This window comes from Euphorbia lathyris, chromosome 8, assembly GCF_963576675.1.
Source record: "Euphorbia lathyris chromosome 8, ddEupLath1.1, whole genome shotgun sequence".
NCBI classification, from domain to species: domain Eukaryota; kingdom Viridiplantae; phylum Streptophyta; class Magnoliopsida; order Malpighiales; family Euphorbiaceae; genus Euphorbia; species Euphorbia lathyris.
The window spans coordinates 38624621-38696709 of NC_088917.1; the positions used below are offsets into that span (position 1 = coordinate 38624621).

The 72089-nt window shown below is 38.8% G+C and overlaps 2 protein-coding genes and 1 non-coding gene across 3 annotated transcripts; 1 reads left to right on the forward strand and 2 right to left on the reverse strand.

Moving 5' to 3' along the window:
• Positions 1–45145: 45145 nt before the first annotated feature.
• On the forward strand, positions 45146–45948 carry LOC136202658 (17.9 kDa class II heat shock protein-like). The gene has a single exon (XM_065993418.1). It carries the CDS (start codon positions 45298–45300, stop codon positions 45766–45768), a length of 471 nt encoding a protein of 156 aa, XP_065849490.1. The 5' UTR covers positions 45146–45297; the 3' UTR covers positions 45769–45948.
• A 724-nt stretch (positions 45949–46672) lies between these two features.
• On the reverse strand, positions 46673–54100 carry LOC136202657 (25S rRNA (cytosine-C(5))-methyltransferase NSUN5-like). Its single transcript, XM_065993417.1, has 12 exons — positions 53816–54100; positions 53651–53709; positions 53501–53551; positions 53199–53337; positions 52753–52838; positions 52512–52610; positions 48889–48942; positions 48313–48457; positions 48134–48195; positions 47495–47654; positions 47055–47216; positions 46673–46974 (listed from the first exon to the last, which is right to left on the reverse strand). The coding sequence occupies exons 1-12, from the start codon at positions 54063–54065 to the stop codon at positions 46754–46756; spliced, it is 1488 nt and encodes a 495-aa protein (XP_065849489.1). The 5' UTR covers positions 54066–54100; the 3' UTR covers positions 46673–46753.
• Positions 54101–70649: 16549 nt separating this feature from the next.
• LOC136204353 (small nucleolar RNA R71) lies at positions 70650–70756 on the reverse strand. The gene has a single exon (XR_010675196.1). It is a non-coding gene; the product is annotated as a small nucleolar RNA R71 (small nucleolar RNA).
• Positions 70757–72089: the final 1333 nt, after the last annotated feature.

Genomic DNA, 72089 nt, shown 5'->3' on the forward strand with positions numbered 1-72089 from the left:
AATTTAGATAAGTCTAGGTTAGTTTTCAGAAATGGTCAAATACTCAGTTTGATACATAGATTGTTTTGGTGTTTAACGTATACTGAGTATGTTTACTTTTACTTGTTTGTTCAATTTTGATCGATCAGCTTTTAACACATATCATTTGGCATGGTATTTAGATAATTCAACGAGAATAGTTCTTAACATAGATTAACATATTCAACACACAAAATATTAAACACAAAAACAAATCAACCACAAAGTTCATGCTAAGAACACAAACACAAAAAAAATCAAGCACAAAGTTCATGCTAAGTTCTGAGATATGACTAAGCTACTTTTTCTTCCTTGAGGTAGCGTGGGCTTGCTCCCCAGCTTGATACTTGCCTTTTCCTTTACTGCCTGATGCACCACCTGCGTGCTGAGTTCCATCTTGTCTGTTCTCCCCCGTTTTGCTATCATCGGGTGGAGGAGGAATGAAAGTATCATTTCGAGAAGCAGCAGACAGGGCGTTGGAATAACGCTTCAACCTCTTTGTACTCTCTCTTAGGCCATCTATAACAGGAACACCATCATCTTGAATGGATCTAGGAACGCGTAAGGAGCTACTCAGTATACTAACGATGTACTTATGAGATTTGCTGATCCAGGAGACGGACTCAGTGAGCTGGGCATAGGATTGGTGGTACATTTTGAGTACAGCTGAGTCAAAGAATTTTTGTTGATCATGGATGTCTTGCACAAAGTTCAGAAATGCATCAGTATTGACGGGGTCAATATCCATCTGGTCCTTATTGACATTGAGGAGGTGCACAGCTTCACTCAGTTGATCAATGGTACACTGGGAAGTGGAGGAAATCAACTCACATGTGCAGTTCAGATCAGATGTCAACTTTGAGAAGTGTTGGTTCAACTCAGCAGAAGTGGCATACTCAGGATGACCCGTAGATCCAATGTTGGCCAGGTCCGTGGTCAGCTTAGTAAAGTAGTCTTGGAGCTCAGTAGAAGTAGCATACCCTGGATTTACGTCGGATGGACTCTGGATTTTGCCTTCAAGTGCATTCATGTGGTTGACCATCACGAGCAACAGTTCAGTTATCTTGGCAATCTGGTCTTGCTTGGGTTGCTGTGTCTGGACCGTGGTCATAACACTGATGAGATCTTTGAGGCTCCGAATTTCATTCAGAAGTGGAGTGATGGATGTAATTTGGGAGGACTCAAGATTGGCAGACCCATCATCATCTGTATGAATAGGATCCAAATCCTGAAGAAGAGACTGAGCAGAGGCAATGATTCTGCACCCAGACTCCGTAGCACTCAAATAGGCCAATGTGCCAGCAGGATTTGACTCAGAAGCAGGAATTGAAGTTGAACTTGATGGTGGTGGAGTTGGCTGCTTATCAGATTGGTTTGGTTGGTCAATAGTTGGGCCTTGTGGTAGCTCAGTACGAGGAGCTGAGTATTCAACATCTTGGGTATTTGGAGTTGGTGGTGAAGGACGTACAGAGATGTTGGCCTGCTCAACATGATGTGGGAGTTGAGCAGGTTGTTCCATAGATTGCTCCCTAGCTTGACCATCTCGGACTTCGAGTTCTTGCTCGGCAGAATTTGGATTGTCCAGAGTCTTGGCTTGTTCCTCAGTATGAGTAATAGAGGCTTGATTTTCAGCAGGTTCCATAGGAGGAGACTCAGTATCATTAGAAAAGTATCTGAACTGGATGTCAGATAGATCAGTAATTTGGTCCCGAAGTGGAGAATCTCCTAACAGATCAATGACAGGTGCTTTGTAGGCTTTCTTCTTTAGCCTTTTGAATGTCTTAGCTTGAGGGGGTGGAGATTCAGCTTGAATATCCTCACTTGAGTCAGAAGAGGAGTTGTCTCTAAGCTCAGCATTTACCTCATTTTCTGCAATCTTATGTTCGGTGAGCTCAACATCCACTGTTTGAAGTGCCATACTTGGATTCTCCTCTTGCTCAACATTGTCTTCAGTCTGTGTTTGCTCAGCATGTTCTTCTTCCTCAATATCAGGCTAAGCGTCATCATTTATCTGTTCTTCCTCTTCTCCCTCAATAGGGGTTTGCTCAAAATCAATCCCGCGACTTTGGACGAAGTGTGACTTTAGAGGGACAACCCAGTCGAGGGGGTCAGCTTCAACAATTTACAATGCAGAGCTTCTTCTTTTCTTCTGCAGAGGTTGTTCTAGAGTCTCTTCACTCTCCTCTTCGGGCTCAACTTGCCCTTTTCGTTTCTTTGCTGACCTAGGTGTTTGGTCAGTATCAACTTTCTTCCCTTTAGATACAGCTCGTACCTTCCTTGGGACAGTATCAACATCCTTTGAGCACGTTTCAAGTGCTTTTCTCTTCTTCCTTGTCTTTGCTGGCTCAGCAGACTCAGCAACAACTTTCTTTCCTTTCTTTGGTTCCACTTCCTGTTTAACATCATTTTCTTCTTCATCTTCCTCAACATCTTCAGTCCCCTTCAGAGGCTGATTGAATTTTAACCCTAACAGCAGAGTCGCTGTAATTTCATTTCCCAAACTCTGAGTTTCATTGATCGTTTCTATTTTCTGGTCTTCGAGGATTTTAGTGATTAGGGAGCCCAGTCTGAGTTTCTTACCTCCTCGTTGAAATGCTCCGACTAGAAATACCGGCATGTTGAGTAGGTTGTAGGTTAGCATGTGCCATATGAAGCACTGCTCAAAATTGGAGGCCGACGATACTGAGCTGAGTTTTGGGAAGATGAAGTTGGTCACTAAGTAATGGGCCATCTTCTGATTTTGCCCCATACAGGTGCTGGGTATCTCTCCTTTGTGATTCTCTGGTTTGCAGAATCCTTTGACATGGTCAAGCGTTTCTTTGGTTGTCCTAAACTCTTTTCCTTCTTCTGGCAGGTTGAGTAAGGTTGCTAGGTAAGATGGGGTGATTGTAATCTTGTGACCCTTGACGGAAGTTTCCAAGTAGTCAGCATCTTCTTCGTCGACATGAAGATTGGAATAGAATTCCCTAACTAACCTAGGATAGGTTTTCCCAGGGAGAGAGAAGAGTCCTACCCATTCATTCTTCTCAATCCACTCACAAAAGGGTTTTTCAGCGGTGATGAATTTGGAAGAGAACCATTTGCATTTCAAAACTTCCAGATTGTTGACTTTCTTGTGGACCTTGACCATAGTCCTTTTCTTGGGCTTCTTTGACGAGCTTGCTGGGTCAGCTTGAGGGTTTTTGTTCGGAGTTTGGTTAGGCTGAGGAGATTTCGGATTTTCATCGGTGTGATGTTTGCCGGAATCACCACCGGAGACATTCTGAGGGTTCGACATTTTTTTTTTTGGAATTTTTCGAGGGATTTTGAAATTCAGAGAGAGAAAGATTTGGAATGCCAAAGGATTTAAGCATAAGGATGATTAAGTGGGAAATCTTCCACCATTTATAGAGATTTAAATCGATCCTATCTATTGGACTAGCCATTTTTCCTTGGGATATTCAATCGACAGAGATTTTGTCACTTATGACACGTTCGGCGCATGGGTTTTGCCATTATTGCTTACGTTATCCTAGGTGCTATTTATTACACGTGTTAGCGTTTGATGGTGCAAGTGGCCTTTTAACTCAGTTTTGCTAGAATGCGAAGCATTTGTGATACTGAGTACCTAGTTCTACGTAGATGAATGTCTTAACTCTTAGTAACATAGCATAAAATAATCACTCAGCATGTACATCTACTTAGCATAGGGTGATTTTCTACATTTTAAGCTCAGCATGTAGTGGTTACTAATGTGGAGTTCACTCAGCATGGTAATCACTCAACATTCAATTTTACACATAGAGTTATTGAAGAGGATTAGTCATACCGATAGCTTCCCTTAGTATGTTGAATTGTTCACGAGCCAAGGGCTTGGTGAAGATATCTGCAAGCTGTTCATCTGTTGGTACGTAGGTCAGCTTGATATCTCCCTTTAGTACGTGATCTCTGATGAAGTGATGCCTTATGCTGACATGCTTCATCCTGCTGTGTTGGATTGGATTCTTGGATAAATCAATGGTACTTTTGTTGTCACATTTGATCTCTATTGTTTCTGTTTTTACTCCATAATCCTCAAGCTGTTGCTTTATCCATAGGACTTGAGCAACATAGCTTCCAGCAGCTACGTACTCAGCTTCAGTTGTAGACAGGGCTACGGATGATTGCTTCTTGTTGAACCAAGATACTAGACAGCTTCCAAGGAAATGACATCCTCCCGAAGTACTCTTACGTTCTAGCTTGTCTCGTCCGTAGTCAGCATCAGTGTATCCAATGAGTGTGAAGTCATTTGAGGTTGGATACCATAAACCTGCATCAACTGAGCTCTGCAAATATCTAAAAATTCTTTTTACAGCAATTAGGTGAGATTCCCTGGGGTCAGCTTGATATCTTGCACAATAACATACTGAGTACTGTATATCAGGTCTACTAGCTGTGAGATAAAGTAAGGAACCTATCATACCTCGATAAAGTTTACTATCTATTGACTTACTTTTCTCATCTTTGCATAGGATAGTATCAGTACCCATTGGGGTTGATATGGGTTTGCAATCTTCCATATCAAATTTCTTTAACATCTCTTTGGTGTACTTGGACTGACTTATGAAGATGCCATTCTTACCTTGCTTAATTTGAAGTCCAAGGAAGAAGTTGAGTTCACCCATCATGGACATCTCGAACTCAGTTTGCATCTGTTTGCTAAATTCTTTACACAAAGATTCATCAGTAGCACCAAATATTATATCATCTACATAGATTTGTGCAAGTAGGGTATGTTTACCCTTTTTCTTAATGAACAAGGTTGTGTCAGCTTTTCCTCTGACATAGTTCCTGGTCAGCAGGAAGTTGGTCAATCTCTCATACCAAGCTCTTGGAGCTTGCTTCAGGCCATACAAGGCCTTCTTGAGTTTATAAACGTGGTTTGGAAATTTTGGATCTTCAAACCCAGGAGGTTGGTTAACATATACCTCTTCGTTTATAAAGCCATTTAGAAATGCACTTTTGACATCCATTTGGTATAATTTAAAGTTCATAAAACTAGCATAGGCACACAACATACGTATAGCTTCTAGTCTAACAACTGGTGCAAAAGTTTCACCATAGTCAATACCCTCTTGCTGACTATAGCCTTGAGCTACAAGTCGAGCCTTGTTTCTGACTACATTTCCATGCTCATCTAGTTTGTTTCTAAAGACCCACTTAGTTCCTATGGACTTTTGATTTCTAGGCTTAGGTACTAAATCCCATACCTCATTTCTTGTGAATTGGTCGAGCTCTTCTTGCATAGCATTGATCCAATATTCATCGTGCTCAGCATCAGCAAAGTTCTTTGGTTCATGTACTGATACAAAAGCCACATTGCTTAGATACTTCCTAAGCTGATCTCTTGTCATTACCTTATTTTCAGCAGCATCAAGAATGGATTTTTCTGAATGTCCTCTTGGAATTCTTATTTCTTTGGGCAATGCTGAGTCATTTGGAACAGGTGTTTCTACAATTTCTGCAGGAGTAGATTGGTCAGCGAAGGTAATTTCAACTTCTTGTTTACCTTTGGTCAGCCACTGTATTGATGACTCAGGAGCACCATTTTGGTCAGCGGAAGCTGAGCTCAGTTCATCTTCTTCGAGCTGGGTTGACTTCCCTGCAGAGTCAGCTTCATCGAACTCAATATGTACAGACTCTTCTACAACCTGAGTTCTTTTATTATAGACTCTATATGCTTTACTGTTTGTTGAGTACCCTAAAGAGATCGCTTCGTCAGCTTTAGCATCAAATTTTGCAAGGTTATCCTTTGTATTGAGTATAAAACACTTACACCCATAGGCACGAAAGTAGCCAATGTTGGGCTTTTGTCCTTTCCAAAGTTCATATGGGGTTTTCTTAAGAATAGGTCTAACTAAGGCCCTATTGAGAATATAGCATGCTGTGTGGACAACTTCTTCACCCTAGAAATATTTTGGAAGCCTATTTTCACTCAGCATGGTTCTAGCAATTTCGAAAATTGTTCTGTTCTTCCTTTCAACAACCCCATTCTGTTGAGGTGTTCTAGGAGTAGAGAAATTATGGTCAATACCACTGGTTTCACAGAATTCATCAAACTGTTGGTTTTTTAATTCTCCACCATTTTCGCTTCTAATATGAGTTACTTTTAGGTCTTTGTCAATTTCAAGCTTTTTAATTAATGTGGTAAACATCTCAAATGTTTCATCCTTGCTACTCAGCAAGATGATCCAAGTGTACTGAGAGAAATCGTCTACAATGACCAAGGAAAATTTCTTACCTCCCAAGCTGAGTGGCTGGATAGGTCCGAAAAGATCCAAGTGTAGTAATTCCAATGGTCTCTTGGTTGAGACGATGTTTTTACTTTGAAATGACTTCTTAGTTTGTTTGCCTTGCTGACAAGCTTTACACAATTGATCTTTTTCAAATTTAAGTTTGGACAATCCCTCAACTAGTTGCTTTCTAGCTAATTTGGCAAGAAGGTCCATGCTTACATGACCAAGTCTTCTATGCCATAGCCAGGAGTTATCCTCTTTAGACACTAAGTATATGTTTTTGGAAAACTGTTTTTCTAAACTCAGTATGTATACATTGTCTACACGAGGGGCAGTTAAAATCAATTCATTTGTATTTCCCTTGAGTATTTGACACTTAGTATCATCAAATACAACCTTTCTGCCGCTTGTGCAAAGCTGAGCTACACTCAGCAGATTGTATTTGAGACCTTTAACTAAGGAGACTGACTCAATAGTTGGGTTACCTCCGATAGTACCTGAGCCGACTATCTTACCCTTCTTATTGTCCCCAAAGCTTACACTACCACCTCGTTTAAGCTCTAGTGTGATGAATTGTGTTTCATCACCTGTCATGTGCCTTGAGCATGTGCTGTCTATGTACCAAAGTTTTGACTTCTCCACGCATGTCAAGCTGACCTGCATTTTAAACTATTCATCTTTAGGTACCCAATTCTTTTTGGGTCCTTTCTTGTTAGTATAAACAGGTGCAAAGTCATATTTTAATTTATGACGGCATACTTTTATAGTGTGGCCATTTTTACCACAGAAGTCACAATAAATTACCCTTTGAGGGTGATGCTGAGTGTGGTCAGCATTGTTATGCTGAGGGTGCCAACATACCTTAGTGGTATGTCCTTTTCTTCCACAGAAGTCACATTGGACAGTCCGCTTGTTGAACCAACACACATCTTTTGTGTGCCCCCTTTTTCCGCAACAGTCACACTGAGTGAACTGTTTATGCTGATTAGTACTTGCGTACTCAGCATGGGGTTTATTTCTATTTGGGCCTTTTACTTGACTCTGTAATGTTGTAACGTCCTTTCTTAGTTTCTTTGACTCAGATTGGACCTCCGTGACAAACTTATGCATTATTTGCATGTTGCTATGTAAGTCTGAGTTGTCTTGGAGGAGATATCAGAGGTCACTCAGCTTGACCTCTTCAATCTCATCACACCGCCTGCTGAGTGACTTTATTTTCTTGTTACATTTTTTAGTTAGCTTATATAAATCACTTAGGGCATTGACCATCTCATTTCTAAACAAGAGTAGGGGTGTTACCTCATTGTTGTGTACCTCCTGGTCAGTTTCATCCGAGAGGTCAGCTTGCTCAGATTGAGAGTGATCAGCATCATTAGCCATGAAGCATATGTTTGCCGTTTCATTTACATCGGCTTCGGATGATGTTGACTCATCACTGTCACTCCATGTTGATACCATTGCTTTCTTGTTTCCCTTCTTATCTCTTTTGAGGTTTGGGCAGCTTGACTTGATGTGCCCAGTTTGTTGGCACTCAAAACAGGTGACAGACTTGGAGCCATCCTTCTTGTATTTGTCACTGGACTCAGCTTTGTATCTGTCATTTTTTTCTGAATGGCCTTCTGCTGTTCTTTTCATTCTTCCTAAACAGCTTCTTCATTTTTCGTGTAAACATGGCCATTTCCTCATCGTCTGATGAGTCAGCTTCGGTAGAGTCAGCTTTCATGACAAGTGAGTTTTGTTTCTTGTTTTCTGACTTTTCTTTCTCTTTAGCTTCAAAGTTTTGCATTGAGATCTCATGAGTCAGCAGAGATCCGATTAGCTCATCATACTTATATGTAGTCAGGTCCTGAGCTTCTTCTACTGCAGTTTTCTTAGCTTGCCAGCTCTTAGGTAAGCTTCTCAAGATTTTCTTCACTTGTTCTTCTTCGGTGAAGTTCTTGCCGAGTCTTTTTAGTTCATTTATAATATTAGTGAATCTAGCATTCATGCTGGAGATGTCCTCGTTGTCGTTCATCTCGAACAGCTTATACAATCTCATGTGTTGATTCACCTTTGACTCTTTGACCTTGCTTGTACCTTCGTAGGTCACCCTGAGCTTTTTCCATATCTCCTGTGCTGACTCACAACCTGATATTTTATTGTATTCTGTAGCATCTAAAGCATAGTGAAGCATATTGATAGTCGAATCATTATTTTGAAGTTTTCTGAGATCATCTTCTGACCACTCAGTTTCACTATTAACAACTTTCTCATTGTCAACAGTTTTATATGGCACGTATGGGCCTTGAACTATTGCAAGCCATGCACTCATGTTTGTGGCTTGAATAAAGTTCTTCATCTTATTCTTCCAGAATATATAGTTGGATCCAAAGAATAGGGGAGGCCGACTAATAGATAATCCCTCAGGGAGTATCTGTGTTGTTTGGTTCCCTGGAAGGAAACGAGTGCTGTTCTCAGCCATTTATGGGGATCCACTCAAGATAGTTATATCTTTAAGTAGTGAGCTTAGGCTCTGATACCACTTGTTGGTCCCGTGTGATTAGTTCCAAGGGGGGGTTAGGAACTAATGTAACTTTTTCGCTAATTTAATTATACTGACTTAATAATTTTAATGAGTTTGTTAACTCAGCTTTTGGTCAGCACGGCCGATCTTAATGTAAGACAGCTTTGGTCAGATGTTGACTAAGGCTGTTTTACTTGTGAGTTGGGAATTGACACTTTCTGTGATCAGCTTCCAACTCAGCACTCTTATTTACTCAGTATCAGCTTAAATGATTTATATGCTGAGTAAATTCAACAGACAACACATGCACATATATATATATATATATATTAAGAGAGTTAGAAATTACTTAGTACGACTTATCCTGGTTCGGCCTCTCCGCCTACGTCCAGTCCCCAGAGTCCTCTGGGCTTTTAGAATCCAATACTGAGCTCTTTAAAGGTAGAGCACAAACCGTTTACAAGGCAGTTGAATATGCAAGAGTACCGTCCTCTATTCTTCTACTCAACTCCTACTAAGCACCACAACCCAGTACTAAGATTTCTCTACCACTGAATGTTTACAACCAAACACTCAGCACAACACTCTTAATATCACGATTGATACAGGCTGTTCTTTTTCAAATGAAGAACACTTTAGATGATTACAAACAATCAATCTAGAATTTACACAGGAATAGAAAATGGGTGTAAGATCTCTTTCTTGTTTTTGAGTGCTTTTGAACTTGTATTTTTCTCTCTTGTATTTTTCCTTTTGTACTTCGGCAATGATCCAAAGAATTTGATTGTCTTTATATAGATGAAGACCTGGAGAAGGATCATTTGAAATGATTTAGCCGTTAATTCCAAAACGGCTCTTTTGGGAGACAGATTCTGGTCAGCTTCAGATATTGCAGGCCAATCCTATCCTCTGAATTCTTCAGGCGTCAGGCTTGTCTTGTTCCTGCAGACGTTGTCTTTTTGTGGCAGTTGTCTTTTAGCAATAATCCATTGACCCATACATCTCGGAATATGTCTATTGCGTAATTCCGAGGATTCAAGTATTGATGCAGAAGGTTTGCAAAGCTTGTCTTCTAGTGAACGAATCTCTCATGCTATCCTGAAGATTCACTCGTCCTCTACTTTGTTCATTGTCAACTTTTATGCTGAGTTTAGTTTTGTTTTGCACGACAACTAGTGAGAGGGCTTCTGATGCTGAGTTCCATTCTTTTTTACTTTGTTGAACATCAGACTTCTATTCTTTGATACTGAGCTTGATTCTACTTAGCTTGTTCTTTGATCTCATGCTGACTTCGTCCTGTCTTACTTTTTTATATCTTTTTGTTTTTAAGTTTATACTCAACATTGAACAAACAGATTAGTACAATTAAATCAAAGCACTTAAATTTAATTGTCTCTCAATCATGGATGATTTTGTCAAATCAAAATCTTGTGGAACGGTGTTTCAACATATGACACTGCTCTGCTCAGGATGTATCATCAATCCTATGCCCGGATGACAGAATCGATAACTTGGATTGGGAAGTCCCAAGAGTATCTGCTAAGTATGCTCAGTGCAAACATTAAGATCCACGCTTCAAGTATGGACGGGGGAATGCAGGTTTTCCAAGGTCTCTGCGAGAGTACGAGTCAACTCCAACTGTACTCCTCAAAACTGACTCGTGCTGTTCAACATGGAATCTTTTATGCTCCTTCTCCTCCATCTCATGATGCTGACAAAACGGGGGAGAAAGAACGAACTTAGCAGAAACAGGGGGAGATATCTAAACCATCTGCCGGAACTCAGCAGAAGCCTGGTTCAACTTCTGCTGACCCGCGCACCCACACTCAGCAACAACGAACTGCCCAAACAAAACCCAAGTCGAATCAAGTTCAAGCCAATATTAGGAAGTAGTGCTAGCAATAGACTATAGTGCTTGTAACTTATGTTTTATGGCATGTCCTTGTTAAAGCTGGGTAATATAATATATAAGCATCTTTTATCCAAACTGACCTTACATATGCGATGCTTACCTATTGTGCTATATGCTGATCTGTCATACTTAACTAAATCATTGAACAGCAAATTAAATCTTGTGAACATAAGGAATATACAAGAAAAATTTACTCAGCACACATAACTCTGATACCTATATACGACACTGAGTAACAACTAAATTTTCCAAGCATTGACCTACTTCTGAACGCTGACCTAGGCTCATCTGAATTAGATCTTGGAAGGTCTAGAATTGAACTAAGTCAGTAAGGGCATGTCTTAACTTCACTTGATTAAATCTTAGAAGGTTTAGAGTTAAATTAAGTCAATAGATGCAACCCTTATGGGGGAGTAACTTTAGAAGTATGAAAGGTAAATCAATCATGGGGAACCTCAATGCTGAGTTCCATAATTAAATATTTTTGCCAACATCAAAATGGGGGAGTTTGTTGAAACACCTTTCCACATGATTTTGATTTGACAAAATTATTTAAGTTAATCCCATGATTAAGACAATTAAATTTAAGTGCTTTGATTTAATTGTACTAATGTCTTTGTTCAATGTTGAGTATAAGAATAAATAAGAACAGGAATAAAAAGTAAGACAGAACGAAGTCAACATGAGACACAGCACAAGCTGAGTAGAAGTGTAACTCAGCATTATAGAAGAAAAGTCTTCTTCAGAACAAATGCTTGAAGACGAAGCTACCCGAAGACGCTGAGTAGATTATCACTCAGTCTCCGATATAGATAAAGAACAAAGGCAACGTCAATAAAGTCAAGCTGAGTGTTTTTCAGGTTAGCGCGAATGATCCGTTTACTAGAAGACAAGATCCGACAAAAGTCTGCGCCAATACAGAAGCCTTGGAATTACGCCCAGAGGCCTTTTCGAGATGCATGGGTCAACTGGAATTTGGCTAAAAGATGAAACTGGCGATAGAAGACGAACCTGGAGGAAGAAGACAAGCCTGACGCCTGCTATTTTCAGACGACATGATTGGCCTGCAAATCTGTATGCTGACCAATGAATGACGCAAGAAGAACGTTTGAATCCAACGGATACATCCGAATTCAAATGATTGAAGCATCAGATTTTACTATAAAAGGACAAGTTCATCACTTGGATCCTGGGCTGAAGTACAAAAAGAAAAACAATACATACAAGCACATACAAACAGAAAAAGCAATTTCTTACACCCAAATCCAATCTCTGTGTAAAAGTCTAGAGTGAATTTGTATTCATCTAAAGTGTTCTTGATCTAGAAAAGAACAAATTTGTATCAATTGTAAAGATTGAGAGAGTGGTGCTGAGTACTCGGTTTTAGTACTCAGCGGTAGAGAAAATCTGAGTGTTCGGTCATAGCGCTCAGTAGGTTTGAGTAGACGAATAGAGGACGGTACTCTTGCATACTCAATTGCTTTGTAAACGGTTTGTGCTCTACCTTTAAAGAGCTCAGTAGTGGATTGAAAAAGCCCGAAAGGATTCTGGGGACTGGACGTAGGCGGTGAGGCCGAACCAGGATAAGACTGCTGAGTAATTTCTAACCCTTTCTCTCAATATATATATGTATGTGTTGCTTGCTTAAATTACTTAGGATATAAATTGTATAAACTGACACTGAGTAATCTGAGTGCTGATTTGGAAGCTGGCTTTAAGTGTTAATTCCCAACTCACAAGTAAAACGTTTCTAGTCAGCCTCTGACTAAAGTTGTCTTACATCTCGCTCAGCCTTGCTGACCAAAACTGAGTAAAGTTATTTAAAGAATTAGATTAAGTCGGCATAATTAAGCGAAAAAGTTACATTAGTTCCTAACCCCCCTTGGAACTAATTACATGGGACCAACAATGTTCTCCCTTCCCCCCTCTCTCCCGAAGCATAGACGGAGTAAGGCTTTGTCCTACTATTATACCGAAGGTTGAGTTTTGCTTTGGTGTACATGTGGATTGGTTTGGGATTCATGCAAACCTCCAGCTCTTCTTAATTCATATTTAGTGCGTGACACATCATCGTTTTTTATTGTTTCAACGCGAAGTAGTAAGTAGGTGTGTAATATGACACATGTTGAACACGTGAAATGACATTATTTGATTTTCTGATTCATCACGTGACGATGAGGTCACGTTAGGATGACGTCACTTTTTTCATCGATCATTTATATCCTCAACTGACATTACTTTTGTGCATAACTGTATTTAGTAAGGATTATCATTACAATTTTCTAGACCTTTGAGCTGTCTTAAAGTAGGGTGTAATGATGATTGCTTTCAATGTTTCACATTTTGGTTTCCTTTGAACTAGTATAAATAGTGGGAAGGGTAGATTCTGGTGCTTCTTCTTGTGTCCCCTATTTCTTCCTCCTTTCAAGCTTTTGAACTAGTAAGTTCTTTCATCTTTTATTTTATTTGCTTATTGTTGTATAGAACGTTTGGTGAAAAAACTCCAAGAAATTCCACATAACTGATGTTATCGATAGGGGTGAGCAGAACCGAACCGAAAACCCAAAGACCGAAAAAACCGAACCAAACATGAACAAATTATATTTTGATTTGGTTCGGTCCTAATTTTTAAGCTAGTTTGGTTTTTGGTTCGGTTCAGTTTGGTCCGGTCCAAAATTGAACAAAACCAAACCGAAATACAATATATACTATTAATTTTAAGGTTTTAAATTAATTAATTAACTATATATAGAAAAGAAAAAACAATTAAACATGTTTTTTCTCTCTCAACTAATTATATATACAAAAGAAAAACTAATTATATGATTTTTTTTATATATATAATTGCTTAATTAGTGAATGTACAAGTATTTGTAAGTCTCTAGTGCTTTGTTTGGTCCAAATATGAACCAAACCGGACTGGACCGAAATAATTTGGTTCGATCTTGACCAAACCGAATTATAATTTGGTTTGGTTTGGTCCTAAAAAATAGAGGTAATTTGGTTCGGTCCAATTTAGTTTGGTTTGGTTTTTGGACCGAACCGGACCATGCTCACCCCTAGTTATCGAGGAATCTTCATCTTCTACCCATTTTCAGTACACCATTATGCCTCTAAGAACATCTAAATCTTCAAAAACTTTCCAGAAAACCAAGAAAAAACATATTGATAAAGCCGATACTTCTAAGCAGGTAAACCTTCAAGTTCATGAGTTGTCTTTAACCTTGTCTGCCGCTGACCTTGTTGATATTATAAGTTTATACTTGGAATTGAAAAAGATGGATGCTCCACTCCCGACGAAGGTTCAAATGGCGCTTGGCATATTTCTTCAACTATTGAAGTGGGATAAGCACTTCCCTTTTTCTAGGGGCTTAGAGAATGTGGTGAATGAGTTTCATTTATGTCCTTACCAGATTTCTCCTAATGCCTGGCTGGAGCTCCTTTCTTTCACCAAGGTGTTCTGAGAATTTGGACATTTATCTAACCGAGGCCTTATCTTGAGCTTGGTGGAAACCTTTGAAAAAGGGTTCAGATGATATGATATGTTGGCAAACAAGTCGCGACCGGATGAGATTTTTGGCTAAGAATGTGCACAGCATCAAAGACTTCAAAACTAAAGTGATTTTGGCTAAAGGGAAATCATTCGGTTCCATATGGTCCTTATTCTAAAGACTTCCCTTTTGAGACAAATTGGAATGAGGATCCTTGCAATGCCCAAACTTGGAAGCCTAGGCAGTGGATATGTGACGCGTCCCGAGCTAACACTCAAAAGACTCACTAAGAGATAAGTGTCCCCTGTCGTTAGACCTGTTCATGGGCTGGGCCGGGCCGGGCTACACCGGGTTTATGAATAAAAACTTCTACCCAAACCCATCCCAGCCCGTGCTAAATATGCTTCGGGCTCGGGCCGGGCTGGACTAGATCAGAGAACCTTAATCCCAGGCCCAGCCCAGGCCCGTCCATACTGATTTTTTTTCATATATAAATTTCAATTTTTATTTTAATTAAATTACAATTAACAACGAAAAAAAGGCAAAGGCTTAAAGAAGAATGAGATGGATTAGATTAGGCAAAAGGCGAATAGGATATGGAAATGGAAGAATGTATGCAGGTGGATGAGCTATGTGAAATAAAAGAATCAGAAGAGATTAGATTAAGTTTGTTTAGATATGTTTTATATATCTGGTTCAAATAGTTTTTAGATTTTATTATTATTATTATTATTATTATTATTATTATATTATTCATAAAAGTAAATGGGAATAAGTTTTATAATAGGATAGGAATAAATTTTAGACTTGAGTGCAACATTGTACATATGAGTTTTATTAATTAATGTATAAAATATAATAATATATAAATACATACTAATATTTTACGGGCCGGGCCGGGCTAAGACGGGCTTTTATAATAGATCCCAAGCCCAACCCATAAATCAATAGGTATCTTCGGGCTTGGGCCGGGCCGGGCTAGATTAAAATTTAGTCTGACCAAGTCCGTCCCATTGTCTGCGGGTTTGGGCGGACTGGGCGGGTCATCGGGTCCATGAACAGGACATGCTGTCGTTATCAAGTAATAATCTAGAGAAGTCTGTTTATTGGATTCACATGATTTATAGCGCAAGTACCATACGATTTTTCGATTGTTATCTAGAAGGTGATAAGTTGATTTGAGTTGTTTTCTATATTAATCTACTCCTAAGGTGATCTAGAGAAATTCATTATTTTCCAAGTATGCAGATGGTGTGATACGGTAAAACAAATATTCAAGCAGCGTTTGATTTATGATTACAAGGAATTCAATATAGAATATACAAACTTAAAGATTGAACAAACTTATCCTTCTTAAGTACTTAACACGTGATTCTCTTGTAAGGTCGTAACTAACTCTAAGGGCTCAGGAACTCGAGTCTGTTACTCTGATGTTGTCAATACCTATAGTCTCCGGTATAAATGATCAGATTAAGCTCACAATATGAACCAGCAATCAATATTTGGACTTTTAAATCATTCAATCAATATGATATGCAGACATTAAAGAACTCATAAACATGAAAGCTAAACTGGATTGATATTTGTATTAAATATGGAAAGATAAAGTCACATGACTTACAACCAATTCGAAATTAATAGAGAGATCTATAAAAGTAGACAAGAATAAGAGGATAAAAATCCTCTTTGGAACCTTAATTAGACAAGCTGTAGACTTTCCAAACTTGGGGTGGCAACTTGAGAACTTGTGATTGGCGAATGGACGAAGCTTTTGCAAGGAATAATGGCAGTGGATGAAGCTTAGATATATCCAAGCTGGTAGGGATTTTACAAATATAACTCGAGATTTTCAATAATGAACTAATTCTAAAATTACATGGTTTTCTCGCTGCCTTTGAATGTAAGTCCTAGGTCTTTAAATAGGAAAAGTTCAACTCCTAAACTTCCAAATTCAAATATTATAGAAGCTAAAATATCTGTGGGGAGAATTCAAATTCGAAATGCAGGAGATGAGGTCAAATGGGGCTTTCTCGGGTTGCTAGCTTTTCGAGCTGGCTGAGTGCAAAGGAGAGCTCCGCTGGTGGTCAGCTCATCGAGCTGGCTGAGCCACCGTGCTGTGTTGAAGCAAGGAAAAAAGAATGAAGATTTCCTTGAAGATCATCTTGGAATGATAACTTCTCTTAGAAAACTCACGAAATTATGTACACTAATTTACCTTCTTCTTTGAAATTATTACAATTTCTTTATGAAATTCCAAGGCTGCTTCCTTGAATCAAAATTATTTACTAACTATAACAATAGAAATATATTTCTCAAACAGCCAAAAAGATTTACATAAACCATGCATCTCCAATGTTCATCATTCTTTTGGTATAAGTTGTCTTATGAAATCAATTTTCAAGTATACTGAAGGAGATGATATATTTACATATGAAAAAAGAGAGTATACACGAGGGGCAAAACTATCCAATGGAAATATAAGAAAAGGGTTCACAATATTAGTAGCCCAGATAACTCATAGTCATATATGCTAACCTCCTCGTAAATCTCAGAATAACAATATTGACCCACTGGATTTGGATTTGGATTCGGATTCATATCTGATACCAAAGACTCCAGATCTTTCCATACTAACTTATCTTCTTCATCTGAGTTAATTGCATCATCAAAGCATATGGACTGTTTATCTGATTCCAACGAATCAAAAGAAGTTTCAGATTCGGAGGTTTTGGAACTGCCAGTTAACTCTTGAACAAGCCTCTTGAAGCTTGAGCTGTCAGTTATATATACTTTTGGTCGCAATACCTTTATCAACTTGTTCATTTCTCTCTTCGATATTTTCGATTCTACTTCACCTTGTTTCTTCCCCATTTTTTCAATCTTCGATTTCTTCGCTCAATTACCTCCAGGATATACCTTTATATACCTATATTATTGCAGCAACAAAACAAATCACAATTCTTAATGTAATAAAACATCAAAGTCATTTTCCTTGTACCATTAATATAAGATTTATAATTAGACTTTGAAGGTTTGAGTTTTGACAACCCCATTTATTGATGGTCAGATGGGTTTGTGTTGTGCATGATTCAAGTAAAAAACATTAACTATAAGATTAAACTTTTAGTTTAATTGGTTTGCAAAGGATAATATCATAAAATTTTGTTTTTACCTTTTCAATTTGGAGTAGGTTTAAATTCATATAACACCAAGATTCTGTTCTTTTTTACTTAATTTCAACATTTAAATTTAGTTTAATAACATTCAGTTCAGTTAATTTCAGTCCAGTAATTTATCATTATAAGTTATCATGTCATCATAAAAGTATCAAGATGAGTTATCATGTCATAATTGTATTATGTATATATATCTTTCACATGATTATATATAATATAAATGAAACAAAATAATAATTGTATCATGTGAATCGTGTCAAATGAATTGTCTCCATAAATCGTTATCATATGAAAAATTATCAGCTCTATCCGAAATTAGAAAGATGGCCATTCATTTTCATCTGCTTGAGTGCCAATTGATTGCACCCAAGCAATGAAAGGTTGTTCATCTTATCCTTTATTTTCCCTAATTTAACAAAAAATAAACAGTGCCATTTTGTCTTGGGGAGGGGAAAGAAATTAAGTTCAGTTCGTATTTGCTCGGTTTACTTTTATGCATTAATTCCAAATAGTTAAAGACTAATAATGTATATGATTGTTTAAGTTCCTAATTGTAACGACCCGGTCCAGAGAGGGTGGTGCCGGGGTAGAAGACCTGAGCAAGGAGCGGCCCTAAGAGATGTCGATGGGGGTAGGAATGAACTGAATCCCACATCTGAAATGAAGAGGGAGTGATTGAGACTTATTAGTAAGATTTGAATCCAATACATGCAGACGCGTTTTAAAACCGTGAGGCCCAAGGTGTTGGATTTGGGCCAAAACGGACAATATCTACATGATATGTAGGGTGTTACAATAATACTTTAAAAAGAAAAGAAACACTTTAAGTCTAAATAGTTAGCTTTCCTAGGCTGATTCCGGGCTAACGTGTTGTAATGTTCTGTTTTTTCCTTTATCAAAAAAAAAAAAAAAAAAACACTTTAAAAGACGTTGGCAACAAATTTAAATGTATTAAATAATAACTACACCTGTCTTAACTATATATAAAATAACAATACGTGTCTTTATCTAAAATAATTATTATATATTTGAAGAGTATGGTAGTCCTAATTTCTCCTTATTTTCAAACTGTTGAAAATGCTGAAATTTGTGTTTTAGTGGGGAAGATGATAATGTTAAGCAACAGGTATAAGAAATTAAAGATTAAAATATATAATTACGACATAATATGGCGTGTTTGAAAGGTAGAAGGGCATTGAGGGCACGCAGTTTACTCTGCAAATCATCTCCAACCCTTTTTTGTCACTTTTCTGCAACATATACCAACAAATACATCACTACAAACAATCTCCTAATTAATTCAAAAAAATTAAGACACCAAACATCAATTAATAATTACTTGTCATGCCCAACTATTAGTTGACAATGGATGCTTTAATGTCTACACTTACCTAGTTTAAATTATTTGGTTGCCTTTACCTTAGAAAAATTAAAGCTCCCAAGTATGGGGTGATGGGATCGTCCGGCCGGAATATCTAGTATTGGATTGAAATTCGGAAATCCCTAAATAGAAGTCTTCAGGATTAGATTGAAATAATAAATCTCCATAATTGAATTGCTTCAAAAATTTCGGTCCAATCCAATTCGGAAATTTCGGGAATTCGGTTCCAGTTCCAATATATTATAGTTATTCATGATTCAGATAAATTAAAAATATAATTTACAAGATAATAAAATATAAAAATATTGTCATACATAACTTCAACTAAATAATATTCATTCCTAGAATCTAAGAAAAATATAACAATAAATATCTACTACATAAAACTTCAATACCAACAACAAAATAAATATCAAATTGTTTTAGCAAAATAAATAAATAGATTCCATAAAATAAATATATTTACTCAAAATAAATAACAAAATCTTAATTATTAATTTCAAACTAAATAAAGCAGTTGGTGAACCAAATTGTAGAGAAAGAAAGCTAAAATCAGTCGACTTAAGTTCGCAAACTATTTACTACCTCCAACTGTTGTTGCTTCTAAGAGCATCTCCAATGTAAGGTGCTTGGAATTGTGTTTGATGACATGAAGGGTGCTTGAAAGGGTGTCTTGCATTGGAGTAATGAATGTTGCTTAAATAATTGTGCAATGTTGCCAATTTTGGCATCCTTACTTTTTCTTTTTTTTAATATAAAAAATAATTTAGTTGCCTACTATTGGTGAAATTTAATGTCAATATTTATTATTAAAATAAATTATATATAAAATAATGATTTATGAGACCATAGTTGCCAAAAGTGATGTGGATGAGATTATAAAAAAATAATATATTTTGATATGATATGTTAAGTTTTGGCAACTTTGAAAGGTGTTTGCATCGAAGATGCTCTAATGGAGAAATCAATCAACTCCTTTTCCATTGAATATATAATTAAAAATAGGGTAAAGTCTAAAAAAAACCACGTGCTTTCATTTTTTACAAACTGGTTCATGTAAAAAAAATTGTCTAAATGGGACTGAGGTTTTTATTTTGGTAAAAATAAGTATTGTTTAGTTTGACATTATAAAAATGACCGTTAACTACCTCAAAATTAAAGTATCGTTTAGCTTGATATTATAAAAATGACCGTCATCTCTCCTCACCAAACAACGGCTAAATGACCACAAAGTTAAAAAAGTTGAAAAATTAAAGTTGCTTACAATATAATCAAGTCTTTGAATTTTTCAATTTTGAGGTCGTCAATGCTAATTTTAATTTTAAGGTACTTGTTTTTAGTAAAGAGAAAAACCCCACTCATCTTTTAGTCGTAAACGAAAACCTCAGTCCTCATTTTGGATAAAAAAAATTTACAAATACCAATTTGACAAAAAGTGAAAACACCTGATTTTTTTTAGGAGTCTGCATGAAAGACATCCAGACATTGACTTCCATTTTTTGGTGAATCTTTTTCCTCATGTAGATAACGAGCCTTGTGATGAATAGATAATGGAGAATTTCCTTCTCCTGAGTGTAGCTCTCCTTTGATTGGCGATGATCCTTAGTCGGATGATGATGATGATGATGTTCATGTAGAATAGTTCTTTTGTTTTTGTTTCGCTTGTAAAGAATTTATACTTATGAACATAAAGTACCTTTTCAGATGTTACTTTTATCAATTTTTAATTGATCTTTCTAAGTTTTTGCTTCGATCTTTTGTGCTATTATTTTATTTTAAATGAATAGACGTTGATGCGTGCTTGGAGGGATAAAAAATCGTTTATATGTTTAAGAGGGTGTATGTTAGAGTTTTTCGATCAGAAATTGTGATTTAAATCCTTGTAACATGCATAGAATTGACCTTTAATTTTATTTAAGGGAACTTTAACGATCACACTAATACCAAAGTGAAGATGAAGAAATGATGTAATCTTTATTATTTATTTTCGACTATCTCTGTGTAGATGGAAAATTTTAATAACAATTACAATCGAACATATTCGCGACAATGATGTAATCTTTATTATTTATTTTCGATGGGGGACATGGAATGGTTATGAAGGATCTTCATTGGTAGAACTTTCTGAGTGTGTTAGCTCTCCACGTCCGGGGGACTGATGTTCCGTTTAATTCTTTCAACTTGTAAGTGTGCAAATTTTCTATTATTTGATACCCACCTTCCCACCAAGCTCCCAATTTGCCCTTGCCTTTTTTGGATGATGATGTCTCGATGCTACACATTATGAGGTTGCCTAAGAATAATTGCCTCGATCTGACTTTTTTTATCATGGGATGACTTGATGTTTTGCCAGTATGCTTCAATTCATACGTAGACCCTTTCTTTCATTTCTTCGAGGAGATCCAACTGATGTGTCATCTTGGTCTCGTTGTGTACTTTAGAGTAGATGGTTTGGGGAGAACTAGCTACTCAAATCTCGATTGGGATGAGGTTTAGGTCCCGTATGTAAGTGAGAAAGGTGTTTCATATGTGGTTATTCTAGACGTTGTATGATGTGGGGAGAACTAGCTACTCAAATCTCCATAGGATGGTGTGTTGGAGTTTAGTGTCCTAAAGGCAATTGTTTTAGGATATTAATATTAATGAATAAATTGTTTATTTGATCATTTGTTTAATCAGATATATAACATTAAAATGTAACTATATATAAAGGCACAAATCTTTCATAAAAAAATAACTCTAAGTTTATTTAAGTAGTTATAAAGTGTTCATACAAGCATGAAGTGAGACTGTACTTTATAATAGACCAATAGACTTAAAATTAACCAAAGTCAAGTAATATGTTATAGGGGTTGGCATATTACTGTTGAGACTTGCATGTAACAATGTTTTCTGTCGAGACAGAAAGCTGATCTCACAAGCTTTAGATATTCAGATATCTGGACAGTTACATGGATCCGGTGAAGGAGTTCATTAGGATTGGGACCCGACTTGAGATAACAGAATGGATTGATTTATTTAATGTGTCAACTGTTCATCTCATTGGTATTAGTAGGTATAACTAATCCTCAGACTCAAACATTCGTTAATTAGTGATTCTGGATTATGGAGTCTGATACTTTGATTCTGTGCGAGCACGATCCAACAGGTGAGAGCCTGGGGTGTGTGAGAGCAGGGTTGGGTATCACACAAAGTAATTGCAGAATAGTTAATGTCAGATTGAGCATTCGTCACTCCCGATAAGTGGGAGATATATCCAAATGGCCGCTTGTGGTGAATTGACTGAAATCCTTGCAAGGTGATAGAGTTAAGAGTAGAAATGAACATTTCACTTAACTTATCTTTTCAGAGTGAATTCAACCTGTACAAGTAAAACCGAACTCTTCGTTATATGTAACCTCGACACGTTCCATGGTTATAAGGAATTGACCGACATGATATAGTTGATGAAGGATCGTATTATACTATACCTAATGCAAAAAGGTTAACGTCAGTTATCAACCTGACTTCTTAATTGCTCTGGGGGAATATCATAGGTTCTGCTAGTAACAGCTCGCGATGGTATTCCGTTATATATATGTTGGAATTAATCGTGATGAATAATTTCAAAGGATATATACGGCTAGTGGCAATAAAGAACCTAATGGGTCGCATATGGGACTTGGAATCGAAGGACGAAAATGTAATTAGCGAGACATGTATATATGGGCCGAAATTTGTATATTAATTAGGGGATAATTTTTTTTAATTTTTTTTCTCTCTCTCTCTCTCTCTTTTCTCTCTGCTAGGGTTTATGGTGAAAAGGGTTAGGGATAGATCTAGGGAGAGGAGGGCGGTGGGTGGAGGTGAGGGGGTGGTGTCGGCTACGGTTTGGGCAGATCGGGAGGAGGAGAGTGCCATGGAGGGGGATTGCAGGCTGGATGGGGGAAGGGAGGAGGTGAGGGGGTCGTGGGAGGCGTTGGGCGGGGCGGCAGGAAGGTTGGGGTCCGATGGGCAGGGGAGCGTGAGCGCTCGAGCGGCTGGGGTAGGGTTGGTTTCCGATGCGGGGGGGAAGGCTCCACCTGGGCAGGCCGAAACTGTCGCCGATGGCACTGGGCGAGGCTGGACGAGCACCGGCAGTGCTGCCGGCAGCGCTGCTGGACACTACGCAGTGAGCGCAGGCGATTCCGCTGGGCATTGCGCAGGGAGCGCCGGCGGCGCTGCTGGGCAGTCCATTTTATGCGCCGGCACGGGTTCTGGCACTGCCAGCATGGTGCCGGGCAGGGTGGGGGCTGTACAGGATGGGGCGACGGCAGTGGTGCAGGCTGCCTCGGGACATATCCAGGATAAGAAAGGGATGTCGGGTAGGTTTGGTGATGAGTGTGGGGTTCAGATTCAGGGGAACTCTGTTTCTCCCAAATCTAGGGTGGTGATGAATGGTTTAGGGCAAATTTCTTGGAAAGATACGGTTATGGGGGTGGTTGAGGAGGAGCCTTGTATGGAGGAGGTTTTGATGGAAAGGGATTATGAGGATGTGGTCTCTGACTCTGATGAAGAGGATGGTGAACATGACGATCCCCTTTGTCCGGTGATCAGGCTTTCCTCAGCAGAGAAGCGGGAGCTCAGAAAAAAGTGGAAGATCTCTTTAATAGTTACTGTACTTGGGAAGAGAATTAGCTTTAACTACTTCGCCTAGAGGATCCAAGCGCAGTGGGCTAAGAAAGGCAAAGTCAGTATTACTGACTTAGAGAATGACTACTATGTCATTAAATTTACTCGTGTTGAAGATTATAATGCTGTGATCAATGGGGGTCCGTATATTATTTCCAAGCATGTTCTGGCCTTGCGGCCTTGGGTTCCAAATTTTAATCCTCATGATTGCTCGGTGAACAGAATTTTGACTTGGGTTAGGTTTTCGGGCCTTCCTATAGAGTATTACAGTGAAATTTTTCTCAATAAAATAGGAGGTCTGGTTGGGAAGGTTCATCATGTGGATAAAACTACGGTTGGAGCTATTAGAGGGAAGTTTGCAAGGGTTTGTATTGATGTTGATCTTGCAAAACCCCTATTATCAAAATTCTGTGTTCAGAACAAGGTGTTCCTTATTGAATATGAAGGGTTACATAATATTTGTTATGATTGTGGTATGTATGGTCATACTAGGGAAGGATGCCCTAAGAGGGAGAAGGTGTTAGAAGAGGAAGCTGGGGGTATTATCGGAAGAACCGAAGGGATCCAAGGTGATGGAGGGAATTTTGGTCCCTAGATTGTCACAAAGAGGCCTGCTAGACGAAGGACTCGGCCTTCAGTTGTTCAAAATCGTCCCACTGATATTAACCCTAATTTAAAGACTATCCTTCCAAATCCTACTGCTAATCCTAGTATCAAAGAGAAACCTAACCCCAAAGTTAAAGGGGATTCTAGGGCTGCGTCAGGTATCACTTCAGGTTCCAGATTTGGGGTCCTGACTATTGAAGAAGTTCAAGATTCTGGCCAGGTTGACGAGCAGATTGATCAAAGCATGCCAAGATTAGAATCTATAGAACCATCAGTCAAGGTGATTGAAACTGTTAACCCCCTTTTCTCTCCAAAGGCGAATCCCAGGTGGGATCCCAGACTTTAGCTTATCAAAGGAAGAAAAAGATGAATGAGGTTAGCATTCCTAATTAGGGTGGTGACCCTGGTATTGGGAAGACTATGGGAGTTAATAAAACTAGTATGAAAAAGCTAAAAGGGAAGCAAAAAGGTGGCCATAATCCTTTGGTTTTACCAGATAAGAGAGGGCCTACGGGTACCTCGGCAAGGCTCTCAGGAGCCCCTAATAAATACATGGCTTAGGGTTGTGGGTGCGGTCAGTTTTCCTCCTTTCTATGGATTTGTTGTTTTGGAATGTTAGAGGTGCGGCGAGCAAGGCTACCCGTATCCATGTTAATGATCTAATTAAACAATTTAATCCGTCTTGTTTTACTTTAATGGAAACTAAGATTAGTGGAGATAAAGCAGATGAGGTGGTTAAAAAGTTTAGGAACTGGAACTGTGTTAGATCGGAGGCTACTTGTAACGACCCGGTCCGGAGTGGGTGGCGCCGGGGTTAGAAGGCCTGAGCAAGGAGCGGCCCTAAGGGATGGCGATGGGGGCAGGAATGAACTGAATCCCACATCGGAAATGGAGAGGGAGTGATTATGGCTTATTAGTAAGATGTGAATCCAATACATGCAGACGCGTTTTAAAGCCGTGAGGTCCAATGTATTGGAATTGGCCAAAGCGGACAATATCTACATGGTATTGGATGAGGGTGTTACACTACTGGTCGGGCTGGTGAGATTTGGCTTTTCTGGAAGCCAGATCGGGTTCATTTCGATATTATTATCATGGATAAGCAGTTTATTCATTGCAAAGTGAGTGTTTCCGGTAATAAACCTTTTTTTTATTACCCTGGTGTATGCTGACCCTATTTTGGCCAATCGGAAACGGCTTTGGGAGGTTCTTTACTCTATGAGTGTCAGCATATCTGAGCCTTGGTTTGTGGCTGGTGACTTTAATGATATTGCTTTTATGAGTAATCAGAGAGGGGGTTCGCATCATTATGTCAATCGCTGCCTTCACCACAAGAACAGTATGGATTTATGTGGGCTTTCTGATCTTGGGGCCTTTGGTCATAAGTTCAATTGGAAGCGCAACAGTACCTTTGTTTGTTTGGATAAGGTTTCTGCTAATGTTTTAGCTCAGACTACTTTCCCTGAGAGCTCTGTGTTAAATCTCTCGTTCCGTCATTCGGATCACTGTCCTATATTGTTTAGGCTGATGAGAGGCAATTGTCCTAGGGGTGAGAGACCGTTCCGTTATCAGTTGGCTTGGGAGTCTCATCCTAAGTTTAAGGAATTCGTTTATGATAATTGGAAACCTCACTCGAATGTCCTTCAAGCTGCTGAAGGATTCAGGAATAATGTGCTGGGGTGGAATAAAAATGTCTTTGGGCATATTATTAGGAGGAAGAATAAATTATTGAATAGAATTGAGGGCATTCAGCGTAGGTTGGAGGTTAGGTTTGATCACGGTTTGAATGGCCTTCTCAGAACCCTTCAGAAGGAGCTGGAAGCTGTGCTCAGGCAGGAGGAGCTTCTTTGGTTTCAAAAGTCTAAGAAGTCCTGGATCAGAGATGGGGATCGACATACCAGGCATTTTCATCTCTCTACCATCATTAGAAGGCAGAGGAATAGAATTGATGCTATTAAGAACTCTAATGGTGATTGGGTGTATGAGGATGATGATATTCGGAGCTTGGCCCTGGATTTCTATAAGGATCTGTTTAAAGAGGAGCCTGTTCATCTGGAGAGGGCTCATTCTGTTGCTACCTTTCCTATGGTTGGAGAGGATGGTATTCTGGATGCCTTCCACCCTATTTCCCTGAAGGAAATTGACCAAGCTATTTTTAGTATTGGGGCTACTAAAGCTCCTGGGATAGATGGCCTGCCTGCTGGTTTTTACCATAAGCACTGGGAAGTTGTGAAGGAAGGTATCTATAACTTTATCATAGGTGTTTTTAATGGTTCTTAGGATATAGGGCTGGTGAATAGAACCCTTCTGGTTTTGATTCCTAAAATTAAGAAGCCTTCTTCCTTTTGCATATGAGGCCTATCAGTCTTTGTAATGTTCTTTATAAGACTATTACTAAGATTGTGGCTAATAGAATCCGTTGCATTCTACCTGAGATCATTTGTCAGAATCAGGGAAGTTTTGTGCCTGGTAGACAAATGATGGATAATGTGGTGATTGCCCAGGAGATGGTCCACACTATGAAGATCAGGAAGGGGAAGAAAGGCATTGTGGCTCTTAAGTTGGATCTGGAGAAAGCCTATGATCGCATCAACTGGAGCTTCCTGATGGAGAGTCTGGAGAGAGCTAGGATCCCTGACAGTTGGAGAAGGTTAATAAAGGTTTGCATCTCTTCTCCTGTTTTTCAAGTTATGATTAATGGGGATATGTCGGAGGAATTCTCTCCAGGCCGGGGTATCCGTCAAGGAGATCCAATGAGCCCCTTCCTTTTTGTTATTGCAATGGAGAGGTTGTCTCATCTGATCCAAGATGCTGTTGATAATGGGAATTTCCACCCAGTGGCTATCAATAGTTTCTGTCCCCAGGTTACTCACTTATTCTTTGCGGATGATGTTCTGATCTTTCTGGAAGGTGATGAGGAGCAGTTGAGTATTATTATGGATATTCTGGATTGTTTCTATTCGGCCTCTGGTCAGAAGCTTAATGTCCAAAAGTCTAGGATGATGTTGTTGAAACACCTTTCCACATGATTTTGATTTGACAAAATTGTTTAAGTAAATATAATCTAAACACACTAAGTTTAAATGCTTTGATTTGTTATACTAATGTGTTTGTTCAATGTTGAGTTAAAATTGTTTATAAGACATAAAGAATAAAAAGCCCAAGGCCCATACGGAAGTCAAGGCCCAAGTCAAACAGATCAAGACAACTCGGCCCGCGTGTGCAAAACACTGTCGTTACGATCAAAACACAACTCAGCAAAAGAAGGATCTAGAAGAACTTCGTTGAACAACTTTGGAGTGAAGCCGCTGAGTTGAATCGACAAAGAGTACAAGACAGCAGCTCAGCAAGAACAACTTCCAGACAAAGTGTTTCCACTTTGGGTAAAGTTCAGAAGACACAGAACGTTGTCGAGTTGACTTTACCGTAAATGGAGAGACATTCTGCCGAGCTGACTAAAAGCTGCTCAACACTGACCGAGGACAGAAGATACTCAAATCTGATTGGCCGAGAGCTCTAAGCAAAACTGAGTGACAACGACAGGAAGCCGTTTCCCTCCAACGGTTATTTCGAAATTCGAAATGACCGATGTCTCAGATGTCTCTATAAATAGAGCCCTTCAGTTGCTTCATTCAACACAGAACATTATCAAACCATTACGCTGACCAAAATTCTACTCAAGTTCTGTGAAGAAAAGCAAAGCAAATACTTACACCAAATTCCATATCATTTGTGTAAAAGTCTAGAGTGATTATACAATCATCTAAAGTGTCTTAGCAATTGTTGTTTAGGACAAATCTTTATCATTTCTAGAGATTAGAAAGGAGAGGCTGAGTACTCGGTTATAGTACTCAGCGAGAGATTAGGAGTGAGTAGAGGTATAGAGGAAGGTACTCTTGTTATACTCAGCTTCTAAGTTGTAAAAGGTTTGATGCTCTACCGTTAAAGAGCTCAGTAGAGAATTCGAAATCTCGGAACGTGTTCTGGGGATAGGACGTAGGCTTGGAGGCCGAACCTGGATAAATTTGCTGGGTAACATCTTTCTAACCTTAAACTCCTTCATATATATATTGCTTGCTTAAACAAAACTGACCAAGTAAAGAGGTCACGCTTAGTTGTGTGCATTGAGTATCTGAGTTCAGGAATAGACTCAAGTGCTATCTCCTGACTCAAAGAAAGAAGCTGACTTAGTCACCAGTTGACTAAGCTAGTGTCTTATTGACTCAGCGCGCTGTGTAATCCTTTTCAAAGAAAAAGAAGTCAGCCTTAACGTACTTAAATTTTTAAATAGTTCCTATCCCCCCCCCCCTTGGAACTAACTTGTTACGTTATAAGGGACCAATAAGTGGTATCAGAGCTTAAGAGCTCACTGTTAAAGGTTTAACTACCTTGAGCTGATCCCCACTATGGCTGAAAACAGCACTCGGTTTCTCCCAGGAAACCAGACAACTCAGATCTTACCTGAGGGGTTGTCCATTACTCGGCCTCCCCTATTCTTCGGGTCTAACTACACCTTCTGGAAGAATAGGATGAAAAACTTTATTCAAGCAACAAACATGAGTGCATGGCTTTCAATAGTCCAAGGCCCGTTTATTCCTGTTGAAGTTGTGGCTGGCCAAACAGTTGTCAAAACTGAGGCCAAATGGACAGAGGATGATCTCAAGAAGCTACAAAATCACGCTTCGGCTATAAATATGCTTCACTGTGCGCTTGATGCTGCAGAATATAATAAGATATCAGGTTGTGAGTCAGCGCAAGAGATCTGGAAGAAGCTGGAGGTCACCTACGAAGGAACCAACAAAGTGAAGGAGTCCAAGGTGAACCAGCAGATGAGACTATAGGAGCTGTTCGAAATGAACGATGATGAAGGAATATCTGACATAAATGCAAGGTTTACAAACATCATCAATGAGCTCAAGAGACTTGGGAAGATCTTCACTGAGGAAGAACAAGTCAAGAAGATTCTTAGGAGTCTTCCTAGAAACTGGCAAGCAAAGAAGACTGCTGTTGAGGAAGCTCAAGACTTAACCACCTACAAATATGATGAACTCATCGGCTCATTGCTGACCCATGAGATCTCAATGAATAATTTCGAGGTGAAGGAAAAGTCTGAAGACAAGAAGCAAAAATCTCTTGTCATGAAAGCTGACTCCACTGATGGGAGCTCAACAGACGATGAGGAGATGGCTATGTTCACCAGGAAGATGAAAAGGCTGTTCAAAAAGAATGACAAATACTCTAAGAAGCCTTACAGAAAGTTTGATAAGTATAAAGCTGAGTCCAGCGACAGCAAATACAAGAAGGACAACTCAAAGCCCATTACATGCTTTGAATGTCATCAAACTGGCCATATCAAGTCAAGCTGCCCTACGCTGAGGAAGGAAAGGAAGAACGGCAAAAAGGCAATGGTGGCAACATGGAGCGACAGTGATGAGTCTTCATCATCAGAAGCTGATGCCACTGAGTCAGCAAAGATCTGTTTTATGGCTGACGAACTTGCTGAGCCGTGCGTCTCTGAGCATGCTGACCCCTCCATTGCATCTGACGATGAGGAGCAATCAAATGAGGTAATATCACTTCCCCAGCTCAGAAATGAAATGGTAAATGCCCTGAGTGACCTCTACACACTTGTTAAAAAGTGTAATAAGAAAGTTAGAGCACTCAGCAGGCGTTGTGATGAGGTTGAAGAGGTCAAGCTGAGTGACCTCAGATTCCTTCTTCAGGATAACTCAACTTTGCATGATAACATGGAGATCATACATAAGTCTGTCTCTGAAGTCCAATCAGATTCTAAGAAACTGAGAAAGCACATCACAACTATCCAGAACCAACTAAAGGTTCCAAACAAAAGAAATATTCCTCTGAATACTCAGTACCGAGGTACTGGTCAGCAGAGATGGAATCCTCAGCGGAATGTCCAGTGTGACTTCTGTGGGAAGAAAGGACACACCACAAAGGTGTGCTGGCACGCTCAACACTGGGGTGCTGACCAGTCAGTGAGAAATCCTAAACGGAAGGTCAGCTGTGACTTCTGTGGAAAGAATGGCCATACTGTCCAAGTATGCCGCCATAAAATTAAATATGATGCTTTACCTGTTGAACCTAACAAGCAAGGACCCAAAAAGAATTGGGTACCTAAGAGTAACTAGTTACATTGCAGGTAAGCCTGAGATGTGCTGAGAAGTCAAAGATGTGGTATATTGACAGCGCATGCTCGAGGCATATGACTGGTGATGAAACTCAGTTCATCACATTTGAGCGTAAACGAGGAGGAAGCGTAAGTTTTGGAGACAACAAAAAGGGTAAGATAGTAGGGTCAGGAACCGTTGGAGGTAATCCTACTATTGAGTCAGTCTCCCTAGTCAGCGGACTCAAATATAACTTACTCAGCGTAGCTCAGCTATGTGATAATGGGAGAAAAGTTATATTTGATGACACTGGATGTAAAATATACGAGGGTAAAACTAATGAGTTAATTTTAACTGCCCCTCTCATTGATAATGTCTTCATGCTGAACTTGGAGAAAAAGATTTCAAAAACTGTATGCTTAGTTTCAAAGGAAGAAAATTCCTAGCTATGGCACAGGAGACTTGGTCATATAAGCATGGACCTCTTGGCCAAATTAGCAAGAAAGAAATTGGTTGAGGGACTGCCAGAACTTAAATTTGAAAAAGATCAACCATGCCACGCTTGCCAAGCTGGAAAACAAACCAAACAATCTTTTCATAGTAAAAATATTGTCTCAACTAAGCGTCCGTTAGAGTTACTACACTTGGATCTCTTCGGTCCAGTCCAGCCGCTGAGTCTGGGTGGAAGAAGATTTTCCTTGGTCATTGTAGATGACTTCTCTCGGTACACTTGGGTCATCTTGCTGAGTAGCAATGATGAGACCTTTGAGACATTTTCAAATTTGGTTAGAAAACTTGAAAATGATAAAGACCTAAAATTGGCTCACATCCGAAGTGATAATGGTGGAGAATTAAAAAACCAACAGTTTGTTGAATTCTGTGAAGCCAGTGGCATTGACCATAATTTCTCTGCTCCTAGGATGCCTCAACAAAATGGGGTTGTTGAAAGGAAGAACAGAACCTTGGTTGAAATAGCCAGGACAATGCTGAGTGAGCATAGGCTTCCAAAGTACTTTTGGGGAGAAGCTGTTAACACAGCATGCTATATTCTTAATAGGGCTCTTGTTAGACCTATACTAAAGAAAACCCCCTATGAACTTTGGAAAGGACGAAAGCCCAATATTGGATACTTTCGTGCCTTTGGCTGTAAATGTTTTATTTTAAATACCAAAGATAGCCTAGCTAAGTTTGACTCAAAAGCTGATGAAGCTATCTTTTTAGGCTACTCAACAAACAGCAAAGCATACAGAGTTCTCAATAAACGAACTCAAGTTTTAGAAGAGTCAGTACATGTTGAGTTCGACGAAACTAACCCTGCAGGAAGATATATGCCGCTGACCGAGGATGATCCACACTTAGTACCCACTGATCAAGATACAGCCGCTGAGTTATTCCCTCAAGGGCTGACCCAAGGTAAAAGTGAACCTCAAATTGTTTTCACTGACCAATCTATACCTGCAGAGACTGTTGAAACACAGACAGCACAAGACGTCAATCTACCAAAGGAGATAAGGATACCAATAGGACACTCAGAGAGTGCCATTCTTAATGCCGCTGAGAATACCCTGATGACAAGAAATCAACTCAGGAGATACCTCAGCAACGTAGCCTTCGTCTCAGTTTAGGAACCTAAGAATTTCACTGATGCTGAGGAAGATGAATTCTGGATGAGCGCAATGCAAGAGGAACTTGACCAATTCAGAAGAAACGATGTATGGGAGTTAGTGCCTCATCCAAGGAGTTAGAAGACCATTGGAACAAGATGGGTCTTCCGCAACAAGCTGGATGAGCAAGGAAATGTAGTCAGGAACAAGGCAAGGCTTGTAGCTCAGGGCTACAGTCAGCAAGAAGGTATTGACTACGGTGAGACCTTTGCCCCAGTGGCAAAGCTAGAGGCTATTAGAATTTTATACGCTTATGCATGTTATATGAACTTTAAACTATTTCAAATGGATGTTAAGAGTGCATTCCTTAATGGAGTTATAAACGAGGAAGTTTATGTTAATCAACCTCCAGGGTTTCAGGATCCTAAGTTCCCAAACCACATTTATAAACTCAAAAAGGCTCTGTACGGCCTCAAACAAGCACCACATGCTTGGTATGAGAGGCTGACCAGTTTCCTTCTGACTAGAAACTATGTCAGAGGCAAAGCTGATACAACCTTATTCATTAAGAGAAAGGGTAAAAATACCCTGCTGGCTCAAATATATGTTGATGATATTATTTTCGGTGCTACCAATGAGTCAGTGTGCAAGGAATTTAGCTAGCAAATGCAGACTGAGTTTGAAATGTCGATGATGGGAGAACTCAACTTCTTCCTTAGACTTCAAATCAAACAAGGGAAAAATGGCATCTTCATCAGTCAAGCTAAATATGCCAAGGAGATATTGAAGAAATATGATCTTGAAAATTACAAGCCAATATCCACTCCTATGGGCACTGACACTGTCCTCTGCGCTGACGAGAATGGTAAGTCGGTAGACAGCAAATTGTATCAAGGTATGATAGGCTCTCTACTTTACTTAACAGCAAGTAGACCGGACATTCAGTTCTCAGTATACTACTGTGCTAGATATCAATCTAACCCTAAGGAATCGCATTACATAGCTGTAAAAAGAATCCTTAGATATTTGCAAAGCTCAGTGAACGCAGGTTTATGGTATCCCAACACTCATGGCTTTACACTCGTTGGATACACTGACGCTGACTATGGACGAGACAAGCTAGAACGGAAAAGCACCTCTGGAGGATGTCATTTCTTAGGAAGTTGTCTTGTATCCTGGTTCAGCAAGAAGCAGGCGTCAGTAGCCTTGTCTACCACTGAAGCTGAGTACATTGCTGCTGGACACTGTGTTGCTCAAGTCTTATGGATTAAGCAACAACTTGAAGACTATGGTGTTCAAACAAAGACAATTGAGGTCAAATGTGACAACAAAAGTGCAATTGATCTATCCAAGAACCCAATTCAACACAGCAGGATGAAGCATGTCAGCATAAGACATCACTTCATTAGAGACCATGTACTCAAGGGTGAGATAAAGCTGACCTACGTCCCAACGGATGAGCAGCTTGCGGATATCTTCACAAAGCCACTGGCTCGTGAACAGTTCAGCATACTGAGAGAAGCCATTGGTATGTTTAATCCTCTTCAGTAAATTCCAGCTCTTAATATAGAATCATGCTGAGTGAATTAACATGCTGAATGATCCATTGTTTGCTAAGTTAATAAATGTATGCTGAGTGTTTAATGCTAAATGAATAAATATCACATACTGAGCAAACATTGGCACCGAGTAGTTATCTCAAACTGAGAAATCATCCGTATGTATAAAACTGACCACTTAGAATATAAAATGCTTAGTATTCTAAACGCTGAGTATAAGATCCGTTGCATTTAATGCTAGAGCACGCGAATAGCCACCTAGGATGACGTATGCGTTGAATGTGTCATAAAAGCCAGGATCATTGTCGGTTGACAATCCCAAGGCAAAACTGACACATGGATTCGATAAGATCCACTTTTCACCGCTATAAATAATGGGCAAATCCCCATTGTTATCTCTTTACACTTACCGAATCTTCTGGCATAAGCATTCTCTCTCTAAAAACTCTCAAAACCTTCCAATCTTTCTCTGAAACTATGACTAAGGTTTTCGTTAACATCTCCGGTGCCGGTCACCCTAAGACCAGTTCCGATGAACCTTCCAGGCAAACTACTTCGCTTGAAGCTACAAAGGTCACTACGCCGAGCAAAGGCAAAGCTGGCCAAGCCACCTCATCTAAGGGAAAGCCGACCAAGGTCAGAACCTACACCAAAGTCTTCGCGGACGTTAGAGAGTGGAAAATAGACTTCTCACGATGGTTCTCTGAGGCCTTCGTAACAACCGAGCAACCATTCTGTGAATGGATATCGAAGAATGGCTGGACCGAGCTGTTCTCCATTAGAGATCCCACTTACCCTGACCTAGTAAGGGAATTCTACCATAATTTACGGGTTGCTAACGATAACCAGGACTACCTAGTAACCGTGGTAAAGGAGAAAACAATCTTCATCAACCCTACCTACCTTGCCAATTTGCTGAAATTGAAGAATGAGGGAACAAAGCTGAGAAGGAAGGGTGATCATGAAGGAACTGGGTATGTTGCCACCTTCTGCAAGCCCGCTGGCCATTCTGGAGAAATCTCAAGTTCATCAATGGGCCAGCACCAAAAGATGGCACACTATCTGCTGACTAATTACATCTACCCCAAGATCAACTGTACCAGCTCAGCGACAAATTTCGAGCAATGCTTCATATGGCATATGCTGACCTACAAGCCCATCAACATGCCAGTTTTCTTAATAGCCGGCTTCCAGAGGAGCACTGGAACTTTAAGGCTGGGCTCACTCATAAGCAGAATCCTCAAAGATCATCAAATTGATCTCTTCGAGGAAACTGAGGCCCAAGGCTCTGAGATCACAGCGGCTTCACTGCGTGCCTTGAAGTATGACCAACCAATTAAGAAAGGCAAAAATGCTGATGAAGCTGATGAGGAGATAAATGTCCCAAAGAAGGGGAAAAGGACAAAGGCTCCAGCTGCCCGAAAGAGGAAAGCTGTTGGGACTCCTTCAAAGAAGGCTGAGCCTCAGGCCAAGAAGCCTAAGTCAGCTGCTCAAAAAGGTCAGGAGAGACCTAAGTCAGTTGAGAAGAGAAGCAGGCAAGATGAGCCTGATACAGAAGAAGAAGTCTTCAGAGCTGACCCCAATTGATGCTATCCCCACTGACATCATTGTTCCTGGTGATTCACACTTCACACAGTGTCAAGGAACTGAAGCTGAGCATCAAGAAGATGATGTGGAACTGGATGATCACTTCATCACTCAGGTGGAAGAAGAATTAGATAACTCAGATCAGGATGATGAGGAAGAAGAAGAAGAAGAAAGCGGTCAGGATGACGCTGAGGAGACAGCTAGTGAAGAAGAAGCTGCTGACCCAACTAATACTGAGTTGGGTGCAGATAAAGAACAAGACCAACCCAATCAGCTTAATGCTGATCAAGAAGAGACTTCTCCTTCTCACTCAGGAGAGTCTATCCAAGCTGACACTCCTCCTCGCAGAAGAAGATTAGTAAAGGCAAGTCAGAAAATAGTCATCGATCTCCCTGTTCAAAAGTCGACTAAAGATCCTTCTTCTCTGAAGCTGAAGTTTTTCAGTAAGCAAACCCCTTCTTCTCAACAAGCTTCTCTTGAAAAGTAAGCCTCTGTTTCTTCACCAAAGGAACAAGCCGACTTGAATGCTTCCGCTAACTCAACAAGTCAGATCGAGCAAGTTCTCGTTAATGCTGTTGCTCCAAGCACTGTGCTGACTCAGAACATTCCTGCTCCAGTCAGCACTGACAGCATTAGGATGACTATTTCACCGACCATCACTACTGCCGATCAATCCTCTATTCCAGAAAGTCAAGTACAGCCTGAAAACACACTTCCAATCACTGACCCTATCATAACTCTGACTCCTCTACAAACTGGTCATACTGAAGAAACTAGGCAACATGATGATGAATCCCTCAACTATCTGCATGCCACCGAGTCTGGTAGAAAACTCATCAACTCGGTGCAGTCATTAATTAAGGACATTCATCAATCTGCTCAACCTACTGCTGGGTCTAGTAACAATGCATCAACTTAGCTGTCCCAGGTCACTCAACTCTTAAATGAGGTTAAAGGACTGAAGGATCTGCTAAGTGATATGATTTCAATTCAATCACATCAGCCCAAGCAGGACTCAATAACCAAGCTGGCTGAGCTCCAGCTGACAACTGTTCAACATCTTAACACTCTTCAAAGCCAATTCCAGACCCTGTCAGCTACGAATACTCAGTATGCCACTTCTAATTAAGTTAAGATGCTTTTTGCCCAGCTTCACACTGAGTAAATCAAGACCAACAATCAGCTGGCCTCCTACTCTCAATGCTCGATGGAGCAAATAAGCGAAGCAGTTCGTCTGTTGAACTTAAATAAACAAGAGATGGACACTGACCAGATGAAGCAGAATGAGATTCTGGTCACTACCCAAAGGACCTTCACACATGTGCGTCATAATAATATCCAGCGCCAATACTATGACTCAGCAATGCTCAAGACCTTTCATCAAGTCTTTGTTGCTCTATCAGATACAATTACCTGGGTAGGTAAGTCACAAGCCTACATCCTGAGCCTGCTCAGCGCTGCTGAAATCAGCATACCAAAAGAGGTCTTGAATGAAGGCGTTATTGTCTTTGACGGCATTAATGAAAGTGCCGACAAACTTAAGGAGCTGTCCACCGTGCTAACCGCCGCTGTCTTAACCGAATCTTTTAGAATTCATGCTCCTCCCGATGCTGAAAAAACGGGGGAGAAAGAACAAGCTAGAACTCAGCACGAGGCTCCTAGAAGCAGTCAGTCTAGGCAAAAGAAAAAGAAGTAGAAATAGGCTAGCTCAGTTTTTTGTATGTAGTCTATATGTTCTTTTTATGCTCATCCTTTTCTATGTATGCTGACTACTTCACTTTAATACAATACTTGCATCCTTTATCATAACTTGAGTTATTTCATATGATGCCGAGTATTATGTTATTATGTATCTTCAACTAAATCAACTGTGTTTACTGTCTATAATACTTGTTGATTGTATCCCATGCTGATCAAATGTTTGACATTGTCCTGTATGCTTACAAAACATTGCCTCACAAAAACCATTGAACAAAATATTACTCAGCGCTCTCTGAATGATAAACCTTCCGCTTAAAACTGAGTAAAATAGATTATGTTCCATGAGCTGACCTATATCTGAAAACTGACCTCAGACCTACTCGATTAAACCTTAGAATGTTTAGAGGTAAAAACTAAGTCAGTAGCTCAACCCTGACGGGGGAGTTTGCTAAGCAATAATAGGTCAACTATCATGAGGGAGCTCAACACTGAGTTCCTCGCTGAATAGTTTTGCCAACATCAAAATGGGGGAGTTTGTTGAAACACCTTTCCATATGATTTTGATTTGACAAAATTGTTTAAGTAAATATAATCTAAACACACTAAGTTTAAATGCTTTGATTTGTTATACTAATGTGTTTGTTCAATGTTGAGTTAAAATTGTTTATAAGACATAAAAAATAAAAAGCCCAAGGCCCATACGGAAGTCAAGGCCCAAGTCAAACAGATCAAGACAACTCGGCCCGTGTGTTCAAAACGCTATCGTTACGATCAAAACGCAACTCAGCAAAAGAAGGATCTAGAAGAACTTCATTGAACAACTTCGGAGTGAAGCCGCTGAGTTGAATCGACAAAGAGTACAAGACAGCAGCTCAGCAAGAACAACTTCCACACAAAGTGTTTCCACTTTGGGTAAAGTTCAGAAGACACAGAACGCTATCGAGTTGACCTTACCGTAAATGGAGAGACATTCTGCCGAGCTGACTAAAAGCTGCTCAACACTGACCGAGGACAGAAGATACTCAAATCTGATTGGCCGAGAGCTCTAAGCAAAACTGAGTGACAACGACAGGAAGCCGTTTCCCTCCAACGGTTATTTCGAAATTCGAAATGACCGATGTCTCAGATGTCTCTATAAATAGAGCCATTCAGTTGCTTCATTCAACACAGAACATTATCAAGCCATTACGCTGACCAAAATTCTACTCAAGTTCTGTGAAGAAAAGCAAAGCAAATACTTACACCAAATTCCATATCATTTGTGTAAAAGTCTAGAGTGATTATACAATCATCTAAAGTGTCTTAGCAATTGTTGTTTAGGACAAATCTTTATCATTTCTAGAGATTAGAAAGGAGAGGCTGAGTACTCGGTTATAGTACTCAGCGAGAGATTAGGAGTGAGTAGAGGTATAGAGGAAGGTACTCTTGTTATACTCAGCTTCTAAGTTGTAAAAGGTTTGATGCTCTACCGTTAAAGAGCTCAGTAGAGAAATCTCGGAACGTGTTCCGGGGATAGGACATAGGCTTGGAGGCCGAACCTGGATAAATCTGCTGAGTAACATCTTTCTAACCTTAAACTCCTTCATATATATATTGCTTGCTTAAACAAAACTGACCAAGTAAAGAGGTCATGCTGAGTTGTGTGCATTGAGTATCTGAGTTCAGGAATAGACTCAAGTGCTATCTCCTGACTCAAAGAAAGAAGCTGACTTAGTCACTAGTTGACTAAGCTAGTGTCTTATTGACTCAGCGCGCTGTGTAATCATTTTCAAAGAAAAAGAAGTCAGCCTTAACGTACTTAAATTTTTAAATAGTTCCTATCCCCCCCCCTTGGAACTAACTTGTTACGTTATAAGGGACCAACAAATGTGCTCTAAAAATATGAACCAGAGAGTCTGTAAAAGGTTGAGTGATCTGTCGGGTATTCCTCTTACTAGCTCTCTCGGGAAGTATCTGGGTATCCCCCTCCATAGTGAAAGAGTGTCTAAAGTGTCTTTTAAAGATAGTTTGGATAAAGCTAATATGAAGTGTGCCACGTGGAAAGCTAAGACTCTCTCTCTCGTTGGCCGTCTTATGTTAATTCAATCTGTTAATTGTGTAACTCCCAATCACATTATGCAGGCTTGTCATCTTCCTGAACCTGTGCTTAAAGATCTTGATAAAATTAACCGTAGGTTCCTGTGGGGGGAAGCTGAGGAGGGGAGAAAGATCCACCTTGTTCCTTGGAGTGAGGTTTGTCAGCCTAAAGATATAGGAGGTCTGGGCATTAGGAAAGCCAAAGATAATAATAAAGTCTTATTAATGAAACTCCTGTGGCGGATGTGGCAGTTTCCTTCAGCTTTGTGGGTCCAGCTTTTATGCGGTAAGTATCGGAAGGATAAGGTGTTTGGGGGGCCTAAGGATAGAGTGACTAATTGTTCCTTTCTTTGGAAAGGCATTAGTGCAGTTTTTACTGAATTTTGTTCTGGAATTGGGTGGAATGTGGGTAATGGCAGGTCCATCAGTTTCTAGAAGGATATTTGGATAGGTAAGAAGCCTTTATTGGAGGTGTGTACTTCCTTGCCTCCGTTAGACATTCAGGACTGGAGGATTACTGATGTGGTGGATTCTGAGGGTGAGTGGATTTGGGATAAATTTGATTCCTACCTCAGTCTGGAATCGCTCCTAACTATTAGAGGTGTGCAGATTAGTAATCAAATTGAAGACAAGGATAGTTACTATTGGGCGCTGACTAACAATGGGGCCTATTCGTGTAAATCTGTTTTTCAGGCGTTCTATCAGGGTTTGGATTCTTCTTCCCCTGGGGTGTGGAAGACGATTTGGGCCTTAAAAGTGTCGTACCGTATTAGGAGCTTCCTGTGGCTTGGGGCTAGGAATAGGTTGCTTACTAATTCGGATAGAAAAAGGAGGCATCTGGTGGATTCTGGAGCCTGTGGCAGATGCAGAGGGTTTGAGGAGACTTTGTGCCATGCTCTCAGGGATTGTGAGAAAAGTAAAGAGGTTTGGAGGAGAATTCTCCCTAGGGATGTGCTTTCTTCCTTTTTAGCCCATTCTGAGAATGATTGGTTTGTAGATGGAATTAAAGGGATTCTTCTGCCTGGGAATCAGGGTGTTCTTCTTTTTGTGGTGGTTTGCCATCAGATTTGGAGATGGCGGAACGAGGAGATCTTTGGAGGAGGAGTGGTTTCTCAGCCAAATGTCCTTGATTTCTTTTCTAAAAAGATTAGTACATTGGTTGAGAGTTTTGTTGAAGACCCCTTGGCTAGGGCTGTTCAGAGGAAGGAGGTCAATCTTTTAGGCTGGTGTAGGCCGAGGGAAGGTGTGGTTAAGCTCAACACTGATGGTTCTTGTCTAAGAGACGGGAGAATTGCTGCAGGAGGGGTCCTTAGAGATGATGGTGGCAGGTGGGTTTCTGGCTTCTCTCAGAATTTGGGTATTGGTTCTTCTTTTTCTGCAGAGCTTTGGGGGATTTTCTCTGGCCTGAAGCTTGCTAAGGATCTAGGGGTGAAGAAGCTTCTAGTTGAGTCAGATAACCAAGAAGCGGTTAAAATGATTTCTGAGGGCAATGTTGTTTGCCGGAATAGCCTGAACATTATTAAAGGCATTAGAAGGATTGGATCCTCCTTTGAGTTTATTAGGTTTGCTCATATTTATAGGGAGCAGAACCGCGTTGCGGACCGTCTAGCGATGGAAGGGCACTCTAGTTTGTTGGGTCTTTCTACCTTTTCTTCTCCTCCGGTCTTCGTCTCTTCTTTGATCTTGGAGGATGTGGTGGGGGTCAGTTTTCCTAGGCTGGTCCCGGGTTAAGCGGTTTTTGTTTGTTTGTTTTTCTTTTCCTTTCCTACCAAAAAAAAATTAGGGGATAAATTAATTTGATTAATAATTATAATTTGATTATAGTTATAAATTAAATTAAAGGATTATCTGATAATATTAATTAGAAGTTTTTATGTGATTGAAACTCTAATTAATTATCCCTAACATTAATTAATTAATTATTAATTTGATTAATAATAATTGTCTAGATATAATTAGTTATTATTTAGATAATGGTAAAGTGATTGTTTAATTATCTAATTAGGAATCCTATTCGGAATAACATCCTAATTAATTAATTACCTAACACAACTAGGACTAGGGTTTTGAGAAGTCTATAAATAGACTCCCTAGCCTAGGAAATTCGGCCAACACAAAGAATAAGAGGAGGAATCGTTCCTTCGTCGTCTCGGCTAATTTACTTTATTTCTTACTCCCTCTTTGATCTCGTATCGATTTCTGTTAGAGGCAATCATTCCGATTGCTATACTTTAAAAGTTGATTACTGATTAGTTTTGTTTTTCTGTGTTGAACAAAAACGTTCGTTGCTCACAGATTGATAATAAGAAGTTGTGGGCACTTCGTTTGCAACCGTAGATAGTTCTTCACCGAAGGTATTGCTTTCTATCCCTCTTTATATGAAATAACAATTAACAGATCTTGGAAAAAGGAAATAGATAAAATAGATAAAATTTTATTATTCCGCTACGCCTAGGCTTGTCTATTTTCCTACACGGTGTGTAGTTGCTTTAGCCAGCCAGACTCGAGCCTTTCCAACCTTTTCTTCAGACCTTGTATGATGTATCTATTCGCGACTTCAGTCATTCCGTTCTTTTAGGGGTGTGAGACAAAGGAAAATGGAGTTTGATTTGTAGGTTCTTGCAGTATGTTTGGAAGGCCGTCTAGTCAAACTGTTTCCCGCTGTCCGTAATTATGATATGGGGAATGTCGAATCAGCTGAGAATTTGCTCTTTCAAGAAGTTGATAATCTGAGTCGATGTAATGTTTAACACAAGATCTACCTCTACCCACTTGGTGAAGTGGTCTACTACGACGATCAGATATATTTTCTCGTGAGATGCTTTGGACAATGCCCCTACTATGTTAATGCCCTATTGTGGCGAATGGCCAGGCTAGTTGGATGACATTCATGATTGAGGCCGTGGACCTAGTCACAGGTGTGTAGCATTAACATGGTACACACTGATAGGGGAATTTTACCCCTATCTTTTAGCGTGATTTACGGGATGATTTCGGGTAAAATAAATAAGTTTAATTACAAAAATAAAGTGTTTTTGATAAATAAAGAAATAAAAATAAATCTCGTACTTTTAGTTTATTTTCCTCGTTTTTTATTAGTTTAGGAAATAAAAACGTCAAGCTAACTCGGCTCTCAAGATTTGTATTTCAGGTACGAGAAAGGAGCAAAAATCCACTCAATACGCGGGGCGTAAAACATTGTGCCAGAAATAATTGCCTTATCCGCAGGCACCATGTGGAACTGACTCAGCATACGCGGGGCGTATGACACACTACGCGGGGCGTATGACACATGTCGGTAATAATTGGCCTAATCCTGAAAGTCAGACTGCATTGTCTTCCAGAGTCAACTATACCTACGCGGGACGTAAAAGGCAGTTCTTCAACATAAAAAGATCAGAGACTCTTTTACGCGGGGCGTACTTCAGCTACGCACGGCGTAAAGGCACCAATTCAGGCAATAAAACTCCAGAGACTCAAACACGTGGGGCGTATAATCCTCTACGCAAGGCGTACTTGAGTCAACAAGACAACGAATTGGTCCACATGCAGAAGATTTCTGACGGAATGGGCATTTACGCGGGGCGTAGACCAATTTACACGGGGCGTATCATGGGATTTCTGCACCAAATAATGCTGCTCCATACTTGTGCTTTGTGAAATTACAAAACTGCCCTTGCTTGATGTCTATAAATAAGAAGCTCTTGAACTTCATTTGATACCAATTACATACTAGAGAGCTACACTATACTCTTTTCTTTCCTTGCAATTTAGATACAATTTTGTAAGTTAAACTCTCCCCCTCGAGAGCTTGTTCGTTGTTCCGGCGTTTCATTTACGTTCCGTTCCACCATTCGTCACCAAGCTCAAGAGTTCCACCTCCACGACCTAGGAGACGGCTTTGAGTCCGGTTAGCTAGTTCCAAGGGCGGATTCTCCCTTTTTACTTGCTAATTAGCTTGTACTCTTCCTATGTACTAGGCTTGGTTGTATTTCATCTAATCACTTTCCATATTTATAATTTATGATTTATAACCTCTATTTCCCTTTATGTGTTAATGTTTATTGCTTGTTTTGATATTGATAATTGATTCTTGTGTAGGAAAACGCGATTACCGCCGCCATTCGGGCTATCTTTAGGGAGTTATATAGGTGTTGCCTTACCGGAAGTGACAAACCGGAAACCGTAGGAATTGACAACCCACGGAACTTACGGGCCCTAGTTTCTAATTCCCCCGCATTAGACACGCCTTGACTAGGAATCACGTAGTCTAAGTGCTTCACGGGTCGGTTCTACTACACTTGGTCGTCTTTGCAAGAGTAAACTATTATCCGTATACATTTAGGGTCATTATTTATCATTGTTATAACTTATCATATTCACCCCACTTCATAGAGTTTTAGCTACATAAATCTGTGTCGCCAATAGTGAGGAGGAATAGTGTGTAGTTGTGTCTTACTTAACCCCAATGTAATTACTGCTTAAATAACATACGAAACCGAGTCGTCTAATACTTGTAATTATAAATCCCGTGGATTCGATACCCGGTCTTAACCGGATTATTACTTGATACGACGGGATACACTTGCCCCTAAGTAGTCGTAGCGTCTAGTAGAGTTAAGAGCAATTTATAAAGACTACATCCATAGACATAGCACATTCATCGCAATACACATTTAATCGTCTTAAGAAGCTCTACCCCTAGGCGCCACGCCCATCACACACTTTTTTACAAAGTTAGTCGTGTCTTGGGACATAGAGCATTTCACCCTTGTGTGGCTAAATCATGCAAGTCCTCTTATAATCTTGAAATAAGGCAAACACATGGTCAAAGGAGGGGCTAGAGTCCGGATAACCCTCTCTAATGTCTAAGTCAGCTTTTAGGAACGAATTGAGGATGAACACACCATTAAGGCTCTGTTCTTTTTTATTAAAATTAAGTAAACTGAATTAAACTGAATAGAATTCTACTGAAAATGAAATAATAATATAATCCTTTAACAATAACAATAATTAAAATAAAAAGTTTATAAAAATAATAATAGTTCTAATAATAATAATAATAAAATCAATTATAATTACAATAAGTAATGATAAATTGTTGAACTGATTATGAACTGAATGCTTCTGAACTGAACTGAAATTACTGATACTGAAATTAAGTGACAAAGAACATGGCCTAAATCGAATCTAGGATGAAAGCTTAGTGAATATAAATGAAGTAATGTATATTGGAGGATGTCTTACTCTATTTATACTTTGATCAAGCAGGGAGAGACGGTTATAAACATTAGAGAACATGTCTTACTCTACATGCCACCCCTTGATAGGAGAACATGTGCGTGCAAATTGAGGTTTGATATCCCTCAAACCCACTTAGTCCATGATTGACGAAATTGGGCATGATTGTTATAACATGTTGATCTTTGATGGGATCGATAGAGACCTTCCGAGCTAAAACTATGAGACTAGATTCCGCATGAGCTCTAGCCACTAGTGGCAATTTGGACTTTATAGGTGTCACGTGGGTTCTTCTACTTGAGCTCTAGAAGTTTTTAACTCCCTCTCCTAGTATGAAATAAGTCAACTCTTTATGGGAACCACTTAACCAAATGCCACTGCAAAGCATACTCTGGAATGAAGGGATTATACGAGATGGGTGGACCTTTTCAACCTAGGATAAGACGAGAACCCAACTTCATATATTATTTGGATATCAATGACAAAACCCATAAACTATTAATTATGGGATAAAGAGCAAATTTGACCTTAACGTTTTTTGAAGAAGTGTGGATTTAGGCTTAATGTGTGAAGTTATGCAAATTTAACTCTAACATTTTCAACCACGATCAATTTTTGCTCCGCGTTACCGAAAATTTTAAAAAACTGGTTATTTAACTGTCACATCAGACGTTCGAAACAAGTTAATCGATAAATTAGTTTGGTACATTTTTGGTTAGTTATTTGTAACTATATTAGTAATATAGTAAACACTTTAGATAGTTTGACAAAAAAAAAAAAATTGTGATGTTAGCATTTTAACAGATTTTTTTTTTTTTATAATTATGTTCATTAAATATTTTAAACATAATTGATATTCGGAAGATTCAACACGATAATTAAATAATAATCAATCCAATATTTTAATTTTTCAATAATGTATCGCTACAATTAATGTTATTTAGTAATGTTTGGATTAAATTTAAACAATTTTATATGTTAAAGCCACTCCTCTAAAAAAGAATAGAGTTTGTGCTTATCTCATTCATCATTAATATAAAAAAAATTGCTAAAAAATATAAATAAAAAGAACATAGCCATTGAAATAAAAAATAAATAATTTATTTGTTCTTTTAACAATTAATTTTTTTAAGAGAAAAAATTAATTTTTTTTAAAATGTGTATCACTGGTATTAGATAATTATTTATTAATTCGGACATATTTTTGGTAACCAAATTAAGCAGGTTCTAAAGAATTCCACAAGCTTCCACACCCATAATCCGGAACTTGCTGGAAAATCCAGAAACTTCGTCTCTAAAGCCATTATTCCCACTATAAATGTCGATCCCATCACCTCCATCTTCGTGATCAGCAAAAGAAAGAAAAAAAACAATCGTTTTGAAGAAGTTGGTCGATCAAGCAAGAGAGAGATGGATTTGAGGGTGATGGGCATCGATTCGCCAATTTTCCAAGCCCTGCAGCAAATGATGGACGTAGGCGAAGAAAGCGACAAGTCGTCTAATGCTCCAACTCGCACCTATGTTAGGGATGCAAAAGCCATGGCTTCAACTCCTGCAGATGTGAAAGAATATCCGAATTCCTATGCGTTTATCATCGACATGCCCGGTCTGAAGTCGGGTGATATCAAGGTGCAGGTGGAGGATGACAATGTGTTGGTTATTAGCGGAGAAAGGAAGCGCCAAGAGGAGAAAGAAGGAGCCAAGTATGTCAGGATGGAAAGGAGAATTGGCAAGTTCATGAGGAAGTTTGTGCTGCCTGAAAATGCTAACACTGATGCCATTTCAGCTGTTTGTCAAGATGGGGTGTTGACTGTTACTGTTGACAAACTACCACCGCCAGAACCCAAAAAGCCCAAGACTATTGAGGTCAAAATCGCCTGAGTACCTTGCATTTATCGTGTTTTTACTGTTTTTCTTTTCTTCCCAGTTTACATGTCTAGTATGTTGTATTGGCTTCAGAGTGTGTTTCCTTTCCTATATAACTATCCTATGAGTTGCCTGTGAAAGCAAGTTCTGTAACTTGATTTTCTTAGTTGAACATGAATTTATTTTGCTTTTAAATGGCTGCCATTTTAATAGTTTTGATTAAATCCCCTCGTTTGCCAGTTTAACTCCTCAAAAGAAAATAAATAGAGAGACAAAAAAACTGTCCATAAACAATAATAGTAAGACATTAGATGAAAACAAAATTCATTACCAATCTATACCATATTTACATTCTCAAGAGAGCAACCGACTTCTGCCAATTCCATTAAAGAGGAGAGGCAATTTAATTTTCGAATGGCAACATTCCAATTGACGCCTTTTCTAGGTTTCATTATTCCCAGCTGCTTCTTCAGAATCATCATTTTTTCTTGACAAAAATCGCAACAAAGAAACCTTTTGTCCTTGATGTTATTTTTCAAGATTCAATCATATTACAAATTTTATCAAGTAAAATACCAAATAGTATCATTACTCACAGCCATAAAAAAAACTGAGAGGGCGCAGCGTTTTCAAGTTGGTTGACGGAGGATGTGCTGTATAAACAACTTTTACGACCTGGGTAAGGGCTTTCTTCTAGAAAGCTGCAAGCCTGCTTAGTCTGTCCGTGTCCACAGCCTCAGCAGCGCTGGTCTAATCTCTGAGCGATATGGATCCAAAAGAAACAGCACGAACTTGTAACCAAGCATTTCATAGTAGGATGTTCATTGAGAGAGACACTCCATACAAAATTGTAGAAATGCTTTTTACTGTTTGATTATTGAAAATATATATATATATATATATATTAGAACTGCCCAGGGATCAAAAGTTCAAGGCTATCAATAAACAAGCATTAGATGAAAACAAAATTCATTATCAATCTGGTCCATTATGTACCTCACTAGTAACCATATTTACATTTTAAAGAGAAGAACCGGCTTCTGCCGATTGCATTGAAGAGTACGGGCAACTTAATTTTGGAATGGCTACGTTTCAATTGACGCGTCTTTTGGATTTCATTCATTTCAACTGCTTCCTCAGAATCATGATTTTTCTTGACAAAAAGCGCAACAAAGAAGCCTTCTTTGTCCTCAATCGGATCTGTTCGGAGTACATGCTCAGCTGCAAGATTAATTAACAAGTACTTTTTTACGATTCGAACATATTATGTACTAAAATGCCCAAATAGTATAACTACTCACAGCCATCAAAAACTGGAAGACCGCGCCGAGGCCATTGAGGAAAAGGAGTAACAAGCTGAAACCCATGGGATTCAGCGATGGATAACACTGACATGATTACATCTTCGTTTTCAATCTGGTTGACGGAGCATGTGCTGTAAACAACTCTTTCAAGACCTGGGACTGAATAAAATTATCCAATTAGAGCTTCTGGCAGAACCAGAACCAAGAACTTACAGGGTCAGTATAAGAATCTGTTCAATTCCCAGTTTACTGGGAAAATTCGTCTCAAATTCTGTAGAAACCAAAGCTTTTTATTCCTAGCGGCGTTATTTTCTCCCAGCTTTAGGGGTCCACGAACCCTCCATGACCCCTATATTTCAGCCCTATATTTACACCCTTTAGAGCTACTGCAAACAAGGTATACTTCAGATAGATAAGCAAAATGAAGGATGACATACAGGATAATGCATGGGCAAGAGCCTTCTTCTGGAAAGCTGCAAGCTTTTTTAGTCTTTCTGTGTCCACAGCGTCGGCAGCATAAGATGGAAGTAAATGGTCTAATCTCTGAGCACTAGTCCCAGATCCAGAGCAAGATGGATCCAAAAGAATAGCACGAACCTGCAACCAAGCATCACTTCATACTAGGATGTCCATTTGTGTGTGTGAGAGAGAGTTATCCCATTCAAAATTATAGAATTAATCATATATAATGCTTTCTTTGATCATATAAAAATAGGTAAATTACATACATGGTCCCTCAACTTTGCACTCCTGAACTTCAAAATAGGACATTATAGCTCCTAAACTTTGCAGTTTACTAACATAATGACCTCTTTATTGCTGATCAACATGACCTTTCCAATAGTAGGTAATCCTCCGTTATAACGTTAATGAAAATGATATTTCAGCAACTTTGATTCTTGAACCTTTTGGTTTCGGCGTATTTAAGTAGTGGTTGTTTAGAGAGAAAAATCCGGTGGTTTTATGTTAGTAAAATGAAAGTAAGTACAAAGTTGAGGGGTATGGATGTAATTTACATTTGATAAAGAAAAACTTAGATGAGAATGTATTTTCAAGATACAAAAGTGCATCTTCACCTTTGATAAAGAAGGATCTTGAGGATTTAACTTCAAGAAATCACCATGGAGAACGTCGATGTCTTGATGTCAGGTTAAGGCTTAACCAGAATATCATGTCAAACAAAAACTTAGATGAGAATTCTGAACAAGTTATACAAATAAAGAGAAATGCCACTGAAAAACTATGAACAGGATACTAGCAGCACCAGAGAGTCTGATGGTTTCTTCTAGACGCTTAATCCTTTCCTTATTCAACTCACATGCTATAATTCTTCCCTTCCCTCTCATAAGAGCAGCAAGATGCACTGTTTTGTTTCCTGGAGCTGAACATGCATCAAGAACCTTCATAATAGTTAAGGAGTAAAGTACATCAGAGTTATATTCTATTCATATTCAGCCAACTTATCATTTTGTCATCAGTACCAATAATTATATATTGATGTGCATCATTCTCTCTCTAGACAGACATGTCTAGAAAGAAATATATTAAGAGTTACACTCCAAAAAAAAAAAAAAAAGATCCTTCTCATTTGTTTATAGCTGAAAAATAACAGGCTTTCACGCATTAATTTATTATAATGAAAGCAAGTCAACCGCAGGTTAAAAGGGGTAAAAACATATAGCTAAAAGTCCAAATATTTCCATTCATGCTCAGGTTAGACAATACAACACAGAAGGTGCAAGAAGTTATTAAAAGCAGGTTGTAAGGTATAGAAGGAGGGTAGAAAGAATGCACCAAAAGTAATTATCCTGGTCAATTATGTAGATCATACCTCCCAGCCTGGATTGGGATCAAGAATTGCTGCAACCATTGAACTCGCCTTTCCCTGCAAAAGTAGAAAATCCACATTTAAACCAAATTCTAACTCGGTTAATTGTACCTCCTGCTCATTTCGAAGCTTTTATGGAAGCTTTAACTTATGGACCAGCTCGAACCTTAGCACTTCTATCTACGAACTAATGTTAATTTTTTGATTTAAACATGTGAGGTATTTTGGAACGTTTGATAAAATTAATTAATAATGAGTTTGATTTTATCTAATATGTATATTTTATAGGCTTAATAGGCACCCAACCCCCTAAACTTGTAACTTTTTTTCACCTGGCTCCCTCAACTTAGGGGACAACCTTTCAACCCCCTCAACTCTCCAAAAACATCACATACAACCCCTTACACCCCTATGTCCGGTCCAAGTATTGACCCTGTGTCGAAAACGCGCTTGAATGTTGACCACACCAATGCCACGTGTCACTTTTTTATTAAAATTTTCCAAGTGATTTCACCTCGACGACCACTACCGCCAACCTCAGCACCTCGATAAGGCTGCGACGACAAACAACGACAACATCTCGCATACAATAATCACTTGGAAAAATTTAATAAAAAAAATGACACGTGGCATTGGTGTGATCAACAGTCAAGCGCGTTTTCTACACGGGTCAATATTTTGACCGAACATAGGGGTGTAAGGGGCTGTATGTGATATTTTTGGAAAGTTGAGGGGGTTGAGAGGTTGTCCCCTAAGTTGAGGGGGCCAGGTGAAAAAAACTTACAAGTTTAGGGGGTTGTGTGTCTATTAAGCCTGTTGTGTGTCTATTAAGCCTATTTTATATTATTATATCAAATCGTGTCAGCAACATAAATTCTCTCACTCCACTCCGTCCTATCCACTACCATATTTTCTTCAATCCCCAATAAACTCATATCACTCTCTTCCAAGTTTTCTTAGGTCTTCCCCTACACCTCACCATTGCATCCTTTTGCCGCTCTTCGGTCCTCCTAATCGGCGCATCAAGCGCTCTTCATCTTACATGGTCAAACCACCTTAGTCGGTTTTCCCTCATTTTATTCTCAATAGATGTAACCCCTACTTTTGTCCTAATTATTTCATTACTCACCCGATCCTTTCATTACTCAACATACGCATCTCTGCCACCGACATCTTATGAATGTGACAGTGTTTCACTGCCCAACATTCTGTACCATATTACAATGCAGATCTAATTGTCGTACGGTAGAATTTTTCCTTCAATCTATTAGGCCTGTCGGGGTCACAAAGGAAACCCGTACCACTCTTCCACTTCGACCAACCTGATTTAATCCTATGAGCAACATCTCCATCTGTCTGAATAATAGACCCTAAATAACGGAAGCAATCCGAGCCCTCGACAACTCTCCTATCCAGGATGATTGTCTCTGCCTCCCTACTCCCATCGCCGCTAAACTTACACTTCAAATATTCCGTCTTACTTCGGCTCAAGTTAAAGCCTCTAGATTCTAAAGTTTGTCTACATAATTCCAACTTACACTCACGCCTTCTTTCGTCTCATCAACCAACACAATATCAAGCGAACAATTATCATTGACATTTAGTCCTCTTTCTGGATAATACTTCACTAACAACCCATTTCGTCTCATCAACCAACACAATATCAAGCGAACAATTATCATTGACATTTAGTCCTCTTTCTGGATAATACTTCACTAACAACCCATGAAGACGAAAGAAGGCGTGAGTGTAAGTTGGAATTATGTAGACAAACTTTAGAATCTAGAGGCATTAACTTGCCGAAGTAAGACGGAATATTTGAAGTGTAAGTTTAGCGGCGATAGGAGTAGGGAGGCAGAGACAATCATCCTGGATAGGAGAGTTGTCCAGGGCTCGGATTGCTTCCAGTATTTAGGGTCTATTATTCAAACGGATGGAGAAATTGATGGAGATGTTGCTCATAGGATTTAGTCTGGTTGGCCGAAGTGGAAGAGTGCTACGAGTTTCTTTTGCGACCTCGACATGCCTAATAGATTGAAGGGAAAATTCCAGCATGGCAATTAGACCTGCATTGTTATATGGTACAATGTTGGGTAGTGAAACATTGTCACATCTATAAGATGTCGGTGGCAGAGATGCGTATATTGCGATGGATGTGCAGTCATACGAGAAAGGATCGGGAGAGAGGAATGAAATAATTAGAACGAAAGTAGGGGTGAGTTACATCTATTGAGAACAGTGTTGTAAAAATCGGTCAAGTCCGACTAATCGACCGATATATCAGTGATTTTTACAATACCAACCGATTTTATGTAACTGGTCGGCATAAGTTGGGAGCCCGATTTTCTTCCGCCTAGGCGGTTCAAATCGGGTTAAGTCGGACAAGTCGGGTTAGGCGGGAAAAATCAGTCTAGACGGAAAAAATCGGCTGAAACAGGTTAAAATCGGCTGAAATTGGATTAAAATCGGCCTAATTTATAAATTTCAATTAGTAAAAAATAATACAAGTAATTAGTATTAACTCATTACTATTTTATTATTTATTTAAAATAAATATTTATATTTTTCTATTATATAATATTTATTATTATTATTTTTAGATAGTACAATTTATATTTTAAATGTGTTTATATAATATTTATTTAATATAAATCTCAAAAATAGAAAAATACAAATCCGATTAATCTTCGATTAATCCCCGATTAATCTTTGGATGTCTTGTCCGTTCAATTAGTGCCTAGCGACTTTTACAACACTAAAGGGCGGCCCGGTCGCACTACGCGTCCCCGCTGAGCGAGGGTCCGGGGAGGGGTCCCACCACAAGGGTGTACTGGGGGCAAGCCTTCCCCTACCAATTTATTTTGGCAAGAGGCCGCTCCTAAGACTCGAACCCGTGACCTCTTGGTCACACGACAACAACGTTTACCGTTGCGCCAAGGCTCGCCCTCCGACTTTTACAACACTGATTGAAAATAAAATGAGGGAAAACGACTAAGGTGGTTTGGCCATGTAAGACAAACAGCACTTGGTGCGCCGGTTAGAAGGATTGAAGAGTGGCAAAGGGATGCAAGGGTGAGGGGTAGGGGAAAACCTAAGCAAACTTGGAAGATGGTGATTGAGAGTGATATGAGTTTATTGGGGATTGAAGAAAATATGAAAGTGGATAGGACGGAGTGGAGGGAGAAAATTTATGTCGCTGATACCACTTGATTTCACGGTTTAATATGACGATTCATGTTAACCCCGAATCATTTCGGACTAAGGCTTTGTTGCTGTTGTATTGTAGACAAAGGTCCTCAATTTCATATGTCTATCTTGGTAAACCAATAGTTCTGCTACTTCAGAGAATCGGAGGTGTAATTTATGGGTTATATCTACCAATAAGACAGCTCCATTAGCCACCAGAAATTCCAATGTTATTTCTTAAATTGTCTCGATTTTTACTGGAATAAGTACAAGCCTTAAGTACAATACTTCAAAATTCCATCTAAAAGGCACCTCTTCGCTAGAGTCCTACAATAGTGATTTAGCCAACCCTCCAAAGCATTATACATCATTGTGGTTTTACTTTTTTTTAGCATGCAAATAAGTCTATGTGAAGTGAAAATCAGATTTAGATTCCTTACTTGTACAAAGACACTTCCATTCAAGATCAAAGGATGATTGTGCAAGTCACTATGTGGAGGGAGTACCAAGAGGTCTGGTACCAAGTCATCCTTCTCAACCTACGAAACACAAAACAAACACAATGTTGCCCAGTTCATGCCATCATTTAACTTTATTTATAATTAAAAGATCTTACACAAAAATCATCCAAGTATCAGATATAAGATCATCCAAAAATCTAATGCAGGTAGCAGGAAGTACCTTGAATTCCTTCCCTAATTCAATCATAGAAGAATCTACATCTGATTTTAGGGTATTTACACGAACATAACAAGGTTTTGAAACATCTGCAGCAGAAATGAAAAAAACAAATGCAGTCAAGTCAATGGTTCTATAACCAGGCGGCCCGGTCGCATTACGCGTCCCCGCTGAGCGAGGGTCCGGGGAGGGGTCCCACCACAAGGGTGTATTGGGGGCAAGCCTTCCCTTCACAAGAGGCTGCCCCTAAGACTCGAACCCGTGACCTCTGGTCACACGACAACAACGTTTTACCGTTGCGCCAAGGCTCGCCCTCCTTCTATAACCAGTAACAAAAAAAAAAAAAAAAAAAAAAAAAAAAAAAATCAAGTGTAATCAAGATATGGAAACAGATAATCATGTTAGGAACAGAACTTACAAGAGAGAGAGAGAGAACCTCTAAAACGTACCAGGGGGATGATAAAGAGCAATCAAACTATCAACATTTTGGACTTCCTTGCTAACTACAAGCTTTGCCAGAGCTGACTGAAGAGCATTTTTATGACGCCCGAGAAACTTCTCAGCAGCACCACCAAGCATTGAAACTTCCTAGATATTTCAATCCAACTCAAACTACCATCATATATGCAGGAGAATGAAAGACAGAATTCCCAACTTGCTACTTACTGAGTTTCTTCTTTTTATCAGTTATCACAACTTTAAACAAGAAGGATATGTAATGTGACATACCATGAATATGAAGAGAACATACCTGCCCAAATAGAATATCATACGCTATTATGAACACCAAAGCTTCTTGTCTCTGTAGGAGAAACAACAAAAATAACTCATCAAACCTGTTAACATGCGTTTGGGAACGATAAATGAAACTAAAATCCAAAAAACTTATGAAAGTCGTAACCTTCCACTTGCTATTGAGTATACCAGCAGACTCCAACACATCCTTAATAATGGGCAAATCTGAAAAAAGAATCCGAGTTTTGTTGCTTTGAGAAACAAAAATCAATGCTTATTCTGATAAAGAAAAGTAACAAGTGAATGTGAGGAAGAATTGGAGCTAATTTACGCTTGAGGGTTTGGCAGACGAGAGCGAAAGTTGCCTTTTTGTTCTTAACAGAAGGGCTATAGACAAGGGCTTTGATGGAGCCGGCTGCACGTCGCTGGGCATCGCCTTGAAGAACTCTTTGTAAGACCTTCGCTGCCTCTCTCCTTGCGAACAAAGCCGACCTCTCACCGTTACTCGGCCGCGGCTTTTCCATTTTCTCGGCCGCTCCCCGTGGCTTTGGTTTGGACGGATGCGCCTTCTTTCGCACCATCTGGGCTCTGTTTTCTTACTCCTAGCGGCGGCAGCAGCATGAAATCAAATATCAGTTGAACTTGCCTTTTCCAAAACGCTGTCGTTTCATATATAGATTTTTTTTTTTTTTGATAAAAATTTCACGTATAGAATTGAATGATCAATAATTGAAAACAAAAGACAGCTTTAAAAAAAAAAAAAAAAAAAACAGGCTCTCAATAGCAAATTATAGGGTTAGCCGACGATAAAAAAACAAGATTGACTGACTTTCGATTAAAAGCGAGCTGAATCTCGAAGACAGGCCAAGAAAGAAGCATCGCATGGAGCTGAAGACGAATGAAAGCTTACAAATCCATTTGATTTCTGTTGGACCGATTACAAGTTTTCAAACTAAGAAGACTCAAGAAGTATTCAACGGTTTAATGAAGGAAGTTCGGAATATTCTAATTCAAATATGCGTGTGAAGGAAGAAGCTGAGTTTGTTTGAGTTTGTTTGAACTTGTTTCAATAGTTGAAGTCCTTGCTAGGGAAAGTTATTCTTATTTTGATGTATATGGTTGGACCAAATTGATTTATTTAAAGTGAGCTTTGGATAAATATATATTACATATATTTAATCCATTGGGATCTTTATCTATTTTTTTTTTTTTTGGTAAGAAGGATCTTTATCTAATTTTATAATTATTTGAATATAAAAACTCTAAACCCTAGGTCTAATTGGATTATATTTAGATCAACATGAAGATCATAAATCTAATTGGAGTATATCTACAGAAAATAACTCTCTAATGCGATTAAAATGAAGATAAAAAAAATGTAACCGATGTATATCTAAATTAAAACTCTAAATTCTATGTCTAATTGGATTATATCTAGATCAACCTCAAGATAATAAGTCTAATTAGAGCATCTCCAATACAAACACTCCTTAAAATTGTCGAAACTTAACACATTATCTCAAAATGTATTATTTTATTTTCTCTCTTACCCACGTTACCATTGGCAACTTTTTTTTTTACAAAAAGGCTTCAAGCTAAGCAATTCTAAAAGTTGTTATTATGGCCTTACACATCATTATTTTATACCTAATTTATTTTAATTATAAATATTACTATAACATTCCACCAATAGTAAACAATTAAATCATTTTTTTATATTAAAAAAAGTAAGGGTGACAAATGGGTACCAAAATTTGGCACCATTCTCATAATCATTTAATCAACATTTGTTACTCCGATGCAATGCACTCTTTAAAACACCTTCCACCTCATCGAGCATTCATTCAAACACCTTGCATTGAAGATGCTTTTAGAGTATACCTACATAAAATATCTCTCCAATGATATTAACATCAACATTATAAATATAGTTGTAGTATATCTAAATTAAATCATAGGTCCAATTGGATATATATCTAATCAAATATATCTGCAATGCCATTAACATCATGATCATAAATGTAATTGGAATATATCTAAAGTACATTTATAGGTCTAGTTAAATTATATCTACATGAAATAGATCTCCAATATGATTACTGTTGAGAGTAAATTGTACCTAAAGAAGTTTAGATGATTCAATGGAAGTTTGAAGAGAATTTGTAGTTGTTCTGCATTAAAACTAATTTAAAACAGTTTTTGTGTAGGCTGTTAGGAAGATTGTTCTAGTTATACCTCAAGCTTCTCTCCAAGAATGCAAAGTCAAAGGATCTCAAGGTGGATGATATACTTGAAGGTTCTTTAATGGAAACTTGAAGTCTTATGAACTTGATCACTTGTTCACTTTACCCGAAAATCATTTTTAATGCATTTTTTGCCCAATATGGACCTACACTCTGGTATATACTGGATATATAAGAATCTATGAATCTCGTGACAATAAAAATGAACTAGAAAGGGTTTGAAAAGACTTTATATTAACTGAAATATAGTGTAAATATAATTGAAAGTTGGTGAAAACTCTTTGAAAATATGTGAAAGTGAATGAAAAGTGATGAAATGTATAAAATTCGGGTATGGAACCCATTTTTTTCTCATAAACTTACCCTTTATCTATATGAGGATACTCAACAAAATGTTTGGGATTGCAATTGAGGTACTTAGGACTCTTACTCACAAAAGGGTGATGGTTAGCCTAAAACTAAAAATTTCAACCTAAAAACACCTAAGGTAATTTTGCTGAACTTTAAGACTCTTTTGAAAAAAAAAAAAAAAAAGCTAAGTTATGACTTAGAATTGCTTTGGAATTCTCCCTCTAAGCTCAACCCAAATGGAAAATGATAAGAAAATTATAATCACCACTTAAGACCATTAAACATCCGTAGCTGTAAATGGGGTGGTTTCTTATCAAATGGAGTGTGAAAAATCCCTCAATATTTCCCATTTTGGAAAGTGATTGGTCGCGGTCGTAAGGCTCACTGGAGTGCCCGAAAACCTTTTAAACTTCATCGGGCCGTAACTTTTCCATCTGAGATTGAAATTTAGTGTTGTCAGTTGCATTTAAACTGTTATATGAGTAGGGGGAAAACTCTCTACAAAAGATTTAAGGATAGTTTCGACTTTCCCAAAAATGGATGGTCCTACACTTTTATTACCCTACGTGTATTCAAACTTCCACAACTCATAACCTTTTCATATGATGTCGTAATTGGGCCTACTTAATGTATCTGAATAGATTACGAAGAGTAATATAACTTATTTTAAGACTCATAACTGATTCAAATCCTATTAAAAGTCAAGTTTGGGTACCAATAAGTTTCCCGAGTTTGATAAAAACTTTCGCAAGTCATAACTTTTTCATTAGACCTTCGATTTAACGTGCTGCATGGAATTTGAAAGCTTGTGAGGAGTACGAAACATGTATGATGAATTAAGATCCCTATAAAAGGGGAAAATAGTTAGAAAGCTAAGACAAGTGAAGGATTCATTTACATGGAGGAGGATTTGTGTATCTTAAAAATAAGGGATGTCTCGTTTCCTTGTTGTATGAGATCAAGACCTCATTGCTAATAAAGACTTATATGTCATTGGTACAAGTCCATCCGTCTAGATGGAAGTTGCAGAGATCTGCTAAGAAGGTCAGCTCATCATTGGTCGATTCCTTGCATCAGTCCTTATTGGTTTTAATGTTGAAATTCCAGGGTCGGGGAAAATTTATGCCTTTTTTTCCTTGGCCTTATTTGGTAAATAGGTGGTAGTTGATTACATTAATTGTTAGGTTATTATTTTTTTTTTAGCTAATTTGACTAGCTGATTATAAACTTGTTTGGTAAAACTTAGCTGATTGATAATAGATGTTTGTGTAAAATGACAAATATGGACATTCTAAAACCTTTATTTGGGGTTGAGAGTTAGTAATTAGGGGTAAAAATGTCATTCAAAAGAGACGGAGCAATTAGTTAATTGATAAAACTCCTAAAACCAGCTTTTCAAAATTAGCTTTTTGGAAGTTTCTTTCAAACTTCTCTTCACCAAACACCACTATTAGAAGTTTAACTATTCAAAACTGCTCAAGTAGCTCAAATCTTTTTACCCAAAAAGTTGTTTGCCAAAAAGGATCCTTATCTATCTTTATGAAGAACTATAGTTATTGATAATGTTTAATGGAAGAGGTTTTATTAGAAAATATTTAAAAACCAACGCAATTCTCTCGTAAAAGGTACAGTAGTCTTCGGACCCTCAGATCGTATGCAAAAGTAATATACGGAACATATAGGCATTGAAAGACTTACCCATATTTTCACATAACCAGTATAGGCATACCAAATATACCTAGGCATTAGGATGAATTTGGCCACGACATATTAAGTAGGATGTCAAGATGGAGGCATGGGATCTGGAAGCGGATAAGTGAAATCGCAGATGGTGATAAATGGTGAAATACATTGAGGAGGATTGTACACTTTAGATCAGGACTACTAGGATAAGGAAGGAAATCTTTTGGAGATAAGTATATATAGTGTGCATAGTAGCAACATGTTTAATGGTTATATCAGAGATCATATTTGTGACTCTCGGGGTGCATTTTATAATTTTTTCGGGATGATTTAGTGACCTCAGGGTCACTAGTTACTACCAATTCGTAGAAGTATAATTTTCAATGTTGGAGGTGGTTTTGGGTTAGATTGAGTTGCATATGACTCTATGATTTCTACTAAAGGTGTACGAGTTTTGGGACATAATATTCCCTATTATGGGTAATGTTATGATCGCCAATGAACAAAAAAAAATGAGGAAAATAAAAAGAGAACAATGTATAAAATTAGAAGAAATTGGGTTTAAATCTTATCAAAGTATGGAGAGAGGACAAAAAAGATGGTTGTCGACGAGAATGAGGAACGAAGGAAAAGACAGGGGACTGAGAAAGATGGGAAGAAAAGGAAAGAACACTACAAACTAAAAGAGAAGAGTGTGGAAATGTCTAAGTAAAAATAACCACCAATTTATAGAAGGACGATGTTTAAAATGGTAAATGAGGACCTATGTGACTATTGTTGTGGTACACATATCACATGTCTGAATACTATAGGGTCATTCTCGTCAAGTCTTAGCATAGGCAGTTGGGTGCCTTGAATCGAAGTAACATTTCAGTCTTAAAACGCATCTTTATCCTTTTAGAGAGCTTCTGATATCATGTGAATGTTATTCAATAGGCCTCGATGAGCAGCTTACTGGGTCAATGGTCCAGACTAGAACGATCATGAGACACGCGTTTTGAAAGTCGACATTAGTTCCTGAATAAATAGTTAGTTGCACCCTAATTTGGACTGTAAGATGACTATATAAAAAAATAGGTTTTACAGAGTCTTAATGTACATTACAAACCGTAGCCTATTTTATTTTCTCTTTTATTAGAAAGTTAACTAATTTAGTTATTTGAGAATCCATCGGTGATTCTCACGTTTTATAGGAAGCCATCGAACGTGAATATAAATCTAAAGATCCCATCAGAAATCTATACAAATTTTTATATGAGAGAATGATTAGAAAGAAGTAAAAGAAAGAGTTGAATTAATTAGAATAAAACAGTATGGGATGGGAGCAGGTAAGTTCGTAGAAGAAGGCATATATGATATTGAAATTGATATATCCCTGAATTAAAAACTAATGAGCTTTTGGCTCTTTGAGTTGTTTTGCAAGCCAAACCACATGATAACTAAACTGGAACAATGTCTAAACGCTACTGAATTTGTTATTAATTTGTAAACAATGTGTGTACATCATATTGCTTTTGAACAGAATCGAAATCTAACTTCTGAATCACTTGATTCGGAATTTCTGCATAAATTCTACACTAATCTCTTTCTTCTACACATATATCTTTCTATATATCAACTCTCCATCAACTCTTTATTTATAGATGTTGAAGAGTCTTGATTGAAGTGTCGTGTCCGTTGTGAAGGATCGTGTCCGCTGCGAAAGGACGTCTTTATCCACCCGAACGATCGTGTTTCGTCGAAAACGAAAGTGTGTAACTGGGCTTCCAAAATCTCCTGCTCGTACCGAGAATATCAAATTCACTACCGAGAATGGGGGAGCAACAATTTGGTCATCGGACGAAGGGAAAAAAGGCTGAAGGACTGATAGGGGTCAAAAACCCTTATCTTTGGGTACGGTTTTAGGACGGGTTTTAGCATTATTTAGTTAATAAGCGAGCATTTCTCGCACTTAAATGCTTTTGTGTGAGGTAGTTAGGAATTGGAAATGTTTTATTTATTTTTCGTTGTTTAGGCTCGTTTTATGACCAATTTAGGCAATTATGGCCAAAATAGCATGCATAGTATAATTCCATTATCTTTTGAAGCTAATTGGTCCGTCAAAAGTCGCACCAAACGAAGCGTTTGCTCAAAATAAGCGATTGGCGGGTCAATTTAGCCTTTGGACTAATGTTATCTGGAGTTTCTGTACATGCGCAGGTATAAGTTCGGACGAAAAAGGCATCGACGGTAGTCGGCAAGCACACGAGGGCATACCGGGCAAGAATGCTCGACGAGCGGGCCTCCGTAGGCCATGCCTGCTCGCCGAGCAGGCCCCTGGAGGCCTGCTCACCGAGCAGGCCATGTCTGCTCGTCGAGCAGGCCACCAGAGGCCTGCTCGGGTGAGCAGGATGCCTGCTCGCCGAGCAGGCAGCCAGAGGCCTGCTCGTCGAGCAGGGCGCTGCTCGTCGCGAGTAGCGCCTGCTCGGTGAGCAGACCTGCGGGAATTGGTCAAAAAGACCAATTCCACCCCCACGATGCCACGACGGACCCCACGACTTCCTACCTGCATAAGGACACGAAAATAGGTCAAAAAGAGGGTCGAGCCACGCCTATAAATAGAGTTTTTCCAATGTAAATTAGTATCTTTCATTTATTTGTAAATTACTTTAGCTTTCCCCTTGTAGTTCCTCTCCATCTCCCCCATATCCTTCAAACCTCCATTGAAGCTCCTTCAAAGCTTTTCTCGAGGAATTATCAAGGTTCGTCCTTAAGATTAGGTCGCCGGCTGCAGAGTAAACAGGTTCCCTGAAAGGGATTTTTGTATCTCCTTTTATCTTTCCTTGTTTGTACTCTTTGATACAGTTGCCGAACTTAGCTTATTGTATCTTGTGACATTTATCTTCGCCTTTAATAATAATTTAGCTCTTGTTTTGTTCTATGATTATTTGTTTAATCTATGTCTTACGCTTTATTCGATTGGTTTAACTCATTCAAAAGCCCCAAAATCTAGTAGGCACATATTGCGAGCTGAATCTGACCTAGTCAGAGCCTAGGAGATTGACGACCTCTTAGTTGATTAAGCGCCAATTTACTGAGCCTTAGACCTAGTTTCGGCCTTAGGGAATCACGCGCTAGGAACTTCAGGAGGGTAAGTAGGGTTAATCGCCTTGAATACAAGTGACTCAGATTAGGTTTTTATTCAATAGACCTAATAATCTATCTTCACTATTATCGTTCATACCATGTTCCTTCGGATAATTGCATTAGTGAAAGATCAATTAGGAGTAGTTTAACTTAATTAGGGGTATAGTAACTTAATTAGGCATAGAATAACTTAGTTAGAATCAGGTAACTTAGTTAGGATTAGTATAATTCAACCTAGGAGCAGATTAACTTAATCAAACAAACTCAAAACCCCCTAAGCCTAGATAACACCTGAAACCAAGTAGCTCGATACTTGCAGAAATAAATCCTGTGGACGATAACCTGGACTTAACCAGAAATTTATTACTTGATAACGACGGGGTACACTTATCCCTTAGTGAGTCTTCATCCCAACTTAGGTGAAGGCGCATCAAGTTTTTGGCACCGTTGCCGGGGATTTATTTCTTCTGCAATATCGAACCAAAGGTCGATTTGTTAGTTTAGGCATTCCTTGTGAATATCCTTTGTTTATATCGTTTATACTTGTTTATATATAATTCTTTATAACTTCTATACTTGTTCATATCTTTTGTATTTGTTCTATATACTTTTACTTATCAACTTTTGTGCTAGAACTTCACTTTTTCTCAGCATTCTCTGATCAATGAATTGGCAAGAAAGAGTCGAGTGGCAAGCTCAAAAGTTTACTATCCCATCAAGACAATACATTCATGCCCTGGAGAATGAGGCTCCCAATCCCTCCATGGCCGACTTAAATGAAAAAATGGATATCTTGATGACGAAACTGAGCCTCAACACCAATGAAAGTGTAAGTTTTGTGGGTAATCACCAAAGGTATAATTCTAACCCCAATTCTTACAGCTTTTATAGTAGTGATTGGAGGAGACCTCAACACTCAAATCTGTCCTACGGGAACCCTAACATGTTGAGGCCTCCAAATAGGTTTGTTAATGAGCACAGGGAAAACGAATTGGAATGTTCCCTTACGAACAAGCAAGCCAAGTTCCTCCACAACCCTCTAGCTCACGAGATGAGGTGTTGTCCCTTTTGAAAGGAATATCAGCCCGACTTACAATCAACGAGGAGGTTTGCAAGGACTTGAGCAACCAATTGGCTCAAATAAACCATGAGATGCAAGAGCAATCCCGAGATGCTCTCCCAGGCATAAAGGAAAACATAGAAATCCCGCAAAGGGAATCAGCTCAAGCCATCTCCTTGAGGAATGACAAAAAGGTAGAACCAAGTCCACTACCACATGCATCACTCGAGGTAAGTGAGGAACCGGAAGCGGTAAGCAACCCCAGTTCAAAATCTGAAATTCTAAATCATGTGATAGAGATAAAAGATCAAATCAAAACTTGTGTATCTCAACTACCTTTTCCTCAAAAATTAGAAAAGTTTAGGTTTGCTTCATGCTCAGAAGTTTTCATTCTCTTCGACCTACCAAGAGAATCCAAAAGGGAGCAAACCAAACTTTTTCATAATATGTTTAAATTCGACCTCCTGCTTTCATTAGACTTATTAGAGGCTCTTAATCCGTTTTGTAGGTACGGGTTATTTCTCAAGGAGTTCGAGTTCCTAACGCGAGTAGAAGCTTACACCTAGGAAGGAACTCCATGTCGAGCTAACCGACTATAAAGTAGCGCTTCTTGGGAGGCAACACAAGTTTGGATTAAACTTTTTCTAGGTTTGCTTTTCTTTTTAATTCAATTATAGATTTCTGTTTTTAACTTTGGTTAGTAAGTTGTCTTCTCCACCCTAACTTTTTGCACATGCGCTTGATGGTTTTAGATGCAATGTTGGAACTTATTGCATATTTTAAGTGTGAGGAGGAGGGGTAGACAAACTTACAAAAATTTGTATAATTTTTAAATTTTTGTTGCGTCGTGTCTAGTTTAGTTCAGCGTTTTCGGGTTTTATTTATGTTTTTGCATGTTTAGGACCTAAAACCGTGAACCTCCTTCGAATCTAAACTTCGTTCTTCATCCTCGAGGACTGAGAACCGAATCTAATATTGCATGAGAACTAGTTTAGGTGTAGGACACAATCCTTGTATCTGTAAAAGCATGAGCTAAAGTTTGCATTTAGACCCTACTTTTGAAGAAATGCTAAAATCATTACTTAGGTAGATAACTTAAGAATTGAAGGCATGTGATGTTGAACTTGAGTTTGGGGAAAACTAGTAAACACAAAATCGAAACCCAAAGAATTGTGAGTTGAATTTGAGCCTAAGAGCGAACATCAAAAAGCTCTTTTTCTTGACATTTTTGTGTGAATGCTTTGACTTATGGAAGATTACAGATTTTGCACCTAATACTGTGTTGAACCTACATGCAATGATTTGAGATGATAAACGATGAAATCAGCCTCATTAGAATTAACCCTTTTTTCTTTACCTTATTTTCTCTTTTTCATCCAGTCTAGGAAGCCCCTTTGAGCCTATATTTTTGTAGTTTATAGATTTTTTGTTTCATTCTAACCCAATTTTTGCAAACCATCACTTGGTTTGCTACGTAACCCAAAGTTTTTGCAAAGCTCACATCGAGCCTTTGTCAATTCTAGCGCTTTATCTTTGTTTATGGCATCATAGTAGCAAGCCAAAAGGCTAAGAAGTGAATGAGCATCACTATCCCAAAAAAAAAGGGAAAAGAGAAAAACAGAAAAAGGAAAGAAAAGAAGAGAGACGAACAAAAAGGGAAGAACTTCATTAGGCCATAAATGCTCGGGCAAGAATGCTCGACGAGCAGGCCTCCGTAGGCCATGCCTGCTCGCCGAGCAGGACACCAGAGGCCTGCTCGGGCGAGCAGGATGCCTGCTCGGGCGAGCAGGATGCCTGCTCGCCGAGCAGGCCGCTAGAGGCCTGCTCGCCGAGCAGGGCGCTGCTCGTCGTGAGTAGCGCCTGCTCGTCGAGCACCTCGCCCTGCTCGGCGAGCAGACCTGCGGGAATTGGTCAAAAAGACCAATTCCGCCCCCACGATGCCACGACGGACCCCACGACTTCCTACCTGCATAAGGACACGAAAATAGGTCAAAAAGAGGGTCGAGCCACGCCTATAAATAGAGTTTTTCCAATGTAAATTAGTATCTTTCATTTATTTGTAAATTACTTTAGCTTTCCCCTTGTAGTTCCTCTCCATCTCCCCCATATCCTTCAAACCTCCATTGAAGCTCCTTCAAAGCTTTTCTCGAGGAATTATCAAGGTTCGTCCTTAAGATTAGGTCGCCGGCTGCAGAGTAAACAGGTTCCCTGAAAGGGATTTTTGTATCTCCTTTTATCTTTCCTTGTTTGTACTATTTGATACAGTTGCCGAACTTAGCTTATTGTATCTTGTGACATTTATCTTCGCCTTTAATAATAATTTAGCTCTTGTTTTGTTCTATGATTATTTGTCTAATCTTTGTCTTACGCTTTATTCGATTGGTTTAACTCATTCAAAAGCCCCAAAATCTAGTAGGCACATATTGCGAGCTGAATCTGACCTAGTCAGAGCCTAGGAGATTGGCGACCTCTTAGTTGATTAAGCGCCAATTTACTGAGCCTTAGACCTAGTTTCGGCCTTAGGGAATCACGCGCTAGGAACTTCAGGAGGGTAAGTAGGGTTAATCGCCTTGAATACAAGTGACTCAGATTAGGTTTTTATTCAATAGACCTAATAATCTATCTTCATTATTATCGTTCATACCATGTTCCTTCGGATAATTGCATTAGTGAAAGATCAATTAGGAGTAGTTTAACTTAATTAGGGGTAGAGTAACTTAATTAGGCATAGAATAACTTAGTTAGAATCAGGTAACTTAGTTTATACTTGTTTCGGATAATTCCTTGTGAATATCCTTTGTTTATATCGTTTATACTTGTTTATATATAATTCTTTATAACTTCTATACTTGTTCATATCTTTTGTATTTGTTCTATATACTTTTACTTATCAACTTTTGTGCTAGAACTTCACTTTTTCTCAGCATTCTCTGATCAATGAATTGGCAAGAAAGAGTCGAGTGGCAAGCTCAAAAGTTTACTATCCCATCAAGACAATACATTCATGCCCTGGAGAATGAGGCTTCCAATCCCTCCATGGCCGACTTAAATGAGAAAATGGATATCTTGATGACGAAACTGAGCCTCAACACCAATGAAAGTGTAAGTTTTGTGGGTAATCACCAAAGGTATAATTCTAACCCCAATTCTTACAGCTTTTATGGTAATGATTGGAGGAGACCTCAACACTCAAATCTGTCCTACGGGAACCCTAACATGTTGAGGCCTCCAAATAGGTTTGTTAATGAGCACAGGGAAAACGAATTGGGAATGTTCCTTTACGAACAAGCAAGCCAAGTTCCTCCACAACCCTCTAGCTCACGAGATGAGGTGATGTCCCTTTTGAAAGGAATATCAGCCCGACTTACAATCAACGAGGAGGTTTGCAAGGACTTGAGCAACCAATTGGCTCAAATAAACCATGAGATGCAAGAGCAATCCCGAGATGCTCTCCCAGGCATAAAGGAAAACATAGAAATCCCACAAAGGGAATCAGCTCAAGCCATCTCCTTGAGGAATGACAAAAAGGTAGAACCAAGTCCACTACCACATGCATCACTCGAGGTAAGTGAGGAACCGGAAGCGGTAAGCAACCCCAGTTCAAAATCTGAAATTCTAAATCATGTGATAGAGATAAAAGATCAAATCAAAACTTGTGTATCTCAACTACCTTTTCCTCAAAAATTAGAAAAGTTTAGGTTTGCTTCATGCTCAGAAGTTTTCATTCTCTTCGACTTACCAAGAGAATCCAAAAGGGAGCAAACCAAACTTTTTCATAATATGTTTAAATTCGACCTCCTGCTTTCATTAGACTTATTAGAGGCTCTTAATCCGTTTTGTAGGTACGGGTTATTTCTCAAGGAGTTCGAGTTCCTAACGCGAGTAGAAGCTTACACCTAGGAAGGAACTCCATGTCGAGATAACCGACTATAGAGTAGCGCTTCTTGGGAGGCAACACAAGTTTGGATTAAACTTTTTCTAGGTTTGTTTTTCTTTTTAATTCAACTATAGATTTCTGTTTTTAACTTTGGTTAGTAAGTTGTCTTCTCCACCCTAACTTTTTGCACATGCGCTTGATGGTTTTAGATGCAATGTTGGAACTTATTGCATATTTTAAGTGTGAGGAGGAGGGGTAGACAAACTTACAAAAATTTGTATAATTTTTAAATTTTTGTTGCGTCGTGTCTAGTTTAGTTCAGCGTTTTCGGGTTTTATTTATGTTTTTGCATGTTTAGGACCTAAAACCGTGAACCTCCTTTGAATCTAAACTTCGTTATTTATCCTCGAGGACTGAGAACCGAATCTAATATTGCATGACAACTAGTTTAGGTGTAGGACACAATCCTTGTATCTGTAAAAGCATGAGCTAAAGTTTGCATGTAGACCCTACTTTTGAAGAAATGCTAAAATCATTACTTAGGTAGATAACTTAAGAATTGAAGGCATGTGATGTTGAACTTGAGTTTGGGGAAAACTAGTAAACACAAAATTGAAACCCAAAGAATTGTGAGTTGAATTTGAGCCTAAGAGCGAACATCAAAAAGCTCTTTTTCTTGACATTTTTGTGTGAATGCTTTGACTTGTGGAAGATTACAGATTTTGCACCTAATACTGTGTTGAACCTACATGCAATGATTTGAGATGATAAACGATGAAATCAGCCTCCTTAGAATTAACCCTTTTTTCTTTAACTTATTTTCTCTTTTTCATCCACTCTAGGAAGCCCCTTTGAGCCTATATTTTTGTAGTTTATAGATTTTATCTTTCATTCTAACCCAATTTTTGCAAACCATCACTTGGTTTGCTACATAACCCAAAGTTTTTGCAAAGCTAACATCGAGCCTTTGTCAATTCTAGCGCTTTATCTTTGTTTATGGCATCATAGTAGCAAGCCAAAAGGCTAAGAAGTGAATGAGCATCACTATCCCAAAAAAAAAACAAAAAAAAAACAAAAAAAAAACAAAAAAAAGGGAAAAGAGAAAAATAGAAAAATGAAAGAAAAGAAGAGAGACGAACAAAAAGGGAAGAACTTCATTCCCCAGTTCTTAAAATCAAAACGTCTCAAGAAAACATCCTAAAAAGAGAGTAATGAATGAATAAAAAGCTCAGTCACTTCATATTTGCTAAAGCCATTTGAACTTTGTTTTTCTAGCGCTAGAACTATTAACCCTTGTTGTACCTTTAACCCTCTAACCACATTACAACCCCAATTCGAGGCTGTTTTTGATATCATCGGAGTCATATAGCATAGTAGAGGAACTCGGATGAACGTGCCAAATCAACGTAATCCTAAGCAAGAACATATGCCGAGAGTAAACACTTTAGCCACCGAAAATTGTGTGAAATGAGTGAACTACCTATGGTGAGGTGTTTTACTTAGCGATCCCCTCAAGCTCGTTTAATTGAACATGTGTCCTTTTTCTTAAAACATATGACCTATGATAATTGAAATGCGGCTTTTGGATATCGTGTCTCTACTTTGTATTTCCGAATGCATGTGATTACAGATGCTCGAAATTATGTCAAACACCTAGTCAAATCGGGAGGTTTTCTAGCTTGCTTGTGATTGCGGGTTTAGTTTTTAGTTTACTTGGGGACAAGTAAAGTTTTAAGTGCGAGGAGGTTTGATAGGGGTCAAAAACCCCTATCTTTGGGTACGGTTTTAGGACGGGTTTTAGCATTATTTAGTTAATAAGCGAGCATTTCTCGCATTTAAATGCTTTTGTGTGAGTTAGTTAGGAATTGGAAACGTTTTATTTATTTTTCATTGTTTAGGCTCGTTTTATGACCAATTTAGGCAATTACGGCCAAAATAGCATGCATAGTATAATTCCGTTATCTTTTGAAGCTAATTGGTCCGTCAAAAGTTGCACCAAACGAAGCGTTTGCTCAAAATAAGCGATTGGCGGGTCAATTTAGCCTTTGGACTAATGTTATCTGGAGTTTCTGTACATGCGCAGGTATAAGTTCGGACGAAAAAGGCATCGACGGCAGTCGGCAAGCACACGGGGGCATACCGGGTAAGAATGCTCGACGAGCAGGCCTCCGTAGGCCATGCCTGCTCGCCGAGCAGGCCCCTGGAGGCCTGCTCGCCGAGCAGGCCACCAGAGGCCTGCTCGGGCGAGCAGGAGGCCTGCTCGCCGAGCAGGGCGCTGCTCGTCGCGAGTAGCGCCTGCTCGCCGAGCAGCTCGCCCTACTCGGCGAGCAGCTCGCCCTGCTCGGCGAGCAGACCTGCGGGAATTGGTCAAAAAGACCAATTCTGCCCCCACGATGCCACGACGGACCCCACGACTTCCTACCTGCATAAGGACACGAAAATAGGTCAAAAAGAGGGCCGAGCCATGCCTATAAATAGAGTTTTTCCAATGTAAATTAGTATCTTTCTTTTATTTGTAAATTACTTTAGCTTTCCCCTTGTAGTTCCTCTCCATCTCCCCCATATCCTTCAAACCTCCATTGAAGCTCCTTCAAAGCTTTTCTCGAGGAATTTTTTAAGCCCAAAATATAACTAAAATATCATATATAAATACGTTAAATTTACATTGAAATCGTGCTAATTATATTCATTTGGAATACTTTTACGTCTTTATTTACTTCTTTGATGCAAGGTACTTAATTATTTGGTTAAATCCAAATAGGAGCGAAAACGAAGCCAAAACGGAGCTAAAATGGAGGAAAAACCTAAAAAACATACCAAGAATGCATTTCAGTCAGAAGAACGCTCAAGGAGGATGAAAAGCAGTCGAGAGACAGGGAAACATCTCTCTGTCATGACTGAGATTTTGAGAATCTCAGTCGCGACTTGCGGAGGCCAGCTCGGGAGAAAAACGAAGTTTTCACTCGTCCCTATACCCCCTGTCGCGACTAAGATTTTCAGAATCTCAGTCGCGACAGCGAACCCTTCTGCACACAAAACACATTTTTAAATCGGAAAAACGCGTCTGTTCGTTCGGATAAAAGCAACCCTTCACCAGCGGACACGACCCGTCATTTACAACCCTTCAACAACTATAAATAAGTGATCCATTTCAAGAAATAAAGGTTGGAAAAAGTTAGAGAAATTAGAGAAGAAAGTTATTATGTTGAGTTTCTGATTCAGAAAAGAATCAGAAAGTTTAGATTTCATTTCTATGTAAACAATCGTGCTGTACACGAATTGTTATTAGATTAGTTATAAACAGTATTAGTTTAGTTTTCATTCTGGTAGTGGACGAGATCAGTCTCTATTCCGAAGATCCAGCGAGAAGAATTGACGGCTGAAGCGCATGAGGTTTGACGAACCTACGGAGTTTGAGAGAAAGATTGACGACCCGGATCTCAAAGTTTTTGTTACAATGCTATCCAAGTTTCTACTTCTCTGTTAACTTGTGAAAATTCACATTTCATTAATGATATACTTATTTATTCAATACATTCTTACTGTTGTTATTTTGATATTGTTCTGACAAAATGATTTTCAAAATGATAAATTGGTGTTTTTATTAAAACATTCTATTCCATCTTATTCATATAAGAACTTTGTTGAACACTTGACGGATTTAGTTTTTATGGATGACATGATCGCTGATCGCGGCTTATCAGACATAAAATACTAGTTTGATTAAGGTAGGAATCACCTCAACATCAGGGGGATTTCTATGGTTCGAAGCCATTTAATTGAATAAATCGCTATATTGTTACATGTCCATAATCTTACAAAGTTAAAGTTGTTTTCTTTGCTTTATGAAAATAAGTTCTATTTTATTCCAATTGCGGAAATATCTGTCCTGTAATCAAAACCACAAAGACGGAACTGTTCTCTAAACTCAATATAATCCTTCTATCTAATCCTAATTTACCAAAACCAATTCAATCAATTAAACGATATTCTTTTGTTAAACCTAAACACGTGATTAAACCGAATTAAATAAAGTTTTAGTTAAAAAGCGTTCCCTGCGGGTTCGATATCTTTTATTACTACAAGCGTATACCGTGCACTTGCGGAAATCGCTCAACAAGTTTTTTAGCGCCGTTGCCGGGGAACGCCAAAATTTTTGACAAAATTTTAAATTTTTCGTGTTTTATTTCGAATCTAGGTTTAAACATACTTATTTTAACTTTTATAATTTAATAGTTTTCATTTACTAATTTATTTATTTTTCAAAATTCTGTTTTGTAGGTAGTTTCGGTTCGTGTAAGATTTCAGGTTCATGCGCAGTTCTCGAAGTTCAGGCATTGTACCAGACCCTATAGACCTAAAAATTGAGAAAACCATTAGGAAGAACAAGAAAAATAAGAAAAACAAAAATAAGACCCCAGTAAAAACATATATCGAGCCAGAAAAAATGGCAGACCCACCAACACTTATGGAATACGCTAGGCCAGGTGTGGCCGGTGTAACCAATAGTATCGTTAGACCCAGAATCACCGCAAACCAATTTGAAATTAAGCCAGCTTTGCTTAATATGTTGCAAAATAATGTAACATTTTACGGGTTACCTAACGAAAATCCTAACACCCACTTAACAAATTTCCTTGAAATTTGTGACACTTTAAAAATTCCAGATGTGACTGCAGAAGCAATCAAACTTCGCCTCTTTCCCTTCACCTTGAAGGACAGAGCCAAAGAATGGTTAACTTCTATGTCAGCCGCAACTTTTGCCACTTGGGAACAATTAGCTCAAGCGTTTTTATCTAAATATTTTCCTTTAGCAAAAACCGCAAGAGTCATAAATGAGTTAACATCTTTTTCTCAAAATGACAATGAGACTCTTTATGAAACTTGGGAACGTTTTAAAGAACTTCAACGTTTATGCCCACACCACCAATTACCCGCTGAACTTTTAATGCAAACATTTTACAATGGACTAAATCCTGCAACTAGGGGTTCATTAGATGCTATGTCGGGAGGGCTATTTATGAAGAAAACATCAGCCCAAGCGAGAGAACTTTTGGAGGAAATGGCAATCAACAGCAGTATGTGGCCCGCGGAACGTGGACATATGCCGGTGGCAAAACCATCATCCTCAACCACACCATCAGTTAAAGGTATAGTTGAACTTGATCCAGTCGCGATGCTACAAGCCCAATTTTCTGCTTTATCGCACAAAATTGACAAGTTTATGGCACCACGCGATACCAATGGTAATCCAGTCCAAACGGATATGGACTACGAAAATATGAGTGAGATCGAATAGGTAAATTTTGTCCAAGGACAAAACCAAACTCATAATCCTTATTCTAATACCTATAATGCTGGATGGAGGAATCATCCTAACTTTAACTGGAAAGATAACAGTAACAATAATGCCAGTGCTAATCAAAATCGTACCACTAATTATCAAAATCAGTCAAGAGATACGATTAGCACTTTATCTTCTAAAATCGACAAGTTTATAGATGCTATCAGTGGAAAAATAAGTAATCACGACGATGGTTTTAAACGGATCGAAAATAAATTCGATCAGCTTATTAAAAACCACTCATCTAGCATCCATAATTTGGAGATTCAAATTGGTCAACTTGCTAAATCAATTCCATCCCGAAAAGAGGGAAGTCTTCCCAGCCATACGGAAGAAAATCTGAAAGAGCAGGTGAAGGCTATTACTCTTCGTTCAGGAAAAAATTATCAAGGGCCTGAAATGCCCAAAGATGTAACATTACCGGGAACTGATTTACCAAAGTCCAAAGAAGATATCTTAAACACAAATAATTCACCATCTGACGCAGGTACCAAAACTTTTGTACCCAAACCACCTTTTCCACACAAAGTCCGAAATAAGGACTATGATAAACAACTTCTAACGTTTTTGGATAAACTTAAAAATTTGCACATCAATTTGACATTTATGGATGCAATCACACAAATTCCTAACTACGGTAAGTTTTTAAAAGATTTGATTTCAAAGAAAATCAGTTGGGAAGGAATTTCATCCATTTCGTTAACTGAAGACTGTAGTTCAATAGTATCAAGTAATTGGCCCACTAAACTCAAGGATCCCGGATGTTTTACTATTCCGTGTAAGTTGGGAGATATTGAATTCCCAAGTTGTCTTTGTGATTTAGGAGCAAGTATAAACTTAATGCCATTGTCTATTTTTAACAAGTTAGGTTTAGAAGAAGATATTAAACGTACCAATATGGTTTTGCAATTAGCGGATCAA

What these genes read in the sequence shown, in the direction of transcription:
- LOC136202657 (XM_065993417.1), bottom strand. Translation starts at nt 54,065, where the DNA reads ATGGTGCGAAAGAAGGCGCATCCGTCCAAACCAAAGCCACGGGGAGCG. An exon ending in CGTCTGCCAAACCCTCAAGC is followed by an intron (nt 53,710 to 53,815) that starts GTAAATTAGCTC and finishes TTCTTTTTTCAG; the next exon opens with ATTTGCCCATTATTAAGGAT. An exon ending in ATGATATTCTATTTGGGCAG is followed by an intron (nt 53,338 to 53,500) that starts GTATGTTCTCTT and finishes TGAAATATCTAG; the next exon opens with GAAGTTTCAATGCTTGGTGG.
- LOC136202658 (XM_065993418.1), top strand. Translation starts at nt 45,298, where the DNA reads ATGGATTTGAGGGTGATGGGCATCGATTCGCCAATTTTCCAAGCCCTG.